Below are 72,089 nucleotides of genomic sequence, written 5' to 3' on the forward strand. Positions count from 1 at the left end.
CCGTTTTCGTCATTTGTTATCGACTCGACTAAAAGCCAGATCTTCACATTGGCCGCTCTTCTCTCTGAAACGGTTGTACTTATCGTCTGCAAAGCTATGACGTGTGCTGCGGTATGCGGAGACACTAGAACCACGATAGTAAAACACAGATGAAGCTTCTAAGTTGATGTAATAGCCAGTAAGATATAGTACAATTCTAGTTTTAGGTATCGAATATTGACTTTTTAGCTGGCTTTGGTGCCTTGGACATGAGCTAGGACCTTAAGATTCTGCATGAAAGGAGGACTAGCAGCCGAGTTGCACGGGAGAATGTGGAATGTGTTCATATGTAGTAAAAACCTAGAAATTCGTCCGTTTTCGTCATTTGTTATCGAATCGACTTAAAGCCAGATCGTCACATTGGCCGCTCTTCTCTCTGAAACGGTTGTACTTATCGTCTGCAAAGCTATATCGCGTGCTGCGGTATGCGGAGACACTAAAAGGACCATAGTAGAACACAGATGAAGCCTCTAAGATGATGTAATTGCCAGTAAGAAGTAGTACAATTCAAGTTTTAGGTTTCGATTATTGACTTTTTAGCTGGCTTTGGTGCCTTGGACTTGAGCTAGGACTTTAAGATTCTGCATGAAAGGAGGACTAGCAGCCGAGTTGCACGGGAGAGTGTGAAAAGTGTTCACATGTAGTAAAAACCTGAGAAATCCGTCCGTTTTCGTCATTTGTTATCGAATCGACTTAAAGCCAGATCGTCACATTTGCCGCTCTTCACTCTGAAACGGTTATACTTATCGTCTGCAAAGCTATGTCGCGTGCTGCGGTATGCGGAGACACTAAAAGCACCATAGTAGAACACAGATGAAGGTTCTAAGTTGATGTAATAGCCAGTAAGAAGTAGTCCAATTCAAGTTTTAGGTATCCATTATTGACTTTTTAGCTGGCTTTGGTGCCTTGGACATGAGCTAGGACCTTAAGATTCTGCATGAAAGGAGGACTAGCAGCCGAGTTGCACGGCAGAATGTGAATAGTGTTCATATGTAGTAAAAACCTGAGAAATCCGTCCGTTTTCGTCATTTGTTATCGAATCGACTTAAAGCCAGATCGTCACATTGGCCGCTCTTCTCTCTGGAACGGTTGTACTTATCGTCTGCAAAGCTATGTCGCGTGCTGCGGTATGCGGAGGCACTAAATGCACCATAGTAGAACACAGATGAAGCTTCTAAGTTGATGTAATAGCCAGTAAGAAGTAGTACAATTCAAGTTTTAATTAGTGATTATTGACTTTTTAGCTGGATTTGGTGCCTTGGACATGAGCTAGGATCTTAAGATTCTGCATGAAAGGAGGACTAGCAGCCGAGTTGCACGGGAGAATGTGAAAAGTGTTCATATGCAGTAAAAACCCGAAAAATCCGTCCGTTTTCGTCATTTGTTAACGAATCGACTTAAAGCCAGATCGTCACATTGGCCGCTCTTCTCTCTGAAACGGTTGTACTTATCATCTGCAAAGCTATTTCGCGTGCTGCGGTATGCGGAGACACTAAAAGCACCATAGTAGAACACAGATGAAGCTTCTAAGTTGATGTAATAGCCAGTAAGAAGTAGTACAATTCAAGTTTTATGTATCGATTATTGGCTTTTTATCTCGCTTTGGCGCCTTGGACATGAGCTAGGATCTTAAGATTCTGCATGAAAGGAGGACTAGCAGCCGCGTTGCACGGGAGAATGTGAAAAGTGTTCATATGTAGTAAAAACCTTAGAAATCCGTCCGTTTTCCTCATTTGTTATCGACTCGACCTAAAGCCAGATCATCACATTGGCCGCTCTTCTCTCTGAAATCGTCGTAATTATCGTCTGCAAAGCTATGTCTCGTGCTCCGGAATGCGGAGACACTAAAAGCACCATAGTAGAAAACAGATGAAGCTTCTAAGTTGATGTAAAAGCCAGTAATATATAGTACAATTCAAGTTTCAGGTATCGATTATTGACATTATAGCTGGCTCTGGGGCCTTGGACATGAGCTAGGACCTTAAGATTCTGCATGACAGGAGGACTAGCAGCCGAGTTGCACGGGAGAATGTGGAATGTGTTCATATGTAGTAAATACCTAGAAATCCGTCCGTTTTCGTCATTTGTTACCGAATCGACTTAAAGCCAGATCGTCACGTTGGCCGCTCTTCTCTCTGAAACGGTTGTACTTACCGTCTTAAAAGCTATGACGTGTGCTGCGGTATGCGGAGACACTAAAACCACCATAGTAAAACACAGATGAAGCATCTAATTTAATGTAATAGCCAGTAAGAAGTAGTACAATTCAAGTTTAAGGTATCGATTATGGACTTTTTAGCTGGCTTTGGTGCCTTGGACATGAGCTAGGACCTTAAGATTCTGCATGAAAGGAGGACTAGCAGCCGAGTTGCACGGGAGAATGTGAAAAGTGTTCATATGTAGTAAAAACCCGAGAAATCGGTCCGTTTTCGTCATTTGTTATCGCCTCGACTTAAAGCCAGATCATCACATTGGCCGCTCTTCTTTCTGAAACGGTCCTAATTATCGTCTGCAAAGCTATGTCTCGTGCTCCGGTATGCGGAGACACTAAAAGCACCATAGTAGAAAACAGATGAAGCTTCTAAGTTGATGTAATAGCCAGTAAGATATAGTACAATTCTAGTTTTAGGTATCGATTATTGACTTTATAGCTATCTTTGGTGCCTTGGACATGAGCTAGGACCTTAAGATTCTGCATGAAAGGAGGACTAGCAGCTGATTAGCACGGGAGAATGTGAAAAGTGTTCATATGTAGTAAAAACCTGAGAAATACGTCCGTTTTCGTCATTTGTTATCGACTCGACTAAAAGCCAAATCTTCACATTGGCCGCTCTTCTCTCTGAAACGGTTGTACTTATCGTCTGCAAAACTATGACGTGTGCTGCGGTATGCGGAGACACTAGAACCACGATAGTAAAACACAGATGAAGCTTCTAAGTTGATGTAATAGCCAGTAAGATATAGTACAATTCTAGTTTTAGGTATCGAATATTGACTTTTTAGCTGGCTTTGGTTCCTTGGACATGAGCTAGGACCTTACGATTCTGCATGAAAGGAGGACTAGTAGCCGAGTTGCACGGGAGAATGTGAAAAGTGTTCATATGTAGTAAAAACCTGAGAAATCCGTCCGTTTTCGTCATCTGTTATCGAATCGACTTAAAGCCAGATCGTCACATTGGCCGCTCTACTCTCTGAAACGATTGTACTTATCGTCTACTAAGCTATGTCGCGTGCTGCGGTATGCGGGGACACAAAAAAACACCACAGTAGAACACAGATGAAGGTTCTAAGTTGATGTAATAGCCAATAAGAAGTAGTCCAATTCAAGTTTTAGGTATCGATTATTGACTTTTTAGCGGGCTTTGGTGCCTTGGACATGAGCTAGGACCTTAAGATTCTGCACGAAAGGAGGACTAGCAGCCGAGTTGCACGGGAGAATATGAAAAGTGTTCATATGTAGTAAAAACCTGAGAAATCCGTCCGTTTTCGTCATTTGTTATCGACTCGACTTAAAGCCAGATCATCACATTGGCCGCTCTTCTCTCTGAAATCGTCGTAATTATCGTCTGCAAAGCTATGTCTCGTGCTCCGGAATGCGGAGACACTAAAAGCACCATAGTAGAACACAGATGAAGGTTCTAAGTTGATGTAATAGCCAGTAAGATATAGTACAATTCTAGTTTTAGGTATCGATTATTGACTTATTAGCTGGCTTTGGTGCCTTGGACATGAGCTAGGACCGTAAGATTCTGCATGAAAGGAGGACTAGCAACCGCGTTGCACGGGAGAATGTGAGAAGTGTTCATATGTAGTAAAAACCTGAGAAATCCGTCCGTTTTCGTCATTTGTTATCGAATCGACTTAAAGCCAGAATGTCACACTGGCCGCTCTTCTATCTGAAACGGTTGTACTTATCGTCTGCAAAGCTATGTCGCGTGCTGCGGTATGCGGAGACACTAAAAGCAATACAGTTGAACACAGATGAAGGTTCTAAGTTGATGTAATAGCCAGTAAGAAGTAGTCCAATTCAAGTTTTAGGTATCGATTATTGACTCTTTAGCTGGCTTTGGTTCCTTGGACATGAGCTAGGACCTTAAGATTCTGCATGAAAGGAGGCCTAGCTGCAGAGTTGCACGGAAGAATGTGAAAAGTGTTCATATGTAGTAAAAACCTGAGAAATCGGTCCGTTTTCGTCATTTGTTATCGCCTCGACTTAAAGCCAGATCATCACATTGGCCGCTCTTCTCTCTCAAACGGTCCTAATTATCGTCTGCAAAGCTATGTCTCGTGCTCCGGTATGCGGAGACACTAAAAGCACCATAGTAGAAAGCAGATGAAGCTTCTAAGTTGATGTAATAGCCAGTAAGATATAGTACAATTCAAGTTTTAGGTTTCGATTATTGACTTTTTAGCTGGCTTTGGTGCCTTGGACATGAGCTAGGACCTTAAGATTCTGCATGAAAGGAGGACTAGCAGCCGAGTTGCACGGGAGAATGTGGAATGTGTTCATATGTAGTTAAAACCTAGGAATCCGTCCGTTTTCGTCTTTTGTTACCGAATCGACTTAAAGCCAGATCGTCACATTGGCCGCTCTTCTCTCTGAATCGCTTGTACTTATCGTCTGCAAAGCTATGTCGCGTGCTGCGGTATGCGGAGACACTAAAAGCACCATAGTAGAACAAAGATGAAGCTTCTAAGTTGATGTAATAGCCAGTAAGAAGTAGTACAATTCAAGTTTTAGGTATCGACTATTGACTTTTTAGGTGGCTTTAGTGCCTTGGACTTGAGCTAGGACTTTAAGATTCTGCATGAAAGGAGGACTAGCTGCTGAGTTGCACGGTAGAATGTGAAAAGTGTTCATATGCAGTAAAAACCCGAAAAATCCGTTCGTTATCGTCATTTTTTTTTCGAATCGACATAAGGCCAGATCGTCACATTGGCCGCTCTTTTCTCTGAAATGGTTGTACTTATCGTCAGCAAAGATATGACGTGTGCTGCGGTATGCGGAGACACTGAAAGCACCATAGTAGAACACAGATGAAGCTCCTAAGTTGATGTAATAGCCAGTAAGATATAGTACAATTCTAGTTTTAGGTATCGATTATTGACTTATTAGCTGGCTTCGGTGCCTTATACATGAGCTAGGACCTTAAGATTCTGCATGAAAGGAGGACTAGCAGCCGCGTTGCACGGGAGAAAGTGAGAAGTGTTCATATGTAGTAAAAACCTGAGAAATCCGTCTGTTTTCGTCATTTGTTATCGAATCGACTTAAAGCCAGAATGTCACACTGGCCGCTCTTCTCTCTGAAACGGTTGTACTTATCGTCTGCAATGCTATGTCGCGTGCTGCGGTATGCGGAGACACTAAATGCACCATAGTAGAACACTGATGAAGGTTCTAAGTTGATTTAATAGCCAGTAAGAAGTAGTACAATTCAAGTTTTATGTATGGATTATTGACTTTTTGGCTGGCTTTGGTTCCTTGGACATGAGCTAGGACCTTAAGATTCTGCATGAAAGGAGGCCTAGCTGCAGAGTTGCACGGGAGAATGTGAAAAGTGTTCATATGTAGTAAAAACCTGAGAAATCCGTCCGTTTTCGTCATTTGTTATCGACTCGACTTAAAGCCAGATCATCACATTGGCCGCTCTTCTCTCTAAAACGGTCCTAATTATCGTCTGCAAAGCTATGTCTCGTTCTCCGGTATGCGGAGACACTCTAAGCACCATAGTAGAAAACAGATGAAGCTTCTAAGTTGATGTAATAGCCAGTAAGATATAGTACAATTCAAGTTTTAGGTTTCGATTATTGACTTTTTAGCTGGCTTTGGTGCCTTGGACATGAGCTAGGACCTTAAGATTCTGCATGAAAGGAGGACTAGCAGCCGAGTTGCACGGGAGAATGTGGAATGTGTTCATATGTAGTAAAAACCTAGAAATCCGTCCGTTTTCGTCATTTGTTACCGAATCTACTTAAAGCCAGATCGTCACATTGGCCGCTCTTCTCTCTGAAACGGTTGTACTTATCGTCTGCAAAGCTATGTCGCGTGCTGCGGCATGCGGAGACACTAAAAGCACCATAGTAGAACACAGATGAAGCTTCTAAGTTGATGTAATAGCCAGTAAGAAGTAGACCAATTCAAGTTTTAGGTATTGATTATTGACTTTTTAGCTGGCTTTGGTTCCTTGGACATGAGCTAGGACCTTAAGATTCGGCATGAAAGGAGGACTAGCTGCCGTGTTGCACGGGAGAATGTGAAAAGTGTTCATATGTAGTAAGAACCTGAGAAATCCGTCCGTTTTCGTCATTTGTTATCGACTCGACTTAAAGCCAGATCTCCACATTGGCCGCTCTTCTCTCTGAAACGGTCCTAATTATCGTCTGCAAAGCTATGTCTCGTGCTCCGGTATGCGGAGACACTAAAAGCACCATAGTAGAAAACAGATGAAGCTTCTAAGTTGTTGTAATAGCCAGTAAGATATAGTACAATTCAAGTTTTAGGTATCGATTATTGACTTTTTAGCTGGCTTTGGTGCCTTGGACATGAGCTAGGACCTTAAGATTCTGCATGAAAGGAGGACTAGCAGCCGAGTTGCACGGAAGAATGTGGAATGTGTTCATATGTAGTAAAAACCTAGAAATCCGTCCGTTTTCGTCATTTGTTATAGAATCGACTTAAAGCCAGATCGTCACATTGGCCGCTCTTCTCTCTGAAACGGTTGTACTTATCGTCTGCAAAGCTACGTCGCGTGGTGCGATATGCGGAGACACTAAAAGATCCATAGTATAACACAGATGAAGCTTGATAGTTGATGTAATAGCCAGTAAGAAGTAGCACAATTCAAGTTTTAAGTATCGATTATTGACTTTTTAGCTGGCTTTGGTGCCTTGGACATGAGCTAGGACCTTAAGATTCTGCATGAAAGGAGGACTATCAGCCGAGTTGTACGGGAGAATGTGAAAAGTGTTCATATGTAGTAAAATCCTAGAAATCCGTCCGTTTTCGTCATTTGTTATCGAATCCACTTAAAGCCAGATCGTCATATTGGCCGCATTTATGTCTAAAACGGTTGTACTTATCGTCTGCAAAGCTATGTCGCGTGCTGCGGTATGTGGAGACACTAAAAGCATCATAGTAGAACACAGATGAAACTTCTAAGTTGATGTAATAGACAGTAAGAAGTAGTACAATTCAAGTTTTAGGTATCGATTATTGACTTTATAGCTATCTTTGGTGCCTTGGACATGGGCTAGGACCTTAAGATTCTGCATGAAAGGAGGACTAGCAGCTGATTTGCACGAGAGAATGTGAAAGTTGTTCATATGTAGTAAAAACCTGAGAAATCCGTCCGTTTTCGTCATTTGTTATCGACTCGACTTAAAGCCAGATCTTCACATTGGCCGCTCTTCTCTCTGAAACTGTTGTACTTATCGTCTGCAAAGCTATGACGTGTGCTGCGGTATGCGGAGACACTAAAACCACCATAGTAAAACACAGATGAAGCTTCTAAGTTGATGTAATAGCCAGTAAGATATAGTACAATTCTAGTTTTAGGTATCGATTATTGACTTTTTAGCTGGCTTTGGTTCCTTGGACATGAGCTAGGACCTTAAGATCCTGCGTGAAAGGAGGACTAGCAGCCGCGTTGCACGGGAGAATGTGAGAAGTGTTCATATGTAGTAAAAACCTAGAAATCCGTCCGTTTTCGTCATTTGTTACCGAATCGACTTAAAGCCCGATCGTCACATTGGCCGCTCTTCTCTCTGAAACGGTTGTACTTATCGTCTGCAAAGCTATGTCGCGTGCTGCGGTATGCGGAGACACTAAAAGCACCATAGTAGAACACAGATGAAGGTTCTAAGTTGATGTAATAGCCAGTAAGAAGTAGACCAATTCAAGTCTTAGGTATCGATTATGGACTTTTTAGCTGGCTTTGGTTCCTTGGACATGAGCTAGGAACTTAAGATTCTGCATGAAAGGAGGACTAGCTGCCGAGTTGCACGGGAGAATGTGAAAAGTGTTCATATGTAGTAAAAACCTGAGAAATCCGTCCGTTTTCGTCATTTGTTATCGACTCGACTTAAAGCCAGATCCCCACATTGGCCGCTCTTCTCTCTGAAACGGTCCTAATTATCGTCTGCAAAGCTATGTCTCGTGCTCCGGTATGCGGAGACACTAAAAGCACCATAGTAGAAAACAGATGAAGCTTCTAAGTTGATGTAATAGCCAGTAAGATATAGTACAATTCAAGTTTTAGGTATCGATTATTGACTTTTTAGCTGGCTTTGGTGCCTTGGACATGAGCTAGGACCTTAAGATTCGGCATGAAAGGAGGACTAGCAGCCGAGTTGCACGGAAGAATGTGGAATGTGTTCATATGTAGTAAAAACCTAGAAATCCGTCCGTTTTCGTCATTTGTTATAGAATCGACTTAAAGCCAGATCGTCACATTGGCCGCTCTTCTCTCTGAAACGGTTGTACTTATCGTCTGCAAAGCTACGTCGCGTGGTGCGATATGCGGAGACACTAAAAGATCCATAGTATAACACAGATGAAGCTTGATAGTTGATGTAATAGCCAGTAAGAAGTAGCACAATTCAAGTTTTAAGTATCGATTATTGACTTTTTAGCTGGCTTTGGTGCCTTGGACATGAGCTAGGACCTTAAGATTCTGCATGAAAGGAGGACTATCAGCCGAGTTGTACGGGAGAATGTGAAAAGTGTTCATATGTAGTAAAATCCTAGAAATCCGTCCGTTTTCGTCATTTGTTATCGAATCCACTTAAAGCCAGATCGTCATATTGGCCGCATTTATGTCTAAAACGGTTGTACTTATCGTCTGCAAAGCTATGTCGCGTGCTGCGGTATGCGGAGACACTAAAAGCATCATAGTAGAACACAGATGAAACTTCTAAGTTGATGTAATAGACAGTAAGAAGTAGTACAATTCAAGTTTTAGGTATCGATTATTGACTTTATAGCTATCTTTGGTGCCTTGGACATGGGCTAGGACCTTAAGATTCTGCATGAAAGGAGGACTAGCAGCTGATTTGCACGGGAGAATGTGAAAGTTGTTCATATGTAGTAAAAACCTGAGAAATCCGTCCGTTTTCGTCATTTGTTATCGACTCGACTTAAAGCCAGATCTTCACATTGGCCGCTCTTCTCTCTGAAACTGTTGTACTTATCGTCTGCAAAGCTATGACGTGTGCTGCGGTATGCGGAGACACTAAAACCACCATAGTAAAACACAGATGAAGCTTCTAAGTTGATGTAATAGCCAGTAAGATATAGTACAATTCTAGTTTTAGGTATCGATTATTGACTTTTTAGCTGGCTTTGGTTCCTTGGACATGAGCTAGGACCTTAAGATCCTGCATGAAAGGAGGACTAGCAGCCGCGTTGCACGGGAGAATGTGAGAAGTGTTCATATGTAGTAAAAACCTAGAAATCCGTCCGTTTTCGTCATTTGTTACCGAATCGACTTAAAGCCCGATCGTCACATTGGCCGCTCTTCTCTCTGAAACGGTTGTACTTATCGTCTGAAAAGCTATGTCGCGTGCTGCGGTATGCGGAGACACTAAAAGCACCATAGTAGAACACAGATGAAGCTTCTAAGTTGATGTAATAGCCAGTAAGATATAGTACAATTCAAGTTTTAGGTTTCGATTATTGACTTTTTAGCTGGCTTTTATGCCTTGGACATGAGCTAGGACCTTAAGATTCTGCATGAAAGGAGGACTAGCAGCCGAGTTGCACGGAAGAATGTGGAATGTGTTCATATGTAGTAAAAACCTAGAAACCCGTCCGTTTTCGTCATTTGTTATCGAATCGACTTAAAGCCAGATCATCACATTGGCCGCTCTTCTCTCTGAAACGGTTGTACTTATCGTCTGCAAAGCTACGTCGCGTGCTGCGGTATGCGGAGACACTAAAAGATCCATAGTAGAACACAGATGAAGCTTCTAAGTTGATGTAATAGCCAGTAAGAAGTAGCACAATTCAAGTTTTAGGTATCGATTATTGACTTTTTAGCTGGCTTTGGTGCCTTGGACATGAGCTAGGACCTTAAGATTCTGCTTGAAAGGAGGACTATCAGCCGAGTTGTACCGGAAAATGTGAAATGTGTTCATATGTAGTAAAAACCTAGAAATCCGTCCGTTTTCGTCATTTGTTATCGAATCCAGTTAAAGCCAGGTTCGTCATATTGGCCGCATTTATGTCTAAAACGGTTGTACTTATCGACTGCAAAGCCATGTCGCGTGCTGCGGTATGCGGAGACACTAAAAGCATCATAGTAGAACACAGATGAAGCTTCTAAGTTGATGTAATAGACAGTAAGAAGTAGTACAATTCAAGTTTTAGGTATCGATTATTGACTTTTTAGCTGGCTTTGGTGCCTTGGACATGAGCTTGGACCTTAAGATTCTGCATGAAAGGAGGACTAGCAGCTGATTTGCACGGGAGAATGTGAAAAGTGTTCATATGTAGTAAAGACCTGAGAAATTCGTCCGTTTTCGTCATTTGTTATCGACTCGACTTAAAGCCAGATCTTCACATTGACCGCATTTCTGTCTAAAACGGTTGTACTTATCGTCTGCAAAGCTATGTTGCTTGCTGCGGTATGTGGAGACACTAAAAGCACCATAGTAGAACACATATGAAGCTTCTAAGTTGATGTAATAGCCAGTAAGATATAGTACAATTCAAGTTTCAGGTATCGATTATTGACTTTATAGCTGGCTCTGGAGACTTGGACATAGCTAGGACCTTAAGATTCTGCATGAAAGGAGGACTAGCAGCCGAGTTGCACGGGAGAATGTGAAAAGTGTCCATATGTAGTAAAAACCTGAGAAATCCGTCTGTATTCGTCATTTGTTATCGAATCGAGTTAAAGCCAGATCGTCAAATTGGTCGCTCTTCTCTCTGAAACGATTGTACTTATTGTCTGCCAAGCTATGTCGCGTGCTGCGGTATGCGGAGACACTAAAAGCACCATAGTAGAACACAGATGAAGCTTCTAAGTTGATGTAATAGAAAGTAAGATGTAGTACAATTCAAGTTTTAGGTATCGATTTTTGACTTTTTAGGTGGCTTTGGTGCCTTGGACATGAGCTAGGACCTTAAGATTCTGCATGAAAGGAGAAGTAGCAGCCGAGTTGCACGGGACAATGTGAAAAGTGTTCATATGCAGTAAAAACCTTAGAAATCCGTCCGATTTCGTCATTTGTTATCGAATCGACTTAAAGCCAGATCGTCACAATGGCCGCTCTTCTCTCTGAAACGGTTGTACTTATCGTATGCAAAGCTATGTCGCGTGCTGCGGTATGCGGGGACACTAAAAGCACCACAGTTGAACACAGAAGAAGGTTCTAAGTTGATGTAATAGCCAGTAAGAAGTAGTACAATTCAAGTTTTAGGTATCGATAATTGACTTTTTAGCTGGCTTTGGTGCCTTGGACATGAGCTAGGACCTTAAGATTCTGCATGAAAGGAGGACTAGCACCCGAGTTGCACGGGAGAATGTGAAAAGTGTTCATATGTAGTAAAAACTTGAGAAATCCGTCCGTTTTTGTCATTTGTTATCGAATCGACTTAAAGCCAGATCATCACATTGGCCGCTCTTCTCTCTGAAATCGTCGTAATTATCGTCTGCAAAGCTATGTCTCGTGCTCCGGAATGCGGAGACACTAAAAGCACCATAGTAGAAAACAGATGAAGCTTCTAAGTTGATGTAAAAGCCAGTAATATATAGTACAATTCAAGTTTCAGGTATCGATTATTGACATTATAGCTGGCTCTGGAGCCTTGGACATGAGCTAGGACCTTAAGATTCTGCATGACAGGAGGACTAGCAGCCGAGTTGCACGGGAGAATGTGGAATGTGTTCATATGTAGTAAATACCTAGAAATCCGTCCGTTTTCGTCATTTGTTACCGAATCGACTTAAAGCCAGATCGTCACGTTGGCCGCTCTTCTCTCTGAAACGGTTGTACTTACCGTCTTAAAAGCTATGACGTGTGCTGCGGTATGCGGAGACACTAAAACCACCATAGTAAAACACAGATGAAGCATCTAATTTAATGTAATAGCCAGTAAGAAGTAGTACAATTCAAGTTTAAGGTATCGATTATGGACTTTTTAGCTGGCTTTGGTGCCTTGGACATGAGCTAGGACCTTAAGATTCTGCATGAAAGGAGGACTAGCAGCCGAGTTGCACGGGAGAATGTGAAAAGTGTTCATATGTAGTAAAAACCCGAGAAATCGGTCCGTTTTCGTCATTTGTTATCGCCTCGACTTAAAGCCAGATCATCACATTGGCCGCTCTTCTCTCTGAAACGGTCCTAATTATCGTCTGCAAAGCTATGTCTCGTGCTCCGGTATGCGGAGACACTAAAAGCACCATAGTAGAAAACAGATGAAGCTTCTAAGTTGATGTAATAGCCAGTAAGATATAGTACAATTCAAGTTTTAGGTATCGATTATTGACTTTATAGCTATCTTTGGTGCCTTGGACATGAGCTAGGACCTTAAGATTCTGCATGAAAGGAGGACTAGCAGCTGATTAGCACGGGAGAATGTGAAAAGTGTTCATATGTAGTAAAAACCTGAGAAATACGTCCGTTTTCGTCATTTGTTATCGACTCGACTAAAAGCCAAATCTTCACATTGGCCGCTCTTCTCTCTGAAACGGTTGTACTTATCGTCTGCAAAACTATGACGTGTGCTGCGGTATGCGGAGACACTAGAACCACGATAGTAAAACACAGATGAAGCTTCTAAGTTGATGTAATAGCCAGTAAGATATAGTACAATTCTAGTTTTAGGTATCGAATATTGACTTTTTAGCTGGCTTTGGTTCCTTGGACATGAGCTAGGACCTTACGATTCTGCATGAAAGGAGGACTAGTAGCCGAGTTGCACGGGAGAATGTGAAAAGTGTTCATATGTAGTAAAAACCTGAGAAATCCGTCCGTTTTCGTCATCTGTTATCGAATCGACTTAAAGGCAGATCGTCACATTGGCCGCTCTACTCTCTGAAACGATTGTACTTATCGTCTACTAAGCTATGTCGCGTGCTGCGGTATGCGGGGACACAAAAAAACACCACAGTAGAACACAGATGAAGGTTCTAAGTTGATGTAATAGCCAATAAGAAGTAGTCCAATTCAAGTTTTAGGTATCGATTATTGACTTTTTAGCGGGCTTTGGTGCCTTGGACATGAGCTAGGACCTTAAGATTCTGCACGAAAGGAGGACTAGCAGCCGAGTTGCACGGGAGAATATGAAAAGTGTTCATATGTAGTAAAAACCTGAGAAATCCGTCCGTTTTCGTCATTTGTTATCGACTCGACTTAAAGCCAGATCATCACATTGGCCGCTCTTCTCTCTGAAATCGTCGTAATTATCGTCTGCAAAGCTATGTCTCGTGCTCCGGAATGCGGAGACACTAAAAGCACCATAGTAGAACACAGATGAAGATTCTAAGTTGATGTAATAGCCAGTAAGATATAGTACAATTCTAGTTTTAGGTATCGATTATTGACTTATTAGCTGGCTTTGGTGCCTTGGACATGAGCTAGGACCGTAAGATTCTGCATGAAAGGAGGACTAGCAACCGCGTTGCACGGGAGAATGTGAGAAGTGTTCATATGTAGTAAAAACCTGAGAAATCCGTCCGTTTTCGTCATTTGTTATCGAATCGACTTAAAGCCAGAATGTCACACTGGCCGCTCTTCTATCTCAAACGGTTGTACTTATCGTCTGCAAAGCTATGTCGCGTGTTGCGGTATGCGGAGACACTAAAAGCAATACAGTAGAACACAGATGAAGGTTCTAAGTTGATGTAATAGCCAGTAAGAAGTAGTCCAATTCAAGTTTTAGGTATCGATTATTGACTCTTTAGCTGGCTTTGGTTCCTTGGACATGAGCTAGGACCTTAAGATTCTGCATGAAAGGAGGACTAGCTGCTGAGTTGCACGGTAGAATGTGAAAAGTGTTCATATGCAGTAAAAACCCGAAAAATCCGTTCGTTATCGTCATTTTTTTTTCGAATCGACATAAGGCCAGATCGTCACATTGGCCGCTCTTTTCTCTGAAATGGTTGTACTTATCGTCAGCAAAGATATGACGTGTGCTGCGGTATGCGGAGACACTAAAAGCACCATAGTAGAACACAGATGAAGCTCCTAAGTTGATGTAATAGCCAGTAAGATATAGTACAATTCTAGTTTTAGGTATCGATTATTGACTTATTAGCTGGCTTCGGTGCCTTATACATGAGCTAGGACCTTAAGATTCTGCATGAAAGGAGGACTAGCAGCCGCGTTGCACGGGAGAAAGTGAGAAGTGTTCATATGTAGTAAAAACCTGAGAAATCCGTCTGTTTTCGTCATTTGTTATCGAATCGACTTAAAGCCAGAATGTCACACTGGCCGCTCTTCTCTCTGAAACGGTTGTACTTATCGTCTGCAATGCTATGTCGCGTGCTGCGGTATGCGGAGACACTAAATGCACCATAGTAGAACACAGATGAAGGTTCTAAGTTGATTTAATAGCCAGTAAGAAGTAGTACAATTCAAGTTTTATGTATGGATTATTGACTTTTTGGCTGGCTTTGGTTCCTTGGACATGAGCTAGGACCTTAAGATTCTGCATGAAAGGAGGCCTAGCTGCAGAGTTGCACGGGAGAATGTGAAAAGTGTTCATATGTAGTAAAAACCTGAGAAATCCGTCCGTTTTCGTCATTTGTTATCGACTCGACTTAAAGCCAGATCTCCACATTGGCCGCTCTTCTCTCTGAAACGGTCCTAATTATCGTCTGCAAAGCTATGTCTCGTGCTCCGGTATGCGGAGACACTAAAAGCACCATAGTAGAAAACAGATGAAGCTTCTAAGTTGTTGTAATAGCCAGTAAGATATAGTACAATTCAAGTTTTAGGTATCGATTATTGACTTTTTAGCTGGCTTTGGTGCCTTGGACATGAGCTAGGACCTTAAGATTCTGCATGAAAGGAGGACTAGCAGCCGAGTTGCACGGAAGAATGTGGAATGTGTTCATATGTAGTAAAAACCTAGAAATCCGTCCGTTTTCGTCATTTGTTATAGAATCGACTTAAAGCCAGATCGTCACATTGGCCGCTCTTCTCTCTGAAACGGTTGTACTTATCGTCTGCAAAGCTACGTCGCGTGGTGCGATATGCGGAGACACTAAAAGATCCATAGTATAACACAGATGAAGCTTGATAGTTGATGTAATAGCCAGTAAGAAGTAGCATAATTCAAGTTTTAAGTATCGATTATTGACTTTTTAGCTGGCTTTGGTGCCTTGGACATGAGCTAGGACCTTAAGATTCTGCATGAAAAGAGGACTATCAGCCGAGTTGTACGGGAGAATGTGAAAAGTGTTCATATGTAGTAAAATCCTAGAAATCCGTCCGTTTTCGTCATTTGTTATCGAATCCACTTAAAGCCAGATCGTCATATTGGCCGCATTTATGTCTAAAACGGTTATACGTATCGTCTGCAAAGCTATGTCGCGTGCTGCGGTATGTGGAGACACTAAAAGCATCATAGTAGAACACAGATGAAACTTCTAAGTTGATGTAATAGACAGTAAGAAGTAGTACAATTCAAGTTTTAGGTATCGATTATTGACTTTATAGTTATCTTTGGTGCCTTGGACATGGGCTAGGAACTTAAGATTCTGCATGAAAGGAGGACTAGCAGCTGATTTGCACGAGAGAATGTGAAAGTTGTTCATATGTAGTAAAAACCTGAGAAATCCGTCCGTTTTCGTCATTTGTTATCGACTCGACTTAAAGCCAGATCTTCACATTGGCCGCTCTTCTCTCTGAAACTGTTGTACTTATCGTCTGCAAAGCTATGACGTGTGCTGCGGTATGCGGAGACACTAAAACCACCATAGTAAAACACAGATGAAGCTTCTAAGTTGATGTAATAGCCAGTAAGATATAGTACAATTCTAGTTTTAGGTATCGATTATTGACTTTTTAGCTGGCTTTGGTTCCTTGGACATGAGCTAGGAACTTAAGATTCTGCATGAAAGGAGGACTAGCTGCCGAGTTGCACGGGAGAATGTGAAAAGTGTTCATATGTAGTAAAAACCTGAGAAATCCGTCCGTTTTCGTCATTTGTTATCGACTCGACTTAAAGCCAGATCCCCACATTGGCCGCTCTTCTCTCTGAAACGGTCCTAATTATCGTCTGCAAAGCTATGTCTCGTGCTCCGGTATGCGGAGACACTAAAAGCACCATAGTAGAAAACAGATGAAGCTTCTAAGTTGATGTAATAGCCAGTAAGATATAGTACAATTCAAGTTTTAGGTATCGATTATTGACTTTTTAGCTGGCTTTGGTGCCTTGGACATGAGCTAGGACCTTAAGATTCTGCATGAAAGGAGGACTAGCAGCCGAGTTGCACGGAAGAATGTGGAATGTGTTCATATGTAGTAAAAACCTAGAAATCCGTCCGTTTTCGTCATTTGTTATAGAATCGACTTAAAGCCAGATCGTCACATTGGCCGCTCTACTCTCTGAAACGATTGTACTTATCGTCTACTAAGCTATGTCGCGTGCTGCGGTATGCGGGGACACAAAAAAACACCACAGTAGAACACAGATGAAGGTTCTAAGTTGATGTAATAGCCAATAAGAAGTAGTCCAATTCAAGTTTTAGGTATCGATTATTGACTTTTTAGCGGGCTTTGGTGCCTTGGACATGAGCTAGGACCTTAAGATTCTGCACGAAAGGAGGACTAGCAGCCGAGTTGCACGGGAGAATATGAAAAGTGTTCATATGTAGTAAAAACCTGAGAAATCCGTCCGTTTTCGTCATTTGTTATCGACTCGACTTAAAGCCAGATCATCACATTGGCCGCTCTTCTCTCTGAAATCGTCGTAATTATCGTCTGCAAAGCTATGTCTCGTGCTCCGGAATGCGGAGACACTAAAAGCACCATAGTAGAACACAGATGAAGATTCTAAGTTGATGTAATAGCCAGTAAGATATAGTACAATTCTAGTTTTAGGTATCGATTATTGACTTATTAGCTGGCTTTGGTGCCTTGGACATGAGCTAGGACCGTAAGATTCTGCATGAAAGGAGGACTAGCAACCGCGTTGCACGGGAGAATGTGAGAAGTGTTCATATGTAGTAAAAACCTGAGAAATCCGTCCGTTTTCGTCATTTGTTATCGAATCGACTTAAAGCCAGAATGTCACACTGGCCGCTCTTCTATCTCAAACGGTTGTACTTATCGTCTGCAAAGCTATGTCGCGTGCTGCGGTATGCGGAGACACTAAAAGCAATACAGTAGAACACAGATGAAGGTTCTAAGTTGATGTAATAGCCAGTAAGAAGTAGTCCAATTCAAGTTTTAGGTATCGATTATTGACTCTTTAGCTGGCTTTGGTTCCTTGGACATGAGCTAGGACCTTAAGATTCTGCATGAAAGGAGGACTAGCTGCTGAGTTGCACGGTAGAATGTGAAAAGTGTTCATATGCAGTAAAAACCCGAAAAATCCGTTCGTTATCGTCATTTTTTTTTCGAATCGACATAAGGCCAGATCGTCACATTGGCCGCTCTTTTCTCTGAAATGGTTGTACTTATCGTCAGCAAAGATATGACGTGTGCTGCGGTATGCGGAGACACTAAAAGCACCATAGTAGAACACAGATGAAGCTCCTAAGTTGATGTAATAGCCAGTAAGATATAGTACAATTCTAGTTTTAGGTATCGATTATTGACTTATTAGCTGGCTTCGGTGCCTTATACATGAGCTAGGACCTTAAGATTCTGCATGAAAGGAGGACTAGCAGCCGCGTTGCACGGGAGAAAGTGAGAAGTGTTCATATGTAGTAAAAACCTGAGAAATCCGTCTGTTTTCGTCATTTGTTATCGAATCGACTTAAAGCCAGAATGTCACACTGGCCGCTCTTCTCTCTGAAACGGTTGTACTTATCGTCTGCAATGCTATGTCGCGTGCTCCGGTATGCGGAGACACTAAATGCACCATAGTAGAACACAGATGAAGGTTCTAAGTTGATTTAATAGCCAGTAAGAAGTAGTACAATTCAAGTTTTATGTATGGATTATTGACTTTTTGGCTGGCTTTGGTTCCTTGGACATGAGCTAGGACCTTAAGATTCTGCATGAAAGGAGGCCTAGCTGCAGAGTTGCACGGGAGAATGTGAAAAGTGTTCATATGTAGTAAAAACCTGAGAAATCCGTCCGTTTTCGTCATTTGTTATCGACTCGACTTAAAGCCAGATCTCCACATTGGCCGCTCTTCTCTCTGAAACGGTCCTAATTATCGTCTGCAAAGCTATGTCTCGTGCTCCGGTATGCGGAGACACTAAAAGCACCATAGTAGAAAACAGATGAAGCTTCTAAGTTGTTGTAATAGCCAGTAAGATATAGTACAATTCAAGTTTTAGGTATCGATTATTGACTTTTTAGCTTGCTTTGGTGCCTTGGACATGAGCTAGGACCTTAAGATTCTGCATGAAAGGAGGACTAGCAGCCGAGTTGCACGGAAGAATGTGGAATGTGTTCATATGTAGTAAAAACCTAGAAATCCGTCAGTTTTCGTCATTTGTTATAGAATCGACTTAAAGCCAGATCGTCACATTGGCCGCTCTTCTCTCTGAAACGGTTGTACTTATCGTCTGCAAAGCTACGTCGCGTGGTGCGATATGCGGAGACACTAAAAGATCCATAGTATAACACAGATGAAGCTTGATAGTTGATGTAATAGCCAGTAAGAAGTAGCACAATTCAAGTTTTAAGTATCGATTATTGACTTTTTAGCTGGCTTTGGTGCCTTGGACATGAGCTAGGACCTTAAGATTCTGCATGAAAAGAGGACTATCAGCCGAGTTGTACGGGAGAATGTGAAAAGTGTTCATATGTAGTAAAATCCTAGAAATCCGTCCGTTTTCGTCATTTGTTATCGAATCCACTTAAAGCCAGATCGTCATATTGGCCGCATTTATGTCTAAAACGGTTGTACTTATCGTCTGCAAAGCTATGTCGCGTGCTGCGGTATGTGGAGACACTAAAAGCATCATAGTAGAACACAGATGAAACTTCTAAGTTGATGTAATAGACAGTAAGAAGTAGTACAATTCAAGTTTTAGGTATCGATTATTGACTTTATAGTTATCTTTGGTGCCTTGGACATGGGCTAGGACCTTAAGATTCTGCATGAAAGGAGGACTAGCAGCTGATTTGCACGAGAGAATGTGAAAGTTGTTCATATGTAGTAAAAACCTGAGAAATCCGTCCGTTTTCGTCATTTGTTATCGACTCGACTTAAAGCCAGATCTTCACATTGGCCGCTCTTCTCTCTGAAACTGTTGTACTTATCGTCTGCAAAGCTATGACGTGTGCTGCGGTATGCGGAGACACTAAAACCACCATAGTAAAACACAGATGAAGCTTCTAAGTTGATGTAATAGCCAGTAAGATATAGTACAATTCTAGTTTTAGGTATCGATTATTGACTTTTTAGCTGGCTTTGGTTCCTTGGACATGAGCTAGGACCTTAAGATCCTGCGTGAAAGGAGGACTAGCAGCCGCGTTGCACGGGAGAATGTGAGAAGTGTTCATATGTAGTAAAAACCTAGAAATCCGTCCGTTTTCGTCATTTGTTACCGAATCGACTTAAAGCCCGATCGTCACATTGGCCGCTCTTCTCTCTGAAACGGTTGTACTTATCGTCTGCAAAGCTATGTCGCGTGCTGCGGTATGCGGAGACACTAAAAGCACCATAGTAGAACACAGATGAAGGTTCTAAGTTGATGTAATAGCCAGTAAGAAGTAGACCAATTCAAGTCTTAGGTATCGATTATGGACTTTTTAGCTGGCTTTGGTTCCTTGGACATGAGCTAGGAACTTAAGATTCTGCATGAAAGGAGGACTAGCTGCCGAGTTGCACGGGAGAATGTGAAAAGTGTTCATATGTAGTAAAAACCTGAGAAATCCGTCCGTTTTCGTCATTTGTTATCGACTCGACTTAAAGCCAGATCCCCACATTGGCCGCTCTTCTCTCTGAAACGGTCCTAATTATCGTCTGCAAAGCTATGTCTCGTGCTCCGGTATGCGGAGACACTAAAAGCACCATAGTAGAAAACAGATGAAGCTTCTAAGTTGATGTAATAGCCAGTAAGATATAGTACAATTCAAGTTTTAGGTATCGATTATTGACTTTTTAGCTGGCTTTGGTGCCTTGGACATGAGCTAGGACCTTAAGATTCTGCATGAAAGGAGGACTAGCAGCCGAGTTGCACGGAAGAATGTGGAATGTGTTCATATGTAGTAAAAACCTAGAAATCCGTCCGTTTTCGTCATTTGTTATAGAATCGACTTAAAGCCAGATCGTCACATTGGCCGCTCTTCTCTCTGAAACGGTTGTACTTATCGTCTGCAAAGCTACGTCGCGTGGTGCGATATGCGGAGACACTAAAAGATCCATAGTATAACACAGATGAAGCTTGATAGTTGATGTAATAGCCAGTAAGAAGTAGCACAATTCAAGTTTTAAGTATCGATTATTGACTTTTTAGCTGGCTTTGGTGCCTTGGACATGAGCTAGGACCTTAAGATTCTGCATGAAAGGAGGACTATCAGCCGAGTTGTACGGGAGAATGTGAAAAGTGTTCATATGTAGTAAAATCCTAGAAATCCGTCCGTTTTCGTCATTTGTTATCGAATCCACTTAAAGCCAGATCGTCATATTGGCCGCATTTATGTCTAAAACGGTTGTACTTATCGTCTGCAAAGCTATGTCGCGTGCTGCGGTATGCGGAGACACTAAAAGCATCATAGTAGAACACAGATGAAACTTCTAAGTTGATGTAATAGACAGTAAGAAGTAGTACAATTCAAGTTTTAGGTATCGATTATTGACTTTATAGCTATCTTTGGTGCCTTGGACATGGGCTAGGACCTTAAGATTCTGCATGAAAGGAGGACTAGCAGCTGATTTGCACGGGAGAATGTGAAAGTTGTTCATATGTAGTAAAAACCTGAGAAATCCGTCCGTTTTCGTCATTTGTTATCGACTCGACTTAAAGCCAGATCTTCACATTGGCCGCTCTTCTCTCTGAAACTGTTGTACTTATCGTCTGCAAAGCTATGACGTGTGCTGCGGTATGCGGAGACACTAAAACCACCATAGTAAAACACAGATGAAGCTTCTAAGTTGATGTAATAGCCAGTAAGATATAGTACAATTCTAGTTTTAGGTATCGATTATTGACTTTTTAGCTGGCTTTGGTTCCTTGGACATGAGCTAGGACCTTAAGATCCTGCATGAAAGGAGGACTAGCAGCCGCGTTGCACGGGAGAATGTGAGAAGTGTTCATATGTAGTAAAAACCTAGAAATCCGTCCGTTTTCGTCATTTGTTACCGAATCGACTTAAAGCCCGATCGTCACATTGGCCGCTCTTCTCTCTGAAACGGTTGTACTTATCGTCTGAAAAGCTATGTCGCGTGCTGCGGTATGCGGAGACACTAAAAGCACCATAGTAGAACACAGATGAAGGTTCTAAGTTGATGTAATAGCCAGTAAGAAGTAGAACAATTCAAGTCTTAGGTATCGATTATGGACTTTTTAGCTGGCTTTGGTTCCTTGGACATGAGCTAGGAACTTAAGATTCTGCATGAAAGGAGGACTAGCTGCCGAGTTGCACGGGAGAATGTGAAAAGTGTTCATATGTAGTAAAAACCTGAGAAATCCGTCCGTTTTCGTCATTTGTTATCGACTCGACTTAAAGCCAGATCTTCACATTGGCCGCTCTTCTCTCTGAAACGGTCCTAATTATCGTCTGCAAAGCTATGTCTCGTGCTCCGGTATGCGGAGACACTAAAAGCACCATAGTAGAAAACAGATGAAGCTTCTAAGTTGATGTAATAGCCAGTAAGATATAGTACAATTCAAGTTTTAGGTTTCGATTATTGACTTTTTAGCTGGCTTTTATGCCTTGGACATGAGCTAGGACCTTAAGATTCTGAATGAAAGGAGGACTAGCAGCCGAGTTGCACGGAAGAATGTGGAATGTGTTCATATGTAGTAAAAACCTAGAAACCCGTCCGTTTTCGTCATTTGTTATCGAATCGACTTAAAGCCAGATCATCACATTGGCCGCTCTTCTCTCTGAAACGGTTGTACTTATCGTCTGCAAAGCTACGTCGCGTGCTGCGGTATGCGGAGACACTAAAAGATCCATAGTAGAACACAGATGAAGCTTCTAAGTTGATGTAATAGCCAGTAAGAAGTAGCACAATTCAAGTTTTAGGTATCGATTAATGACTTTTTAGCTGGCTTTGGTGCCTTGGACATGAGCTAGGACCTTAAGATTCTGCTTGAAAGGAGGACTATCAGCCGAGTTGTACCGGAGAATGTGAAATGTGTTCATATGTAGTAAAAACCTAGAAATCCGTCCGTTTTCGTCATTTGTTATCGAATCCAGTTAAAGCCAGGTTCGTCATATTGGCCGCATTTATGTCTAAAACGGTTGTACTTATCGACTGCAAAGCCATGTCGCGTGCTGCGGTATGCGGAGACACTAAAAGCATCATAGTAGAACACAGATGAAGCTTCTAAGTTGATGTAATAGACAGTATGAAGTAGTACAATTCAAGTTTTAGGTATCGATTATTGACTTTTTAGCTGGCTTTGGTGCCTTGGACATGAGCTTGGACCTTAAGATTCTGCATGAAAGGAGGACTAGCAGCTGATTTGCACGGGAGAATGTGAAAAGTGTTCATATGTAGTAAAGACCTGAGAAATTCGTCCGTTTTCGTCATTTGTTATCGACTCGACTTAAAGCCAGATCTTCACATTGACCGCATTTCTGTCTAAAACGGTTGTACTTATCGTCTGCAAAGCTATGTTGCTTGCTGCGGTATGTGGAGACACTAAAAGCACCATAGTAGAACACATATGAAGCTTCTAAGTTGATGTAATAGCCAGTAAGATATAGTACAATTCAAGTTTCAGGTATCGATTATTGACTTTATAGCTGGCTCTGGAGACTTGGACATAGCTAGGACCTTAAGATTCTGCATGAAAGGAGGACTAGCAGCCGAGTTGCACGGGAGAATGTGAAAAGTGTCCATATGTAGTAAAAACCTGAGAAATCCGTCTGTATTCGTCATTTGTTATCGAATCGAGTTAAAGCCAGATCGTCAAATTGGTCGCTCTTCTCTCTGAAACGATTGTACTTATTGTCTGCCAAGCTATGTCGCGTGCTGCGGTATGCGGAGACACTAAAAGCACCATAGTAGAACACAGATGAAGCTTCTAAGTTGATGTAATAGAAAGTAAGATGTAGTACAATTCAAGTTTTAGGTATCGATTTTTGACTTTTTAGGTGGCTTTGGTGCCTTGGACATGAGCTAGGACCTTAAGATTCTGCATGAAAGGAGAAGTAGCAGCCGAGTTGCACGGGACAATGTGAAAAGTGTTCATATGCAGTAAAAACCTTAGAAATCCGTCCGATTTCGTCATTTGTTATCGAATCGACTTAAAGCCAGATCGTCACAATGGCCGCTCTTCTCTCTGAAACGGTTGTACTTATCGTATGCAAAGCTATGTCGCGTGCTGCGGCATGCGGAGACACAAAAAGCACCATAGTAGAAAACAGATGAAGCTTCTAAGTTGATGTAATAGCCAGTAAGATGTAGTACAATTTAAGTTTTAGGTATCGATTATTGACTTTTTAGCTGGCTTTGGTGCCTTGGACATGAGCTAGGACCTTAAGATTCTGCATGAAAGGAGAACTAGCACCGAAGTTGCACGGGAGAATGTGAAAAGTGTTCATATGTAGTAAAAACCTGAGAAATCCGTCCGTTTTCGTCATTTGTTATCGACTCAACTTAAAGCCAGATGATCACATTGGCCGCTCTTCTCTCTGAAACGGTCGTAATTATCGTCTGCAAAGCTATGTCTCGTGCTCCAGTATGCGGAGACACTAAAAGCACCATAGTAGAAAACAGATGAAGCTTCTAAGTTGATGTAGTAGCCAGTAAGTTATAGTACAATTCAAGTTTTAGGTATCGATTATTGACTTTTTAGCTGGCTTTGGTGCCTTGGACATGAGCTAGGACCTTAACATTCTGCATGAAAGTAGGACTAGCAGCCGCGTTGCACGGGAGAAACTGAGAAGTGTTCATATGTAGTAAAAACCTGAGAAATCCGTCTGTTTTCGTCATTTGTTATCGAATCGACTTAAAGCCAGAATGTCACACTGGCCGCTCTTCTCTCTGAAACGGTTGTACTTATCGTCTGCAATGCTATGTCGCGTGCTGCGGTATGCGGAGACACTAAAAGCACCATAGTAGAACACAGATGAAGGTTCTAAGTTGATTTAATAGCCAGTAAGAAGTAGTACAATTCAAGTATTATGTATCGATTATTGACTTTTTGGCTGGCTTTGGTTCCTTGGACATGAGCTAGGACCTTAAGATTCTGCATGAAAGGAGGCCTAGCTGCAGAGTTGCACGGGAGAATGTGAAAAGTGTTCATATGTAGTAAAAACCTGAGAAATCCGTCCGTTTTCGTCATTTGTTATCGACTCGACTTAAAGCCAGATCTTCACATTGGCCGCTCTTCTCTCTGAAACGGTCCTAATTATCGTCTGCAAAGCTATGTCTCGTGCTCCGGTATGCGGAGACACTAAAAGCACCATAGTAGAACACAGATGAAGCTTCTAAGTTGATGTAATAGCCAGTAAGATATAGTACAATTCAAGTTTTAGGTTTCGATTATTGACTTTTTAGCTGGCTTTGGTGCCTTGGACATGAGCTAGGACCTTAAGATTCTGCATGAAAGGAGGACTAGCAGCCGAGTTGCACGGGAGAATGTGGAATGTGTTCATATGTAGTAAAAACCTAGAAATCCGTCCGTTTTCGTCATTTGTTACCGAATCTACTTAAAGCCAGATCGTCACATTGGCCGCTCTTCTCTCTGAAACGGTTGTACTTATCGTCTGCAAAGCTATGTCGCGTGCTGCGGCATGCGGAGACACTAAAAGCACCATAGTAGAACACAGATGAAGCTTCTAAGTTGATGTAATAGCCAGTAAGAAGTAGACCAATTCAAGTTTTAGGTATTGATTATTGACTTTTTAGCTGGCTTTGGTTCCTTGGACATGAGCTAGGACCTTAAGATTCGGCATGAAAGGAGGACTAGCTGCCGAGTTGCACGGGAGAATGTGAAAAGTGTTCATATGTAGTAAAAACCTGAGAAATCCGTCCGTTTTCGTCATTTTTTATCGACTCGACTTAAAGCCAGATCTCCACATTGGCCGCTCTTCTCTCTGAAACGGTCCTAATTATCGTCTGCAAAGCTATGTCTCGTGCTCCGGTATGCGGAGACACTAAAAGCACCATAGTAGAAAACAGATGAAGCTTCTAAGTTGATGTAATAGCCAGTAAGATATAGTACAATTCAAGTTTTAGGTATCGATTATTGACTTTTTAGCTGGCTTTGATGCCTTGGACATGAGCTAGGACCTTAAGATTCTGCATGAAAGGAGGACTAGCAGCCGAGTTGCACGGAAGAATGTGGAATGTGTTCATATGTAGTAAAAACCTAGAAACCCGTCTGTTTTCGTCATTTGTTATCGAATCGACTTAAAGCCAGATCTTCACATTGGCCGCTCTTCTCTCTGAAACTGTTGTACTTATCGTCTGCAAAGCTATGACGTGTGCTGCGGTATGCGGAGACACTAAAACCACCATAGTAAAACACAGATGAAGCTTCTAAGTTGATGTAATAGCCAGTAAGATATAGTACAATTCTAGTTTTAGGTATCGATTATTGACTTTTTAGCTGGCTTTGGTTCCTTTTACATGAGCTAGGACCTTAAGATCCTGCATGAAAGGAGGACTAGCAGCCGCGTTGCACGGGAGAATGTGAGAAGTGTTCATATGTAGTAAAAACCTAGAAATCCGTCCGTTTTCGTCATTTGTTACCGAATCGACTTAAAGCCCGATCGTCACATTGGCCGCTCTTCTCTCTGAAACGGTTGTACTTATCGTCTGCAAAGCTATGTTGCGTGCTGCGGTATGCGGAGACACTAAAAGCACCATAGTAGAACACAGATGAAGGTTCTAAGTTGATGTAATAGCCAGTAAGAAGTAGACCAATTCAAGTTTTAGGTATCGATTATGGACTTTTTAGCTGGCTTTGGTTCCTTGGACATGAGCTAGGAACTTAAGATTCTGCATGAAAGGAGGACTAGCTGCCGAGTTGCCCGGGAGAATGTGAAAAGTGTTCATATGTAGTAAAAATCTGAGAAATCCGTCCGTTTTCGTCATTTGATATCGACTCGACTTAAAGCCAGATCTTCACATTGGCCGCTCTTCTCTCTGAAACGGTCCTAATTATCGTCTGCAAAGCTATGTCTCGTGCTCCGGTATGCGGAGACTCTAAAAGCACCATAGTAGAAAACAGATGAAGCTTCTAAGTTGATGTAATAGCCAGTAAGATATAGTACAATTCAAGTTTTAGGTTTCGATTATTGACTTTTTAGCTGGCTTTTATGCCTTGGACATGAGCTAGGACCTTAAGATTCTGCATGAAAGGAGGACTAGCAGCCGAGTTGCACGGAAGAATGTGGAATGTGTTCATATGTAGTAAAAACCTAGAAACCCGTCCGTTTTCGTCATTTGTTATCGAATCGACTTAAAGCCAGATCATCACATTGGCCGCTCTTCTCTCTGAAACGGTTGTACTTATCGTCTGCAAAGCTACGTCGCGGGCTGCGGTATGCGGAGACACTAAAAGATCCATAGTAGAACACAGATGAAGCTTCTAAGTTGATGTAATAGCCAGTAAGAAGTAGCACAATTCAAGTTTTAGGTATCGATTATTGACTTTTTAGCTGGCTTTGGTGCCTTGGACATGAGCTAGGACCTTAAGATTCTGCTTGAAAGGAGGACTATCAGCCGAGTTGTACCGGAGAATGTGAAATGTGTTCATATGTAGTAAAAACCTAGAAATCCGTCCGTTTTCGTCATTTGTTATCGAATCCAGTTAAAGCCAGATCGTCATATTGGCCGCATTTATGTCTAAAACGGTTGTACTTATCGTCTGCAAAGCTATGTTGCTTGCTGCGGTATGTGGAGACACTAAAAGCACCATAGTAGAACACATATGAAGCTTCTAAGTTGATGTAATAGCCAGTAAGATATAGTACAATTCAAGTTTCAGGTATCGATTATTGACTTTATAGCTGGCTCTGGAGACTTGGACATAGCTAGGACCTTAAGATTCTGCATGAAAGGAGGACTAGCAGCAGAGTTGCACGGGACAATGTGAAAAGTGTTCATATGTAGTAAAAACCTGAGAAATCCGTCCGTTTTCGTCATTTGTTATCGAATCGACTTAAAGCCAGATCGTCACATTGGCCGCTCTTCTCTCTGAAACGGTTGTACTTATCGTCTGCAACGCTATGTCGCGTGCTGCGGTATGCGGAGACACTAAAAGGACCATAGTAGAACACAGATGAAGCCTCTAAGATGATGTAATTGCCAGTAAGAAGTAGTACAATTCAAGTTTTAGGTATCGATTATTGACTTTTTAGCTGGCTTTGGTGCCTTGGACATGAGCTAGGACCTTAAGATTCTGCATGAAAGGAGGACTAGCAGCCGAGTTGCACGGGAGAGTGTGAAAAGTGTTCATTTGCAGTAAAAACCCGAAAAATCCGTCCGTTTTCGTAATTTGTTATCGAATCGACTTAAAGCCAGATCGTCACATTGGCCGCTCTTCTCTCTGAAACGGTTGTACTTATCGTCTGCAAAGCGATGTCGCGTGCTGCGGTATGCGCAGACACATAAAGCACCATAGTAGAAAACAGATGAAGCTTCTAAGTTGATGTAATAGCCAGTAAGAAGTAGTGCAATTTAAGTTTTAGGTATCGATTATTGACTTTTTAGCTGGCTTTGGTGCCTTGGACATGAGCTAGGACCTTAAGATTCTGCATGAAAGGAGAACTAGCACCGGAGTTGCACGGGAGAATGTGAAAAGTGTTAGTATGTAGTAAAAACCTGAAAAATCCGTCCGTTTTCGTCATTTGTTATCGAATCGACTTATAGCCAGATCGTTACATTGGCCGCTCTTCTCTCTGAAACGGTTGTACTTATCGTCTGCAAAGCTATGACGCGTGCTGCGGTATACGGAGACACTAAAACCACCATAGTAAAACACAGATGAAGCATCTAATTTAATGTAATAGAAAGTAAGAAGTAGTACAATTCAGGTTTTAGGTATCGATTATGGACTTTTTAGCTGGCTTTGGTGCCTTGGGCAAGAGCTAGGACCTAGAGAATCTGCATGAAAGGAGGACTAGCAGCCGAGTTGCACCTGAGAATGTGAAAAGTGTTCATATGTAGTAAAAACCTGAGAAATCCGTCCGTTTTCGTCATTTGTTATCGAATCGACTTAAAGCCAGATCGTCACATTGGCCGCTCTTCTCTCTGAAACGGTTGTACTTATCGTCTGCAAAGCGATGTCGCGTGCTGCGGTATGCGCAGACACTAAAAGCACCACAGTAGAAAACAGATGAAGCTTCTATGTTGATGTAATAGCCAGTAAGATGTAGTACTATTTAAGTTTTAGGTATCGATTATTGACTTTTTAGCTGGCTTTGGTGCCTTGGACATGAGCTAGGACCTTAAGATTCTGCATGAAAGGAGAACTAGCACCGAAGTAGCACGGGAGAATGTGAAAAGTGTTCATATGTAGTAAAAACCTGAAAAATCCGTCCGTTTTCGTCATTTGTTATCGACTCAACTTAAAGTCAGATCTCCACATTGGCCGCTCTTCTCTCTGAAACGGTCCTAATTATCGTCTGCAAAGCTATGTCTCGTGCTCCGGTATGCGGAGACACTAAAAGCACCATAGTAGAAAACAGATGAAGCTTCTAAGTTGATGTAATAGCCAGTAAGATATAGTACAATTCAAGTTTTAGGTTTCGATTATTGACTTTTTAGCTGGCTTTGGTGCCTTGGACATGAGCTAGGACCTTAAGATTCTGCATGAAAGGAGGACTATCATCCGAGTTGTACGGGAGAATGTGGAATGTGTTCATATGTAGTAAAAACCTAGAAATCCGTCCGTTTTCGTCATTTGTTACCGAATCTACTTAAAGCCAGATCGTCACATTGGCCGCTCTTCTCTCTGAAACGGTTGTACTTATCGTCTGCAAAGCTATGTCGCGTGCTGCGGCATGCGGAGACACTAAAAGCACCATAGTAGAACACAGATGAAGCTTCTAAGTTGATGTAATAGCCAGTAAGAAGTAGACCAATTCAAGTTTTAGGTATTGATTATTGACTTTTTAGCTGGCTTTGGTTCCTTGGACATGAGCTAGGACCTTAAGATTCGGCATGAAAGGAGGACTAGGTGCCGAGTTGCACGGGAGAATGTGAAAAGAGTTCATATGTAGTAAAAACCTGAGAAATCCGTCCGTTTTCGTCATTTGTTATCGACTCGACTTAAAGCCAGATCTCCACATTGGCCGCTCTTCTCTCTGAAACGGTCCTAATTATCGTCTGCAAAGCTATGTCTCGTGCTCCGGTATGCGGAGACACTAAAAGCACCATAGTAGAAAACAGATGAAGCTTCTAAGTTGATGTAATAGCCAGTAAGATATAGTACAATTCAAGTTTTAGGTATCGATTATTGACTTTTTAGCTGGCTTTGGTGCCTTGGACATGAGCTAGGACCTTAAGATTCTGCATGAAAGGAGGACTAGCAGCCGAGTTGCACGGAAGAATGTGGAATGTGTTCATATGTAGTAAAAACCTAGAAATCCGTCCGTTTTCGTCATTTGTTATAGAATCGACTTAAAGCCTGATCGTCACATTGGCCGCTCTTCTCTCTGAAACGGTTGTACTTATCGTCTGCAAAGCTACGTCGCGTGGTGCGATATGCGGAGACACTAAAAGATCCATAGTATAACACAGATGAAGCTTGATAGTTGATGTAATAGCCAGTAAGAAGTAGCACAATTCAAGTTTTATTTATCGATTATTGACTTTTTAGCTGGCTTTGGTGCCTTGGACATAAGCTAGGACCTTAAGATTCTGCATGAAAGGAGGACTAGCAGCCGAGTTGCACGGGAGAATGTGAAAAGTGTTCATTTGTAGTAAAAACCTAGAAATCCGTCCGTTTTTGTCATTTGTTATCGAATCGACTTAAAGCCAGATCGTCACATTGGTCGCTCTTCTCTCTGAAACGATTGTACTTATCGTCTGCAAAGCTATGTCGCGTGCTGCGGTATGCGGAGACACTAAAAGCACCATTGTAGAACACAGATGAAGGTTCTAAGTTGATGTAATAGCCAGTAAGAAGTAGACCAATTCAAGTTTTAGGTATCGATTATGGACTTTTTAGCTGGCTTTGGTTCCTTGGACATGAGCTAGGAACTTAAGATTCTGCATGAAAGGAGGACTAGCTGCCGAGTTGCACGGGAGAATGTGAAAAGTGTTCATATGTAGTAAAAACCTGAGAAATCCGTCCGTTTTCGTCATTTGTTATCGACTCGACTTAAAGCCAGATCTTCACATTGGCCGCTCTTCTCTCTGAAACGGTCCTAATTATCGTCTGCAAAGCTATGTCTCGTGCTCCGGTATGCGGAGACACTAAAAGCACCATAGTAGAAAACAGATGAAGCTTCTAAGTTGATGTAATAGCCAGTAAGATATAGTACAATTCAAGTTTTAGGTTTCGATTATTGACTTTTTAGCTGGCTTTGATGCCTTGGACATGAGCTAGGACCTTAAGATTCTGCATGAAAGGAGGACTAGCAGCCGAGTTGCACCTGAGAATGTGAAAAGTGTTCATATGTAGTAAAAACCTGAGAAATCCGTCCGTTTTCGTCATTTGTTATCGAATCGACTTAAAGCCAGATCGTCACATTGGCCGCTCTTCTCTCTGAAACGGTTGTACTTATCGTCTGCAAAGCGATGTCGGGTGCTGCGGTATGCGCAGACACTAAAAGCACCACAGTAGAAAACAGATGAAGCTTCTATGTTGATGTAATAGCCAGTAAGATGTAGTACAATTTAAGTTTTAGGTATCGATTATTGACTTTTTAGCTGGCTTTGGTGCCTTGGACATGAGCTAGGACCTTAAGATTCTGCATGAAAGGAGAACTAGCACCGAAGTAGCACGGGAGAATGTGAAAAGTGTTCATATGTAGTAAAAACCTGAAAAATCCGTCCGTTTTCGTCATTTGTTATCGACTCAACTTAAAGTCAGATCTCCACATTGGCCGCTCTTCTCTCTGAAACGGTCCTAATTATCGTCTGCAAAGCTATGTCTCGTGCTCCTGTATGCGGAGACACTAAAAGCACCATAGTAGAAAACAGATGAAGCTTCTAAGTTGATGTAATAGCCAGTAAGATATAGTACAATTCAAGTTTTAGGATTTGATTATTGACTTTTTAGCTGGCTTTGGTGCCTTGGACATGAGCTAGGACCTTAAGATTCTGCATGAAAGGAGGACTATCATCCGAGTTGTACGGGAGAATGTGGAATGTGTTCATATGTAGTAAAAACCTAGAAATCCGTCCGTTTTCGTCATTTGTTACCGAATCTACTTAAAGCCAGATCGTCACATTGGCCGCTCTTCTCTCTGAAACGGTTGTACTTATCGTCTGCAAAGCTATGTCGCGTGCTGCGGCATGCGGAGACACTAAAAGCACCATAGTAGAACACAGATGAAGCTTCTAAGTTGATGTAATAGACAGTAAGAAGTAGACCAATTCAAGTTTTAGGTATTGATTATTGACTTTTTAGCTGGCTTTGGTTCCTTGGACATGAGCTAGGACCTTAAGATTCGGCATGAAAGGAGGACTAGCTGCCGAGTTGCACGGGAGAATGTGAAAAGAGTTCATATGTAGTAAAAACCTGAGAAATCCGTCCGTTTTCGTCATTTGTTATCGACTCGACTTAAAGCCAGATCTCCACATTGGCCGCTCTTCTCTCTGAAACGGTCCTAATTATCGTCTGCAAAGCTATGTCTCGTGCTCCGGTATGCGGAGACACTAAAGGCACCATAGTAGAAAACAGATGAAGCTTCTAAGTTGATGTAATAGCCAGTAAGATATAGTACAATTCAAGTTTTAGGTATCGATTATTGACTTTTTAGCTGGCTTTGGTGCCTTGGACATGAGCTAGGACCTTAAGATTCTGCATGAAAGGAGGACTAGCAGCCGAGTTGCACGGAAGAATGTGGAATGTGTTCATATGTAGTAAAAACCTAGAAATCCGTCCGTTTTCGTCATTTGTTATAGAATCGACTTAAAGCCTGATCGTCACATTGGCCGCTCTTCTCTCTGAAACGGTTGTACTTATCGTCTGCAAAGCTACGTCGCGTGGTGCGATATGCGGAGACACTAAAAGATCCATAGTATAACACAGATGAAGCTTGATAGTTGATGTAATAGCCAGTAAGAAGTAGCACAATTCAAGTTTTATTTATCGATTATTGACTTTTTAGCTGGCTTTGGTGCCTTGGACATAAGCTAGGACCTTAAGATTCTGCATGAAAGGAGGACTAGCAGCCGAGTTGCACGGGAGAATGTGAAAAGTGTTCATTTGTAGTAAAAACCTAGAAATCCGTCCGTTTTTGTCATTTGTTATCGAATCGACTTAAAGCCAGATCGTCACATTGGTCGCTCTTCTCTCTGAAACGATTGTACTTATCGTCTGCAAAGCTATGTCGCGTGCTGCGGTATGCGGAGACACTAAAAGCACCATTGTAGAACACAGATGAAGGTTCTAAGTTGATGTAATAGCCAGTAAGAAGTAGACCAATTCAAGTTTTAGGTATCGATTATGGACTTTTTAGCTTGCTTTGGTTCCTTGCACATGAGCTAGGAACTTAAGATTCTGCATGAAAGGAGGACTAGCTGCCGAGTTGCACGGGAGAATGTGAAAAGTGTTCATATGTAGTAAAAACCTGAGAAATCCGTCCGTTTTCGTCATTTGTTATCGACTCGACTTAAAGCCAGATCTTCACATTGGCCGCTCTTCTCTCTGAAACGGTCCTAATTATCGTCTGCAAAGCTATGTCTCGTGCTCCGGTATGCGGAGACACTAAAAGCACCATAGTAGAACACAGATGAAGCTTCTAAGTTGATGTAATAGCCAGTAAGATATAGTACAATTCAAGTTTTAGGTTTCGATTATTGACTTTTTAGCTGGCTTTGATGCCTTGGACATGAGCTAGGACCTTAAGATTCTGCATGAAAGGAGGACTAGCAGCCGAGTTGCACGGAAGAATGTGGAATGTGTTCAGATGTAGTAAAAACCTAGAAACCCGTCCGTTTTCGTCATTTGTTATCGAATCGACTTAAAGCCAGATCATCACATTGGCCGCTCTTCTCTCTGAAACGGTTGTACTTATCGTCTGCAAAGCTACGTCGCGTGCTGCGGTATGCGGAGACACTAAAAGATCCATAGTTGAACACAGATGAAGCTTCTAAGTTGATGTAATAGCCAGTAAGAAGTAGCACAATTCAAGTTTTAGGTATCGATTATTGACTTTTTAGCTGGCTTTGGTGCCTTGGACATGAGCTAGGACCTTAAGATTCTGCTTGAAAGGAGGACTATCAGCCGAGTTGTACCGGAGAATGTGAAATGTGTTCATATGTAGTAAAAACCTAGAAATCCGTCCGTTTTCGTCATTTGTTATCGAATCCAGTTAAAGCCAGATCGTCATATTGGCCGCATTTATGTCTAAAACGGTTGTACTTATCGACTGCAAAGCTATGTCGCGTGCTGCGGTATGCGGAGACACTAAAAGCATCATAGTAGAACACAGATGAAGCTTCTAAGTTGATGTAATAGACAGTAAGAAGTAGTACAATTCAAGTTTTAGGTATCGATTATTGACTTTTTAGCTGGCTTTGGTGCCTTGGACATGAGCTAGGACCTTAAGATTCTGCATGAAAGGAGGACTAGCAGCTGATTTGCACGGGAGAATGTGAAAAGTGTTCATATGTAGTAAAGACCTGAGAAATTCGTCCGTTTTCGTCATTTGTTATCGACTCGACTTAAAGCCAGATCTCCACATTGGCCGCTCTTCTCTCTGAAACGGTCCTAATTATCGTCTGCAAAGCTATGTCTCGTGCTCCGGTATGCGGAGACACTAAAAGCACCATAGTAGAAAACAGATGAAGCTTCTAAGTTGATGTAATAGCCAGTAAGATATAGTACAATTCAAGTTTTAGGTATCGATTATTGACTTTTTAGCTGGCTTTGATGCCTTGGACATGAGCTAGGACCTTAAGATTCTGCATGAAAGGAGGACTAGCAGCCGAGTTGCACGGGAGAATGTGAAAAGTGTTCATATGTAGTAAAAACCTGAGAAATCCGTCCGTTTTCGTCATTTGTTATCGACTCGACTTAAAGCCAGATCTTCACATTGGCCGCTCTTCTCTCTGAAACGGTCCTAATTATCGTCTGCAAAGCTATGTCTCGTGCTCCGGTATGCGGAGACACTAAAAGCACCATAGTAGAAAACAGATGAAGCTTCTAAGTTGATGTAATAGCCAGTAAGATATAGTACAATTCAAGTTTTAGGTTTCGATTATTGACTTTTTAGCTGGCTTTGATGCCTTGGACATGAGCTAGGACCTTAAGATTCTGCATGAAAGGAGGACTAGCAGCCGAGTTGCACGGAAGAATGTGGAATGTGTTCAGATGTAGTAAAAACCTAGAAACCCGTCCGTTTTCGTCATTTGTTATCGAATCGACTTAAAGCCAGATCATCACATTGGCCGCTCTTCTCTCTGAAACGGTTGTACTTATCGTCTGCAAAGCTACGTCGCGTGCTGCGGTATGCGGAGACACTAAAAGATCCATAGTAGAACACAGATGAAGCTTCTAAGTTGATGTAATAGCCAGTAAGAAGTAGCACAATTCAAGTTTTAGGTATCGATTATTGACTTTTTAGCTGGCTTTGGTGCCTTGGACATGTGCTAGGACCTTAAGATTCTGCTTGAAAGGAGGACTATCAGCCGAGTTGTACCGGAGAATGTGAAATGTGTTCATATGTAGTAAAAACCTAGAAATCCGTCCGTTTTCGTCATTTGTTATCGAATCCAGTTAAAGCCAGATCGTCATATTGGCCGCATTTATGTCTAAAACGGTTGTACTTATCGACTGCAAAGCTATGTCGCGTGCTGCGGTATGCGGAGACACTAAAAGCATCATAGTAGAACACAGATGAAGCTTCTAAGTTGATGTAATAGACAGTAAGAAGTAGTACAATTCAAGTTTTAGGTATCGATTATTGACTTTTTAGCTGGCTTTGGTGCCTTGGACATGAGCTAGGACCTTAAGATTCTGCATGAAAGGAGGACTAGCAGCTGATTTGCACGGGAGAATGTGAAAAGTGTTCATATGTAGTAAAGACCTGAGAAATTCGTCCGTTTTCGTCATTTGTTATCGACTCGACTTAAAGCCAGATCTCCACATTGGCCGCTCTTCTCTCTGAAACGGTCCTAATTATCGTCTGCAAAGCTATGTCTCGTGCTCCGGTATGCGGAGACACTAAAAGCACCATAGTAGAAAACAGATGAAGCTTCTAAGTTGATGTAATAGCCAGTAAGATATAGTACAATTCAAGTTTTAGGTATCGATTATTGACTTTTTAGCTGGCTTTGATGCCTTGGACATGAGCTAGGACCTTAAGATTCTGCATGAAAGGAGGACTAGCAGCCGAGTTGCACGGGAGAATGTGAAAAGTGTCCATATGTAGTAAAAACCTGAGAAATCCGTCTGTATTCGTCATTTGTTATCGAATCGACTTAAAGCCAGATCGTCAAATTGGTCGCTCTTCTCTCTGAAACGATTGTACTTATTGTCTGCCAAGCTATGTCGCGTGCTGCGGTATGCGGAGACACTAAAAGCACCATAGTAGAACACAGATGGAGCTTCTAAGTTGATGTAATAGAAAGTAAGATGTAGTACAATTCAAGTTTTAGGTATCGATTATTGACTTTTTAGGTGGCTTTGGTGCCTTGGACATGAGCTAGGACCTTAAGATTCTGCATGAAAGGAGAAGTAGCAGCCGAGTTGCACGGGAGAATGTGAAAAGTGTTCATATGCAGTAAAAACCTTAGAAATCCGTCCGATTTCGTCATTTGTTATCGAATCGACTTAAAGCCAGATCGTCACAATGGCCGCTCTTCTCTCTGAAACGGTTGTACTTATCGTATGCAAAGCTATGTCGCGTGCTGCGGCATGCGGAGACACAAAAAGCACCATCATAGAATACAGATGAAGCTTCTAAGTTGATGTAATAGCAAGTAAGAAGTAGTACAATTCTATGTTTTGGTACTGATTATTGACTTTTTAGCTGGCTTTGGTGCCTTGGACATAAGCTAGGACCTTAAGATTCTGCATGAAAGGAGGACTAGCAGCAGAGTTGCACGGGACAATGTGAAAAGTGTTCATATGTAGTAAAAACCTGAGAAATCCGTCCGTTTTCGTCATTTGTTATCGAATCGACTTAAAGCCAGATCGTCACATTGGCCGCTCTTCTCTCTGAAACGGTTGTACTTATCGTCTGCAACGCTATGTCGCGTGCTGCGGTATGCGGAGACACTAAAAGGACCATAGTAGAACACAGATGAAGCCTCTAAGATGATGTAATTGCCAGTAAGAAGTAGTACAATTCAAGTTTTAGGTATCGATTATTGACTTTTTAGCTGGCTTTGGTGCCTTGGACATGAGCTAGGACCTTAAGATTCTGCATGAAAGGAGGACTAGCAGCCGAGTTGCACGGGAGAGTGTGAAAAGTGTTCATTTGCAGTAAAAACCCGAAAAATCCGTCCGTTTTCGTAATTTGTTATCGAATCGACTTAAAGCCAGATCGTCACATTGGCCGCTCTTCTCTCTGAAACGGTTGTACTTATCGTCTGCAAAGCGATGTCGCGTGCTGCGGTATGCGCAGACACAAAAAGCACCATAGTAGAAAACAGATGAAGCTTCTAAGTTGATGTAATAGCCAGTAAGAAGTAGTGCAATTTAAGTTTTAGGTATCGATTATTGACTTTTTAGCTGGCTTTGGTGCCTTGGACATGAGCTAGGACCTTAAGATTCTGCATGAAAGGAGAACTAGCACCGGAGTTGCACGGGAGAATGTGAAAAGTGTTAGTATGTAGTAAAAACCTGAAAAATCCGTCCGTTTTCGTCATTTGTTATCGAATCGACTTATAGCCAGATCGTTACATTGGCCGCTCTTCTCTCTGAAACGGTTGTACTTATCGTCTGCAAAGCTATGACGCGTGCTGCGGTATACGGAGACACTAAAACCACCATAGTAAAACACAGATGAAGCATCTAATTTAATGTAATAGAAAGTAAGAAGTAGTACAATTCAGGTTTTAGGTATCGATTATGGACTTTTTAGCTGGCTTTGGTGCCTTGGGCAAGAGCTAGGACCTAAAGAATCTGCATGAAAGGAGGACTAGCAGCCGAGTTGCACCTGAGAATGTGAAAAGTGTTCATTTGTAGTAAAAACCTAGAAATCCGTCCGTTTTTGTCATTTGTTATCGAATCGACTTAAAGCCAGATCGTCACATTGGTCGCTCTTCTCTCTGAAACGATTGTACTTATCGTCTGCAAAGCTATGTCGCGTGCTGCGGTATGCGGAGACACTAAAAGCACCATTGTAGAACACAGATGAAGGTTCTAAGTTGATGTAATAGCCAGTAAGAAGTAGACCAATTCAAGTTTTAGGTATCGATTATTGACTTTTTAGCTGGCTTTGGTTCCTTGGACATGAGCTAGGAACTTAAGATTCTGCATGAAAGGAGGACTAGCTGCCGAGTTGCACGGGAGAATGTGAAAAGTGTTCATATGTAGTAAAAACCTGAGAAATCCGTCCGTTTTCGTCATTTGTTATCGACTCGACTTAAAGCCAGATCTTCACATTGGCCGCTCTTCTCTCTGAAACGGTCCTAATTATCGTCTGCAAAGCTATGTCTCGTGCTCCGGTATGCGGAGACACTAAAAGCACCATAGTAGAAAACAGATGAAGCTTCTAAGTTGATGTAATAGCCAGTAAGATATAGTACAATTCAAGTTTTAGGTTTCGATTATTGACTTTTTAGCTGGCTTTGATGCCTTGGACATGAGCTAGGACCTTAAGATTCTGCATGAAAGGAGGACTAGCAGCCGAGTTGCACCTGAGAATGTGAAAAGTGTTCATATGTAGTAAAAACCTGAGAAATCCGTCCGTTTTCGTCATTTGTTATCGAATCGACTTAAAGCCAGATCGTCACATTGGCCGCTCTTCTCTCTGAAACGGTTGTACTTATCGTCTGCAAAGCGATGTCGCGTGCTGCGGTATGCGCAGACACTAAAAGCACCACAGTAGAAAACAGATGAAGCTTCTATGTTGATGTAATAGCCAGTAAGATGTAGTACAATTTAAGTTCTAGGTATCGATTATTGACTTTTTAGCTGGCTTTGGTGCCTTGGACATGAGCTAGGACCTTAAGATTCTGCATGAAAGGAGAACTAGCACCGAAGTAGCACGGGAGAATGTGAAAAGTGTTCATATGTAGTAAAAACCTGAAAAATCCGTCCGTTTTCGTCATTTGTTATCGACTCAACTTAAAGTCAGATCTCCACATTGGCCGCTCTTCTCTCTGAAACGGTCCTAATTATCGTCTGCAAAGCTATGTCTCGTGCTCCGGTATGCGGAGACACTAAAAGCACCATAGTAGAAAACAGATGAAGCTTCTAAGTTGATGTAATAGCCAGTAAGATATAGTACAATTCAAGTTTTAGGTTTCGATTATTGACTTTTTAGCTGGCTTTGGTGCCTTGGACATGAGCTAGGACCTTAAGATTCTGCATGAAAGGAGGACTATCATCCGAGTTGTACGGGAGAATGTGGTATGTGTTCATATGTAGTAAAAACCTAGAAATCCGTCCGTTTTCGTCATTTGTTACCGAATCTACTTAAAGCCAGATCGTCACATTGGCCGCTCTTCTCTCTGAAACGGTTGTACTTATCGTCTGCAAAGCTATGTCGCGTGCTGCGGCATGCGGAGACACTAAAAGCACCATAGTAGAACACAGATGAAGCTTCTAAGTTGATGTAATAGCCAGTAAGAAGTAGACCAATTCAAGTTTTAGGTATTGATTATTGACTTTTTAGCTGGCTTTGGTTCCTTGGACATGAGCTAGGACCTTAAGATTCGGCATGAAAGGAGGACTAGCTGCCGAGTTGCACGGGAGAATGTGAAAAGAGTTCATATGTAGTAAAAACCTGAGAAATCCGTCCGTTTTCGTCATTTGTTATCGACTCGACTTAAAGCCAGATCTCCACATTGGCCGCTCTTCTCTCTGAAACGGTCCTAATTATCGTCTGCAAAGCTATGTCTCGTGCTCCGGTATGCGGAGACACTAAAGGCACCATAGTAGAAAACAGATGAAGCTTCTAAGTTGATGTAATAGCCAGTAAGATATAGTACAATTCAAGTTTTAGGTATCGATTATTGACTTTTTAGCTGGCTTTGGTGCCTTGGACATGAGCTAGGACCTTAAGATTCTGCATGAAAGGAGGACTAGCAGCCGAGTTGCACGGAAGAATGTGGAATGTGTTCATATGTAGTAAAAACCTAGAAATCCGTCCGTTTTCGTCATTTGTTATAGAATCGACTTAAAGCCTGATCGTCACATTGGCCGCTCTTCTCTCTGAAACGGTTGTACTTATCGTCTGCAAAGCTACGTCGCGTGGTGCGATATGCGGAGACACTAAAAGATCCATAGTATAACACAGATGAAGCTTGATAGTTGATGTAATAGCCAGTAAGAAGTAGCACAATTCAAGTTTTATTTATCGATTATTGACTTTTTAGCTGGCTTTGGTGCCTTGGACATGAGCTAGGACCTTAAGATTCTGCATGAAAGGAGGACTAGCAGCCGAGTAGCACGGGAGAATGTGAAAAGTGTTCATTTGTAGTAAAAACCTAGAAATCCGTCCGTTTTTGTCATTTGTTATCGAATCGACTTAAAGCCAGATCGTCACATTGGTCGCTCTTCTCTCTGAAACGATTGTACTTATCGTCTGCAAAGCTATGTCGCGTGCTGCGGTATGCGGAGACACTAAAAGCACCATTGTAGAACACAGATGAAGGTTCTAAGTTGATGTAATAGCCAGTAAGAAGTAGACCAACTCAAGTTTTAGGTATCGATTATGGACTTTTTAGCTTGCTTTGGTTCCTTGGACATGAGCTAGGAACTTAAGATTCTGCATGAAAGGAGGACTAGCTGCCGAGTTGCACGGGAGAATGTGAAAAGTGTTCATATGTAGTAAAAACCTGAGAAATCCGTCCGTTTTCGTCATTTGTTATCGACTCGACTTAAAGCCAGATCTTCACATTGGCCGCTCTTCTCTCTGAAACGGTCCTAATTATCGTCTGCAAAGCTATGTCTCGTGCTCCGGTATGCGGAGACACTAAAAGCACCATAGTAGAAAACAGATGAAGCTTCTAAGTTGATGTAATAGCCAGTAAGATATAGTACAATTCAAGTTTTAGGTTTCGATTATTGACTTTTTAGCTGGCTTTGATGCCTTGGACATGAGCTAGGACCTTAAGATTCTGCATGAAAGGAGGACTAGCAGCCGAGTTGCACGGAAGAATGTGGAATGTGTTCAGATGTAGTAAAAACCTAGAAACCCGTCCGTTTTCGTCATTTGTTATCGAATCGACTTAAAGCCAGATCATCACATTGGCCGCTCTTCTCTCTGAAACGGTTGTACTTATCGTCTGCAAAGCTACGTCGCGTGCTGCGGTATGCGGAGACACTAAAAGATCCATAGTAGAACACAGATGAAGCTTCTAAGTTGATGTAATAGCCAGTAAGAAGTAGCACAATTCAAGTTTTAGGTATCGATTATTGACTTTTTAGCTGGCTTTGGTGCCTTGGACATGAGCTAGGACCTTAAGATTCTGCTTGAAAGGAGGACTATCAGCCGAGTTGTACCGGAGAATGTGAAATGTGTTCATATGTAGTAAAAACCTAGAAATCCGTCCGTTTTCGTCATTTGTTATCGAATCCAGTTAAAGCCAGATCTTCACATTGACCGCATTTCTGTCTAAAACGGTTGTACTTATCGTCTGCAAAGCTATGTTGCTTGCTGCGGTATGTGGAGACACTAAAAGCACCATAGTAGAACACATATGAAGCTTCTAAGTTGATGTAATAGCCAGTAAGATATAGTACAATTCAAGTTTCAGGTATCGATTATTGACTTTATAGCTGGCTCTGGAGACTTGGACATAGCTAGGACCTTAAGATTCTGCATGAAAGGAGGACTAGCAGCCGAATTGCACGGGAGAATGTGAAAAGTGTCCATATGTAGTAAAAACCTGAGAAATCCGTCTGTATTCGTCATTTGTTATCGAATCGACTTAAAGCCAGATCGTCAAATTGGTCGCTCTTCTCTCTGAAACGATTGTACTTATTGTCTGCCAAGCTATGTCGCGTGCTGCGGTATGCGGAGACACTATAAGCACCATAGTAGAACACAGATGAAGCTTCTAAGTTGATGTAATAGAAAGTATGATGTAGTACAATTCAAGTTTTAGGTATCGATTATTGACTTTTTAGGTGGCTTTGGTGCCTTGGACATGAGCTAGGACCTTAAGATTCTGCATGAAAGGAGAAGTAGCAGCCGAGATGCACGGGAGAATGTGAAAAGTGTTCATATGCAGAAAAAACCTTAGAAATCCGTCCGATTTCGTCATTTGTTATCGAATCGACTTAAAGCCAGATCGTCACAATGGCCGCTCTTCTCTCTGAAACGGTTGTACTTATCGTATGCAAAGCTATGTCGCGTGCTGCGGCATGCGGAGACACAAAAAGCACCATAGTAGAATACAGAAGAAGCTTCTAAGTTGATGTAATAGCAAGTAAGATGTAGTACAATTCTATGTTTTGGTACTGATTATTGACTTTTTAGCTGGCTTTGGTGCCTTGGACATAAGCTAGGACCTTAAGATTCTGCATGAAAGGAGGACTAGCAGCAGAGTTGCACGGGACAATGTGAAAAGTGTTCATATGTAGTAAAAACCTGAGAAATCCGTCCGTTTTCGTCATTTGTTATCGAATCGACTTAAAGCCAGATCGTCACATTGGCCGCTCTTCTCTCTGAAACGGTTGTACTTATCGTCTGCAGAGCTATGTCTCGTGCTGCGGTATGCGGAGACACTAAAAGCACCACAGTAGAACACAGATGAAGATTCTAAGTTGACGTAATAGCCACTAAGAAGTAGTACAATTCGAGTTTAGGTATCGATTATTGACTTTTTAGCTGGCTTTTGTGCCTTGGACATGAGCTAGGACCTTAACATTCTGCATGAAAGGAGGACTAGCAGCCGAGTTGCACGGGAGAGTGTGAAAAGTGTTCATTTGCAGTAAAAACCCGAAAAATCCGTCCGTTTTCGTCATTTGTTATCGAATCGACTTAAAGCCAGATCGTCACATTGGCCGCTCTTCTCTCTGAAACGGTTGTACTTATCGTCTGCAAAGCGATGTCGAGTGCTGCGGTATGCGCACACACTAAAAGCACCATAGTAGAAAACAGATGAAGCTTCTAAGTTGATGTAATAGCCAGTAAGAAGTAGTGCAATTTAAGTTTTAGGTATCGATTATTGACTTTTTAGCTGGCTTTGGTGCCTTGGACATGAGCTAGGACCTTAAGATTCTGCATGAAAGGAGAACTAGCACCGGAGTTGCACGGGAGAATGTGAAAAGTGTTCGTATGTAGTAAAAACCTGAGAAATCCGTCCGTTTTCGTCATTTGTTATCGAATCGACTTATAGCCAGATCGTTACATTGGCCGCTCTTCTCTCTGAAACGGTTGTACTTATCGTCTGCAAAGCTATGACGCGTGCTGCGGTATACGGAGACACTAAAACCACCATAGTAAAACACAGATGAAGCATCTAATTTAATGTAATAGAAAGTAAGAAGTAGTACAATTCAAGTTTTAGGTATCGATTATGGACTTTTTAGCTGGCTTTGGTGCCTTGGGCAAGAGCTAGGACCTAAAGAATCTGCATGAAAGGAGGACTAGCAGCCGAGTTGCACCTGAGAATGTGAAAAGTGTTCATATGTAGTAAAAACCTGAGAAATCCGTCCGTTTTCGTCATTTGTTATCGAATCGACTTAAAGCCAGATCGTCACATTGGCCGCTCTTCTCTCTGAAACGGTTGTACTTATCGTCTGCAAAGCGATGTCGCGTGCTGCGGTATGCGCAGACACTAAAAGCACCACAGTAGAAAACAGATGAAGCTTCTAAGTTGATGTAATAGCCAGTAAGATGTAGTACAATTTAAGTTTTAGGTATCGATTATTGACTTTTTAGCTGGCTTTGGTGCCTTGGACATGAGCTAGGACCTTAAGATTCTGCATGAAAGGAGAACTAGCAGCCGAGTTGCACGGGACAATGTGAAAGGTGTTCATATGTAGTAAAAACCTGAGAAATCCGTCCGTTTTCGTCATCTGTTACCGAATCGACTTAAAGCCAGATCGTCACATTGGTCGGTCTTCTCTCTGAAACGATTGTACTTATCGACTGCAAAGCTATGTCGCGTGCTGTGGTATCCGGAGACACTAAAAGCACCATAGTACAACACAGATGAAGGTTCTAAGTTGATGTAATAGCCAGTAAGAAGTAGTCCAATTCAAGTTTTAGGTATCGATTATTGACTTTTTAGCTGGCTTTGGTGCCTTGGACATGAGCTAGGACGTTAAGTTCTGCATGAAAGGAGGACTAGCAGCCGAGTTGCACGGGACAATGTGAAAAGTGTTCATATGTAGTAAAAACCTGAGTAATCCGTCCGTTTTCGTCATTTGTTATCGAATCGACTTAAAAGCCAGATCGTCACATTGGCCGCTCTTCTCTCTCAAACGGTTGTACTTATCGTCTGCAAAGCTTTGTAGCGTGCTGCGGTATGTAAAGACACTAAAAGCACAATAATAGAACACAGATGAAGCTTCTAAGTTGATGTAATAGCCAGTAAGAAGTAGTCCAATTCAAGTTTTAGGTATCGATTATTGACATTTTAGCTGGCTTTGGTTCCTTGGACATGAGCTAGGACCTTAAGATTCTGCATGAAAGGAGGCCTAGCTGCAGAGTTGCACGGGAGAATGTGAAAAGTGTTCATATGTAGTAAAAACCAAGAAATCCGTCCGTTTTCGTCTTTTGTTACCGAATCGACATAAAGCCAGATCGTCACATTGGCCGCTCTTCTCTCTGAAATGGTTGTACTTATCGTCTGCAAAGCTATGTCGCGTGCTGCGGTATGCGGAGACACTAAAATCACCATAGTAGAAAACAGATGAAGCTTCTAAGTTGATGTAATAGCCAGTAAGATATAGTACAATTCAAGTTTTAGCTTTCGATTATTTACTTTTTAGCTGGCTTTGGTGCCTTGGACATGAGCTAGGACCTTAAGATTCTGCATGAAAGGAGGACTAGCAGCCGAGTTGCACAGGAGAATGTGGAATGTGTTCATATGTAGTAAAAACCTAGAAATCCGTCCGTTTTCGTCATTTGTTATCGAATCGACTTAAAGCCAGATCGTCACATTGGTCGCTCTTCTCTCTGAAACGATTGTACTTATCGACTGCAAAGCTCTGTCGAGTGCTGCGGTATCCGGAGACACTAAAAGCACCATAGTAGAACACAGATGAAGGTTCTAAGTTGATGTAATAGCCAGTAAGAAGTAGTCCAATTCAAGTTTTAGGTATCGATTATTGACTTTTTAGCTGGCTTTGGTGCCTTGGACATGAGCTAGGACCTTAAGATTCTGCATGAAAGGAGAACTAGCACCGGAGTTGCACGGGAGAATGTGAAAAGTGTTCATATGTAGTAAAAACCTGAGAAATCCGTCCGTTTTCGTCATTTGTTATCGAATCGACTTAAAAGCCAGATCGTCACATTGGCAGCTCTTCTCTCTGAAACGGTTGTACTTATCGTCTGCAAAGCTATGTCGCGTGCTGCGGTATGCGGAGACTCTCAAAGCACTATAGTAGGACACAGATGAAGCTTCTAAGTTGATGTAATAGCCAGTAAGAAGTAGTACAATTTAAGTTTTAGGTATCGATTATTGACTTTTTAGCTGGCTTTGGTGCCTTGGACATGAGCTAGGACCTTAAGATTCTGCATGAAAGGAGAACTAGCACCGGAGTTGCACGGGAGAATATGCAAAATGTTCATATGTAGTAAAAACCTGAGAAATCCGTCCGTATTCGTCATTTGTTATCGACTCAACTTAAAGCCAGATCATCACATTGGCCGCTCTTCTCTCTGAAACGGTCGTAATTATCGTCTGCAAAGCTATGTCTCGTGCTCCAGTATGCGGAGACACTAAAAGCACCATAGTAGAAAACAGATGAAGCTTCTAAGTTGATGTAATAGCCAGTAAGATATAGTACAATTCAAGTTTTAGGTATCGATTATTGACTTTTTAGCTGGCTTTGGTGCCTTGGACATGAGCTAGGACCTTAAGATTCTGCATGAAAGGAGGACTAGCAGCCGAGTTGCACGGGAGAATGTGGAATGTGTTCATATGTAGTAAAAACCTAGAAATCCGTCCGTTTTCGTCATTTGTTATCGAATCGACTTAAAGCCAGATCGTCACATTGGCCGCTCTTCTCTCTGAAACGGTTGTACTTATCGTCTGCAAAGCTATGTCGCGTGCTGCGGTATGCGCAGACACTAAAAGCACCATAGTAGAAAACAGATGAAGCTTCTAAGTTGATGTAATAGCCAGTAAGAAGTAGTACAACTCAAGTTTTAGGTATCGATAATTGACTTTTTAGCTTGCTTTTGTGTCTTGGACATGAGCTAGGACCTTGATATTCTGCATGAAAGGAGGACTATCAGCCGAGTTGCACGGGTGAATGTGAAAAGTGTTCACATGTAGCAAAAACATTAGAAATCCGTCCGTTTACGTCATTTGTTATCGAATCGACTTAAAGCCAGATCGTTACATTGGCCGCTCTTCTCTCTGAAACGGTTGTACTTATCGTCTGCAAAGCTATGTAGCGTGCTGCCGTATGTGGAGACACTAAAAGCACCATAATAGAACACAGATGAAACTTCTAAGTTGATGTAATAGCCAGTAAGAAGTAGTCCAATTCAAGTTTTAGGTATCGATTATTGACTTTTTAGCTGGCTTTGGTTCCTTGGACATGAGCTAGGACCTTAAGATTCTGCATGAAAGGAGGCCTAGCTGCAGAGTTGCACGGGAGAATGTGAAAAGTGTTCATATGTAGTTAAAACCTGAGAAATCGGTCCGTTTTCGTCATATGTTATCGACTCGACTTAAAGCCAGATCATCACATTGGCCGCTCTTCTCTCTGAAATGGTCCTAATTATCGTCTGCAAAGCTATGTCTCTTGCTCCGGTATGCGGAGACACTAAAAGCACCATAGTAGAAAACAGATGAAGCTTCTAAGTTGATGGAATAGCCAGTAAGATATAGTACAATTCAAGTTTTAGGTATCGATTATTGACTTTTTAGCTGGCTTTGGTGCCTTGGACATGAGCTAGGACCTTAAGATTCTTCATGAAAGGAGAGCTAGCAGCCGAGTTGCACGGGACAATGTGAAAGGTGTTCATATGTAGTAAAAACCTGAGAAATCCGTCCGTTTTCGTCATCTGTTACCGAATCGACTTAAAGCCAGATCGTCACATTGGTCGGTCTTCTCTCTGAAACGATTGTACTTATCGACTGCAAAGCTATGTCGCGTGCTGTGGTATCCGGAGACACTAAAAGCACCATAGTACAACACAGATGAAGGTTCTAAGTTGATGTAATAGCCAGTAAGAAGTAGTCCAATTCAAGTTTTAGGTATCGATTATTGACTTTTTAGCTGGCTTTGGTGCCTTGGACATGAGCTAGGACGTTAAGTTCTGCATGAAAGGTGGACTAGCAGCCGAGTTGCACGGGACAATGTGAAAAGTGTTCATATGTAGTAAAAACCTGAGTAATCCGTCCGTTTTCGTCATTTGTTATCGAATCGACTTATAAGCCAGATCGTCACATTGGCCGCTCTTCTCTCTCAAACGGTTGTACTTATCGTCTGCAAAGCTATGTAGCGTGCTGCGGTATGTAAAGACACTAAAAGCACAATAATAGAACACAGATGAAGCTTCTAAGTTGATGTAATAGCCAGTAAGAAGTAGTCCAATTCAAGTTTAAGGTATCGATTATTGACTTTTTAGCTGGCTTTGGTTCCTTGGACATGAGCTAGGACCTTAAGATTCTGCATGAAAGGAGGCCTAGCTGCAGAGTTGCACGGGAGAATGTGAAAAGTGTTCATATGTAGTAAAAACCAAGAAATCCGTCCGTTTTCGTCTTTTGTTACCGAATCGACATAAAGCCAGATCGTCACATTGGCCGCTCTTCTCTCTGAAATGGTTGTACTTATCGTCTGCAAAGCTATGTCGCGTGCTGCGGTATGCGGAGACACTAAAATCACCATAGTAGAAAACAGATGAAGCTTCTAAGTTGATGTAATAGCCAGTAAGATATAGTACAATTCAAGTTTTAGGTTTCGATTATTGACTTTTTAGCTGGCTTTGGTGCCTTGGACATGAGCTAGGACCTTAAGATTCTGCATGAAAGGAGGACTAGCAGCAGAGATGCACGGGACAATGTGAAAAGTGTTCATATGTAGTAAAAACCTAGAAATCCGTCCGTTTTCGTCATTTGTTATCGAATCGACTTAAAGCCAGATCGTCACATTGTCGCTCTTCTCTCTGAAACGATTGTACTCATCGTCTGCAAAGCTATGTCGCGTGCTGCGGTATGCGGAGACACTAAAAGCACCATAGTAGAACACAGATGAAGGTTCTAAGTTGATGTAATAGCCAGTAAGAAGTAGTACAATTTAAGTTTTAGGTATCGATTATTGACTTTTTAGCTGGCTTTGGTGCCTTGGACATGAGCTAGGACCTTAAGATTCTGCATGAAAGGAGAACTAGCACCGGAGTTGCACGGGAGAATGTGAAAAGTGTTCATATGTAGTAAAAACCTGAGAAATCCGTCCGTTTTCGTCATTTGTTATCGAATCGACTTAAAAGCCAGATCGTCACATTGGCAGCTCTTTTCTCTGAAACGGTTGTACTTATCGTCTGCAAAGCTATGTCGCGTGCTGCGGTATGCGGAGACTCTCAAAGCACTATAGTAGAAAACAGATGAAGCTTCTAAGTTGATGTAATAGCCAGTAAGATATAGTACAATTCAAGTTTTAGGTATCGATTATTGACTTTTTAGCTGGCTTTGGTGCCTTGGACATGAGCTAGGACCTTAAGATTCTGCATGAAAGGAGGACTAGCAGCCGAGTTGCACGGGAGAATGTGGAATGTGTTCATATGTAGTAAAAACCTAGAAATCCGTCCGTTTTCGTCATTTGTTATCGAATCGACTTAAAGCCAGATCGTCACATTGGTCGCTCTTCTCTCTGAAACGGTTGTACTTATCGTCTGCAAAGCTATGTCGCGTGCTGCGGTATGGGCAGACACTAAAAGCACCATAGTAGAAAACAGATGAAGCTTCTAAGTTGATGTAATAGCCAGTAAGAAGTAGTACAACTCAAGTTTTAGGTATCGATAATTGACTTTTTAGCTTGCTTTTGTGTCTTGGACATGAGCTAGGACCTTGATATTCTGCATGAAAGGAGGACTATCAGCCGAGTTGCACGGGTGAATGTGAAAAGTGTTCACATAAAGCAAAAACATTAGAAATCCGTCCGTTTACGTCATTTGTTATCGAATCGACTTAAAGCCAGATCGTTACATTGGCCGCTCTTCTCTCTGAAACGGTTGTACTTATCGTCTGCAAAGCTATGTAGCGTGCTGCCGTATGTGGAGACACTAAAAGCACCATAATAGAACACAGATGAAACTTCTAAGTTGATGTAATAGCCAGTAAGAAGTAGTCCAATTCAAGTTTTAGGTATCGATTATTGACTTTTTAGCTGGCTTTGGTGCCTTGGACATGAGCTAGGACCTTAAGATTCTGCATGAAAGGAGGCCTAGCTGCAGAGTTGCAGGGGAGAATGTGAAAAGTGTTCATATGTAGTTAAAACCTGAGAAATCGGTCCGTTTTCGTCATTTGTTATCGACTCGACTTAAAGACAGATCATCACATTGGCCGCTCTTCTCTCTGAAATGGTCCTAATTATCGTCTGTAAAGCTATGTCTCTTGCTCCGGTATGCGGAGACACTAAAAGCACCATAGTAGAAAACAGATGAAGCTTCTAAGTTGATGTAATAGCCAGTAAGATATAGTACAATTCAAGTTTTAGGTTTCGATTATTGACTTTTTAGCTGGCTTTGGTGCCTTGGACATGAGCTAGGACCTTAAGATTCTGCATGAAAGGAGGACTAGCAGCCGAGTTGCACAGGAGAATGTGGAATGTGTTCATATGCAGTAAAAACCCGAAAAATCCGTTCGTTATCGTCATTTTTTTATCGAATCGACATAAGGCCAGATCGTCACATTGGCCACTCTTCTCTCTGAAACGGTTGTACTTATCGTCTGCAAAGCTATGTCGCGTGCTGCGGTATGCGGAGACACTAAAAGCAACATAGTAGAACACAGATGAAGCTTCTAAGTTGATGTAATAGCCAGTAAGAAGTAGTACAATTCAAGTTTTAGGTATCGATTATTGACTTTTTAGGTGGCTTTGGTGCCTTGGACTTGAGCTAGGACCTTAAGATTCTGCATGAAAGGAGGACTAGAAGCCGAGTTGCACGGGAGAATGTGAAAAGTGTTCATATGCAGTAAAAACCCGAAAAATCCGTTCGTTATCGTAATTTTTTTATCGAATCGACATAAGGCCAGATCTTCACATTGGACACTCTTCGCTCTGAAATGGTTGTACTTATCGTCTGCAAAGATATGACGTGTGCTGCGGTATGCGGAGACACTAAAAGCACCATAGTAAAACACAGATGAAGCATCTAATTTAATGTAATAGCCAGTAAGAAGTAGTACAATTCAAGTTTTAGGTATCGATTATGGACTTTTTAAATGGCTTTGGTGCCTTGGACATGAGCTAGGACCTTAAGAATCTGCATGAAAGGAGGACTAGCAGCCGAGTTGCACGGCAGAATGTGAAAAGTGTTCATATGTAGTAAAGACCTGAGAAATCCGTCCGTATTCGTCATTTGTTACCGAATCGAATTAAAGCCAGATCGTCACATTGGTCGGTCTTCTCTCTGAAACGATTGTACTTATCGACTGCAAAGCTCTGTCGCGTGCTGCGGTATACGGAGACACTAAAAGGACCATAGTAGAACACAGATGAAGGTTCTAAGTTGATATAATAGCCAGTAAGAGGTATTCCAATTCAAGTTTTAGGTATCGATTAATGACTTTTTAGCTGGCTTTGGTGCCTTGGACATGAGCTAGGACCTTAAGATTCTGCATGAAAGGAGGACTAGCAGCAGAGTTGCACGGGACATTGTGAAAAGTGTTCATATGTAGTAAAAACCTAGAAATCCGTCCGTTTTCGTCATTTGTTATCGAATCGACGTAAAGCCAGATCGTCACATTGGTCGCTCTTCTCTCTGAAACGATTGTACTTATCGTCTGCAAAGCTATGTCGCTTGCTGCGGTATGTGGAGACACTAAAAGCACCATAGTAGAACACAGATGAAGGTTCTAAGTTGATGTAATAGCCAGTAAGAAGTAGACCAATTCAAGTTTTAGGTATCGATTATTGACTTTTTAGCTGGCTTTTTTTCCTTGGACATGAGCTAGGACCTTAAGATTCTGCATGAAAGGAGGACTAGCTGCCGAGTTGCACGGGAGAATGTGAAAAGTGTTCATATGTAGTAAAAACCTGAGAAATCCGTCCGTTTTCGTCATTTGTTATCGACTCGACTTACAGCCAGATCTTCACATTGGCCGCTCTTCTCTCTGAAACGGTCCTAATTATCGTCTGCAAAGCTATGTCTCGTGCTCCGGTATGCGGAGACACTAAAAGCACCATAGTAGAAAACAGATGAAGCTTCTAAATTGATGTAATAGCCAGTAAGATATAGTACAATTCAAGTTTTAGGTTTCGATTATTGACTTTTTAGCTGGCTTTGGTGCCTTGGACATGAGCTAGGACCTTAAGATTCTGCATGAAAGGAGGACTAGCAGCCGAGTTGCATGGGAGAATGTGGAATGTGTTCATATGTAGTAAAAACCTAGAAATCCGTCCGTTTCCGTCATTTGTTACCGAATCGACTTAAAGCCAGATCGTCACATTGGCCGCTCTTCTCTCTGAAACGGTTGTACTTATCGTCTGCAAAGCTATGTCGCGTGCTGAGGTATGCGGAGACACTAAAAGCACCATAGTAGAACACAGATGAAGCTTCTAAGTTGATGTAATAGCCAGTAAGAAGTAGTACAATTCAAGTTTTAGGTATCGATTATTGACTTTTTAGGGGGCTTTGGTGACTTGGACTTGAGCAAGGACCTTAAGATTCTGCATGAAAGGAGGACTAGCAGCTGAGTTGCACGGGAGAATCTGAAAAGTGTTGATATGCAGTAAAAACCTGAAAAATCCGTTCGTTATCGTCATTTTTTTATCGAATCGTCATATGGCCAGATCGTCACATTGGCCGCTCTTCTCTCTGAAATGGTTGTACTTATCGTCTGCAAAGATATGACGTGTGCTGCGGTATGCGGAGACACTAAAATCACCATAGTAAAACACAGATGAAGCATCTAATTTAATGTAATAGCCAGTAAGAAGTAGTACAATTCAAGTTTTAGGTATCGATTATGGACTTTATAGCTGGCTTTGGTGCCTTGAACATGAGCTAGGACATTAAGAATCTGCATGAAAGGAGGACTAGCAGCCGAGTTGCACGGGAGAATGTGAAAAGTGTTCATATGTAGTAAAAACCTGAGAAATCCGTCCGTATTCGTCATTTGTTACCGAATCGACTTAAAGCCAGATCGTCACATTGGTCGCTCTTCTCTCTGAAACGATTGTACTTATCGACTGCAAAGCTATGTCGCGTGCTGCGGTATCCGGAGACACTAAGAGCACTATAGTAGAACAAAGATGAAGGTTCTAAGTTGAAGTAATAGCCAGTAAGAAGTAGTCCAATTCAAGTTTTAGGTATCGATTATTGACTTTTTAGCTGGCTTTGGTGCCTTGGACATGACCTAGGACCTTAAGATTCTGCATGAAAGGAGGACTAGCAGCCGATTTGCATGGGAGAATGTGGAATATGTTCATATGTAGTAAAAACCTAGAAATCCGTCCGTTTTAGTCAGTTGTTACCGAATCGACTTAAAGCCAGATCGTCACATTGGCCGCTCTTCTCTCTGAAACGGTTGTACTTATCGTCTGCAAAACTATGTCGCGTGCTGCGGTATGCGGAGACACTAAAAGCACCATAGTAGAACACAGATGAAGCTTCTAAGTTGATGTAATAGCCAGTAAGAAGTAGTACAATTCAAGTTTTAGGTATCGATTATTGACTTTTTAGGGGGCTTTGGGGCCTTGGACTTGAGCTAGGACCTTAAGATTCTGCATGAAAGGAGGAGTAGCAGCTGAGTTGCACGGGATAATCTGAAAAGTGTTGATATGCAGTAAAAACCTGAAAAATCCGTTCGTTATCGTCATTTTTTTATCGAATCGTCATAAGGCCAGATCGTCACATTGGCCGCTCTTCTCTCTGAAATGGTTGTACTTATCGTCTGCAAAGGTATGACGTGTGCTGCGGTATGCGGAGACACTAAAATCACCATAGTAAAACACAGATGAAGCATCTAATTTAATGTAATAGCCAGTAAGAAGTAGTACAATTCAAGTTTTAGGTATCGATTATGGACTTTATAGCTGACTTTGGTGCCTTGGACATGAGCTAGGACCTTAAGAATCTGCATGAAAGGAGGACTAGCAGCCGAGTTGCACGGGAGAATGTGAAAAGTGTTCATATGTAGTAAAAACCTGAGAAATCCGTCCGTATTCGTCATTTGTTACCGAATCGACTTAAAGCCAGATCGTCACATTGGTCGCTCTTCTCTCTGAAACGATTGTACTTATCGACTGCAAAGCTATGTCGCGTGCTGCGGTATCCGGAGACACTAAAAGCACCATAGTAGAACACAGATGAAGGTTCTAAGTTGATGTAATAGCCAGTAAGAAGTAGTCCAATTCAAGTTTTAGGTATCGATTATTGACTTTTTAGCTGGCTTTGGTGCCTTGGACATGAGCTAGGACCTTAAGATTCTGCATGACAGGAGGACTAGCAGCAGAGTTGCACGGGACAATGTGAAAAGTGTTCATATGTAGTAAAAACCTAGAAATCCGTCCGTTTTCGTCATTTGTTATCGAATCGACTTAAAGCCAGATCGTCACATTGGTCGCTCTTCTCTCTGAAACGATTGTACTTATCGTCTGCAAAGCTATGTCGCGTGCTGCGGTATGCGGAGACATTAAAAGCACCATAGTAGAACACAGATGAAGGTTCTAAGTTGATGTAATAGCCAGTAAGAAGTAGACCAATTCAAGTTTTAGGTATCGATTATTGACTTTTTAGCTGGCTTTGGTTCCTTGGACATGAGCTAGGACCTTAAGATTCTGCATGAAAGGAGGACTAGCTGCCGAGTTGCACGGGAGAATGTGAAAAGTGTTCACATGTAGTAAAAACCTGAGAAATCCGTCCGTTTTCGTCATTTGTTATCGACTCGACCTAAAGCCAGATCTTCACATTGGCCGCTCTTCTCTCTGAAACGGTCCTAATTATCGTCTGCAAAGCTATGTCTCGTGCTCCGGTATGCGGAGGCACTAAAAGCACCATAGTAGAAAACAAGATGAAGCTTGTAAGTTGATGTAATAGCCAGTAAGATATAGTACAATTCAAGTTTTAGGTATGGATTATTGACTTTTTAGCTGGCTTTGGTGCCTTGGACATGAGCTAGGACCTTAACATTCTGCATGAAAGGAGGACTAGCAGCCGAGTTGCACGGAAGAATGTGGAATGTGTTCATATGTAGTAAAAACCTAGAAATCCGTCCGTTTTCGTCATTTGTTATCGAATCGACTTAAAGCCAGATCGTCACATTGGCCGCATTTATGTCTAAAACGATTGTACTTATCGTATGCAAAGCTATGTCGCGTGCTGCGGTATGCGGAGACACTAAAAGCATCATAGCAGAACACAGATGAAGCTTCTAAGTTGATGTAATAGACAGTAAGAATTAGTACAATTCAAGTTTTAGGTATCGATTATTGACTTTATAGCTATCTTTGGTGCCTTGGTTATGAGCTAGGACCTTAAGATTCTTCATGAAAGGAAGACTAGCAGCTGATTTGCACGGGAGAATGTGAAAAGTGTTCATATGTAGTAAAAACCTGAGAAATACGTCCGTTTTCGTCATTTGTTATCGACTCGACTTAAAGCCAGATCTTCACATTGGCCGCTCTTCTCTCTGAAACGGTTGTACTTATCGTCTGCAAAGCTATGACATGTGCTGCGGTATGCGGAGACACTAAAACCACCATAGTAAAACACAGATGAAGCTTCTAAGTTGATGTAATAGCCAGTAAGAAGAAGTCCAATTCAAGTTTTAGGAATCGATTATTAATTTCTTAGCTGGCTTTGGTGCCTTGGACATGAGCTAGGACCTTAAGATTCTGCATGAAAGGAGGACTAGCAGCTGAGTTGCACGGGAGAATGTGAAAAGTGTTCATATGCAGGAAAAACCCGAAAAATCCGTTCGTTATCGTCATTTGTTATCGAATCGACTTAAAGCCAGATCGACATATTGGTCGCTCTTCTCTCTGAAACGGTTGTACTTATCGTCTGCAAAGCTATGACTTGTGCTGCGGTATGTGGAGACACTAAAACAACAATAGTAAAACACAGATGAAGCATCTAATTTAATGTAATAGCCAGTAAGAAGAAGTCCAATTCAAGTTTTAGGAATCGATTATTAATTTCTTAGCTGGCTTTGGTGCCTTGGACATGAGCTAGGACCTTAAGATTCTGCATGAAAGGAGGACTAGCAGCTGAGTTGCACGGGAGAATGTGAAAAGTGTTCATATGCAGGAAAAACCCGAAAAATCCGTTCGTTATCGTCATTTGTTATCGAATCGACTTAAAGCCAGATCGACATATTGGTCGCTCTTCACTCTGAAACGATTGTACTTATCGACTGCATCGCTATATCGCGTGCTGCGGTATGCGGAGACACTAAAAGCACCATAGTAGAACACAGATGAAGCTTCTAAGTTGATGTAATAGCCAGTAAGAAGTAGTACAATTCAAGTTTTAGGTATCGATTATTGAATTTTTTAGGTGGCTTTGGTGCCTTGGACTTGAGCTAGGACCTTAAGATTCTGCATGAAAGGAGAACTAGCAGCCGAGTTGCACGGGAGAATGTGAAAAGTGTTCATATGCAGTAAAAACCCGAAACATCCGTTCGTTATCGTCATTTTTTTATCGAATCGACATAAGGCCAGATCGTCACATTGGCCACTCTTCTCTCTGAAATGGTTGTACTTATCGTCTGCAAAGATATGACGTGTGCTGCGGTATGCGGAGACACTAAAACCACCATAGTAAAACACAGATGAAGCATCTAATTTAATGTAATAGCCAGTAAGAAGTAGTACAATTCAAGTTTTAGGTATCGATTATAGACTTTTTAGCTGGCTTTGGTGCCTTGGACATGAGCTAGGACCTTAAGAATCTGCATGAAAGGAGGACTAGCAGCCGAGTTGCACGGGAGAATGTGAAAAGTGTTCATATGTAGTAAAAACCTGAGAAATCCGTCCGTATTCGTCATTTGTTACCGAATCGAATTAAAGCCAGATCGTCACATTGGTCGCTCTTCTCTCTGAAACGATTGTACTTATCGTCTGCAAAGCTATGTCGCGTGCTGCGGTATGCGGAGACACTAAAAGCACCATAGTAGAACACAGATGAAGGTTCTAAGTTGATGTAATAGCCAGTAAGAAGTAGACCAATACAAGTTTTAGGTATCGATTATTGACTTTTTAGCTGGCTTTGGTTCCTTGGACATGAGCTAGGACCTTAAGATTCTGCATGAAAGGAGGACTAGCTGCCGAGTTGCATGGGAGAATGTGAAAAGTGTTCATATGTAGTAAAAACCTGAGAAATCCGTCCGTTTTCGTCATTTGTTATCGACTCGACTTAAAGCCAGATCTTCACATTAGCCGCTCTTCTCTCTGAAACGGTCCTAATTATCGTCTGCAAAGCTATGTCTCGTGCTCCGTTATGCGGAGACACTAAAAGCACCATAGTAGAAAACAGATGAAGCTTCTAAGTTGATGTAATAGCCAGTAAGATATAGTACAATTCAAGTTTTAGGTTTCGATTATTGACTTTTTAGTTGGCTTTGGTGCCTTGGACATGAGCTAGGACCTTAAGATTCTGCATGAAAGGAGGACTAGCAGCCGAGTTGCATGGGAGAATGTGGAATGTGTTCATATGTAGTAAAAACCTAGAAATCCGTCCGTTTTCGATCATTTGTTACCGAATCGACTTAAAGCCAGATCATCACATTGGCCGCTCTTCTCTCTGAAACGGTTGTACTTATCGTCTGCAAAGCTATGTCGCGTGCTGCGGTATGCGGAGACACTAAAAGCACCATAGTAGAACACAGATGAAGCTTCTAAGTTGATGTAATAGCCAGTAAGAAGTAGTACAATTCAAGTTTTAGGTATCGATTATTGACTTTTTAGCTGGCTTTGGTGCCTTTGACCTGAGCTTGGACCTTAAGATTCTGCATGAAAGGAGGACTAGCAGCAGAGTTGCACGGGAGAATCTGAAAAGTGTTGATATGCAGTAAAAACCTGGAAAATCCGTTCGATATCGTCATTTTTTTATCGAATCGTCATAAGGCCAGATCGTCACATTGGCCGCTCTTCTCTCTGAAATGGTTGTACTTATCGTCTGCAAAGATATGACGTGTGCTGCGGTATGCGGAGACACTAAAATCACCATAGTAAAACACAGATGAAGCATCTAATTTAATGCAATAGCCAGTAAGAAGTAGTACAATTCAAGTTTTAGGTATCGATTATGGACTTTATAGCTGGCTTTGGTGCCTTGTACATGAGCTAGGACCTTAAGAATCTGCATGAAAGGAGGACTAGCAGCCGAGTTGCACGGGAGAATGTGAAAAGTGTTCATATGTAGTAAAAACCTGAGAAATCCGTCCGTATTCTTCATTTGTTACCGAATCGACTTAAAGCCAGATCGTCACATTGGTCGCTCTTCTCTCTGAAACGATTGTACTTATCGTCTGCAAAGCTATGTCGCGTGCTGCGGTATGCGGAGACACTAAAAGCACCATAGTAGAACACAGATGAAGGTTCTAAGTTGATGTAATAGCCAGTAAGAAGTAGACCAATTCAAGTTTTAGGTATCTATTATTGACATTTTAGCTGGCATTGGTTCCTTGGACATGAGCTAGGACCTTAAGATTCTGCATGAAGGAAGGACTAGCTGCCGAGTTGCACGGGAGAATGTGAAAAGTGTTCACATGTAGTAAAAACCTGAGAAATCCGTCCGTTTTCGTCATTTGTTATCGACTCGACTTAAAGCCAGATCTTCACATTGGCCGCTCTTCTCTCTGAAACGATTGTACTTATCGTCTGCAAAGCTATGTCTCGTGCTGCGGTATGCGGAGACACTAAAAGCACCATAGTAGAAAACAAGATGAAGCTTGTAAGTTGATGTAATAGCCAGTAAGATATAGTACAATTCAAGTATTAGGTATCCATTATTGACTTTTTAGCTGGCTTTGGTGCCTTGGACATGAGCTAGGACCTTAAGATTCTGCATGAAAGGAGGACTAGCAACCGAGTTGCACGGAAGAATGTGGAATGTGTTCATATGTAGTAAAAACCTAGAAATCCGTTCGTTTTCGTCATTTGTTATCGAATCGACTTAAAGCCATATCGTCACATTGGCCGCATTTATGTCTAAAACGATTGTACTTATCGTATGCAAAGCTATGTCGCGTGCTGCGGTATGTTGAGACACTAAAAGCATCATAGTAGAACACAGATGAAGCTTCTAAGTTGATGTAATAGATAGTAAGAAGTAGTACAATTCAAGTTTTAGGTATCGATTATTGACTTTATAGCTATCTTTGGTGCGTTGGACATGAGCTAGGACCTTAAGATTCTTCATGAGAGGAGGACTAGCAGCTGATTTGCACGGGAGAATGTGAAAAGTGTTCATATGTAGTAAAAACCTGAGAAATCCGTCCGTTTTCGTCATTTGTTATCGACTCGACTTAAAGCCAGATCTTCACATTGGCTGCTCTTCTCTCTTAAACGGTTGTACTTATCGTCTGCAAAGCTATGACGTGTGCTGCGGTATGCGGAGACACTAAAACCACCATAGTAAAACACAGATGAAGCTTCTAAGTTGATGTAATATCCAGTAAGATATAGTACAATTCTAGTTTTAGGTATCGATTATTGACTTCTTAGCTGGCTTTGGTGCCTTGGACATGAGCTCGGACGTTAAGATTCTGCATGAATGGAGGACTAGCAGCCGCGTTGCACGGGAGAATGTGAGAAGTGTTCATATGTAGTAAAAACCTGAGAAATCCGTCTTTTTTCGTCATTTGTTATCGAATCGACTTAAAGCCAGATCTACACATTAGCCGCTCTTCTCTCTGAAACGGTCCTAATTATCGTCTGCAAAGCTATGTCTCGTGCTCCGTTATGCGGAGACACTAAAAGCACCATAGTAGAACACAGATGAAGCTTCTAAGTTGATGTAATAGCCAGTAAGATATAGTACAATTCAAGTTTTAGGTTTCGATTATTGACTTTTTAGTTGGCTTTGGTGCCTTGGACATGAGCTAGGACCTTAAGAATCTGCATGAAAGGAGGACTAACAGCCGAGTTGCACGGGAGAATGTGATAAGTGTTCATATGTAGTAAAAACCTGAGAAATCCGTCCGTTTTCGATCATTTGTTACCGAATCGACTTAAAGCCAGATCGTCACATTGGCCGCTCTTCTCTCTGAAACGGTTGTACTTATCGTCTGCAAAGCTATGTCGCGTGCTGCGGTATGCGGAGACACTAAAAGCACCATAGTAGAACACAGATGAAGCTTCTAAGTTGATGTAATAGCCAGTAAGTAGTAGTACAATTCAAGTTTTAGGTATCGATTATTGACTTTTTAGGGGGCTTTGGTGCCTTGGACATGAGCTTGGACCTTAAGATTCTGCATGAAAGGAGGACTAGCAGCTGAGTTGCACGGGAGAATCTGAAAAGTGTTGATATGCAGTAAAAACCTGAAAAATCCGTCCGTATTCGTCATTTGTTACCGAATCGACTTAAAGCCAGATCCTCACATTGGTCGCTCTTCTCTCTGAAACGATTGTACTTATCGACTGCAAAGCTATGTCGCGTGCTGCGGTATGCGGAGACACTAAAAGCACCATAGTAGAACACAGATGAAGCATCTAATTTAATGTAATAGCCAGTAAGAAGTAGTACAATTCAAGTTTTAGGTATCGATTATGGACTTTTTAGCTGGCTTTGGTGCCTTGGACATGAGGTAGGACCTTAAGATTCTGCATGAAAGGAGGACTAGCAGCAGAGTTGCACGGGAGAATGTGAAAAGTGTTCATATGTAGTAAAAACCTAGAAATCCGTCCGTTTTCGTCATTTGTTATCGAATCGACTTAAAGCCAGATCGTCACATTGGTCGCTCTTCTCTCTGAAACGATTGTACTTATCGTCTGCAAAGCTATGTCGCGTGCTGCGGTATGCGGAGACACCAAAAGCTCCATAGTAGAACACAGATGAAGGTTCTAAGTTGATGTAATAGCCAGTAAGAAGTAGACCAATTCAAGTTTTAGGTATCGATTATTGACTTTTTAGTTGGCTTTGGTTCCTTGGACATGAGCTAGGACCTTAAGATTCTGCATGAAAGGAGGACTAGCTGCCGAGTTGCACGGGAGAATGTGAAAAGTGTTCACATGTAGTAAAAACCTGAGAAATCCGTCCGTTTTCGTCATTTGTTATCGACTCGACTTAAAGCCAGATCTTCACATTGGCCGCTCTTCTCTCTGAAACGATTGTACTTATCGTCTGCAAAGCTATGTCTCGTGCTCCGGTATGCGGAGACACTAAAAGCACCAAAGTAGAAAACAAGATGAAGCTTGTAAGTTGATGTAATAGCCAGTAAGATATAGTACAATTCAAGTTTTAGGTATCCATTATTGACTTTTTAGCTGGCTTTGGTGCCTTGGACATGAGCTAGGACCTTAAGATTCTGCATGAAAGGAGGACTAGCAGCCGAGTTGCACGGAAGAATGTGGAATGTGTTCATATGTAGTAAAAACCTAGAAATCCGTTCGTTTTCGTCATTTGTTATCGAATCGACTTAAAGCCATATCGTCACATTGACCGCATTTATGTCTAAAACGATTGTACTTATCGTATGCAAAGCTATGTCGCGTGCTGCGGTATGTGGAGACACTAAAAGCATCATAGTAGAACACAGATGAAGCTTCTAAGTTGTTGTAATAGATAGTAAGAAGTAGTACAATTCAAGTTTTAGGTATCGATTATTGACTTTATAGCTATCTTTGGTGCCTTGGACATGAGCTAGGACCTTAAGATTCTTCATGAAAGGAGGACTAGCAGCTGATTTGCACGGGAGAATGTGAAAAGTGTTCATATGTAGTAAAAACCTGAGAAATACGTCCGTTTTCGTCATTTGTTATCGACTCGACTTAAAGCCAGATCTTCACATTGGCTGCTCTTCTCTCTTAAACGGTTGTACTTATCGTCTGCAAAGCTATGACGTGTGCTGCGGTATGCGGAGACACTAAAACCACCATAGTAAAACACAGATGAAGCTTCTAAGTTGATGTAATAGCCAGTAAGATATAGTACAATTCTAGTTTTAGGTATCGATTATTGACTTCTTAGCTGGCTTTGGTGCCTTGGACATGAGCTCGGACGTTAAGATTCTGCATGAATGGAGGACTAGCAGCCGCGTTGCACGGGAGAATGTGAGAAGTGTTCATATGTAGTAAAAACCTGAGAAATCCGTCCTTTTTCGTCATTTGTTATCGAATCGACTTAAAGCCAGAATGTCACATTGGCCGCTCTTCTCTCTGAAACGGTTGTACTTATCGTCTGCAAAGCTATGACGTGTGCTGCGGTATGTGGAGACACTAAAACCACAATAGTAAAACACAGATGAAGCATCTAATTTAATGTAATAGCCAGTAAGAAGTAGTACAATTCAAGTTTTAGGTATCGATTATTGACTTTTTAGCTGGCTTTTTTGCCTTGGACATGAGCTAGGACCTTAAGATTCTGCATGAAAGGAGAACTAGCAGCCGAGTTGCACGGGAGAATGTGAAAAGTGTTCACATGTAGTAAAAACCTGAGAAATCCGTCCGTTTTGGTCATTTGTTATCGAATCGACTTAAAGCCAAATCGTCACATTGGCCTCTCTTCTCTCTGAAACGGTTGTACTTATTGTCTGCAAAGCTATGTCGCGTGCTGCGGTATGTGGAAATACTAAAAGCACCATAGCAGAACACAGATGAAGCTTCTATGTTGATGTAATAGCCAGTAAGAAGTAGTACAATTCAAGTATTAGGTATCGATTATTGACTTTTTAGCAGGCTTTGGTGCGGTTGGACATGAGCTAGGACCTTAAGATTCTGCATGAAAAGAGAACTAGCAGCCGAGTTGCACGGCAGAATGTGAAAAGTGTTCGTATGTAGTAAAAACCTTAGAAATCAGTCTGTTTTCGTCATTTGTTATCGAATCGACTTAAAGCCAGATCTTCACATTGGCCGCTCTTCTCTCTGAAACGGTTGTACTTATCGTCTGCAAAGCTAAGACGTGTGCTGCGGTATGCGGAGACACTAAAACCACCATAGTAAAACACAGATGAAGCATCTAATTTAATGTAATAGCCAGTAAGAAGTAGTACAATTCAAGTTTTAGTTATCGATTATTGACTTTTTAGCTGGCTTTGGTTCCTTGGACATGAGCTAGGACCTTAAGATTCTGCATGAAAGGAGGACTAGCTGCCGAGTTGCACGGGAGAATGTGAAAAGTGTTCATATGTAGTAAAAACCTAGAAATCCGTCCGTTTTCGTCATTTGTTATCGAATCGACTTAAAGCCAGATCGTCACATTGGCCGCATTTCTGTCAAAAACGGTTGTACTTATCGTCTGCAAAGCTATGTCGCGTGCTGCGGTATGCGGAGACACTTAAAGCACCATAGTAGAACACAGATGAAGCTTCTAAGTTGATGTAATAGCCTGTAAGAAGTAGTACAATTCAAGTTTTAGGTATCGATTATTGACTTTTTAGCTGGCTTTGGTGCGTTTGGACATGAGCTAGGACCTTAAGATTCTGCATGAAAGGAGAACTAGCAGCCGAGTTGCACGGGAGAATGTGAAAAGTGTTCATATGTAGTAAAAACCTGAGAAATCCATCCGTTTTCGTCATTTGTTATCGAATCGACTTAAAGCCAAATCGTCACATTGGCCTCTCTTCTCTCTGAAACGGTTGTACTTATCGTCTGCAAAGCTATGTCGCGTGCTGCGGTATGTGGAGAACTAAAAGCACCATAGTAGAACACAGATGAAGCTTCTATGTTGATGTAATAGCCAGTAAGAAGTAGTACTATTCAAGTTTTAGGTATCGATTATTGACTTTTTAGGTGGCTTTGGTGCCTTGGACATGAGCTAGGACCTTAAGATTCTGCATGAAAGGAGGACTAGCAGCTGAGTTGCACGGGAGAATGTGAAAAGTGTTCATATGCAGTAAAAACCCGAAAAATCCGTTCGTTATCGTAATTTGTTATCGAATCGACTTAAAGCCAGATCGTCACATTGGCCGCTCTTCTCTCTGAAATGGTTGTACTTATCGTCTGCAATGCTATGACGTGTGCTGTGGTTTGAAGAGACTCTAAAACCAACATAGTAAAACACAGATGAAGCATCTAATTAAATGTAATATCCTGTAAGAAGTAGTACAATTCAAGTTTTAGGTATCGATTATTGACTTTTTAGCTGGCTTTTTTGCCTTGGACATGAGCTAGGACCTTAAGATTCTGCATGAAAGGAGAACTAGCAGCCGAGTTGCACGGGAGAATGTGAAAAGTGTTCATATGTAGTAAAAACCTGAGAAATCCGTCCGTTTTCGTCATTTGTTATCGACTCGACTTAAAGCCAGATCTTCACATTAGCCGCTCTTCTCTCTGAAACGGTCCTAATTATCGTCTGCAAAGCTATGTCTCGTGCTCCGTTATGCGGAGACACTAAAAGCACCATAGTAGAAAACAGATGAAGCTTCTAAGTTGATGTAATAGCCAGTAAGAAGTAGTACAATTCAAGTTGTAGGTATCGATTATGGACTTTATAGCTGGCTTTGGTGCCTTGGACATGAGCTAGGACCTTAAGATTCTGCATGAAAGGAGGACTAGCAGCTGAGTTGCACGGGAGAATCTGAAAAGTGTTGATATGCAGTAAAAACCTGAAAAATCCGTTCGTTATCGTCATTTTTTTATCGAATCGTCATAAGGCCAGATCGTCACATTGGCCGCTCTTCTCTCTGAAATAGTTGTACTTATCGTCTGCAAAGATATGACGTGTGCTGCGGTATGCGGAGACACTAAAATCACCATAGTAAAACACAGATGAAGCATCTAATTTAATGTAATAGCCAGTAAGATGTAGTACAATTCAAGTTTTAGGTATCGATTATGGACTTTATAGCTGGCTTTGGTGCCTTTGACATGAGCTAGGACCTTAAGATTCTGCATGAAAGGAGGACTAGCAGCCGAGTTGCACGGGAGAATGTGAAAAGTGTTCATATGTAGTGAAAACCTGAGAAATCCGTCCGTATTCGTCATTTGTTACCGAATCGACTTAAAGCCAGATCCTCACATTGGTCGCTCTTCTCTCTGAAACGATTGTACTTATCGACTGCAAAGCTATGTCGCGTGCTGCGGTATGCGGAGACACTAAAAGCACCATAGTAGAACACAGATGAAGCATCTAATTTAATGTAATAGCCAGTAAGAAGTAGTACAATTCAAGTTTTAGGTATCGATTATGGACTTTATAGCTGGCTTTGGTGCCTTGGACATGAGCTAGGACCTTAAGATTCTGCATGAAAGGAGGACTAGCAGCAGAGTTGCACGGGAGAATGTGAAAAGTGTTCATATGTAGTAAAAACCTAGAAATCCGTCCGTTTTCGTCATTTGTTATCGAATCGACTTAAAGCCAGATCGTCACATTGGTCGCTCTTCTCTCTGAAACGATTGTACTTATCGTCTGCAAAGCTATGTCGCGTGCTGCGGTATGCGGAGACACCAAAAGCTCCATAGTAGAACACAGATGAAGGTTCTAAGTTGATGTAATAGCCAGTAAGAAGTAGACCAATTCAAGTTTTAGGTATCGATTATTGACTTTTTAGCTGGCTTTGGTTCCTTGGACATGAGCTAGGACCTTAAGATTCTGCATGAAAGGAGGACTAGCTGCCGAGTTGCACGGGAGAATGTGAAAAGTGTTCACATGTAGTAAAAACCTGAGAAATCCGTCCGTTTTCGTCATTTGTTATCGACTCGACTTAAAGCCAGATCTTCACATTGGCCGCTCTTCTCTCTGAAACGATTGTACTTATCGTCTGCAAAGCTATGTCTCGTGCTCCGGTATGCGGAGACACTAAAAGCACCATAGTAGAAAACAAGATGAAGCTTGTAAGTTGATGTAATAGCCAGTAAGATATAGTACAATTCAAGTTTTAGGTATCCATTATTGACTTTTTAGCTGGCTTTGGTGCCTTGGACATGAGCTAGGACCTTAAGATTCTGCATGAAAGGAGGACTAGCAGCCGAGTTGCACGGAAGAATGTGGAATGTGTTCATATGTAGTAAAAACCTAGAAATCCGTTCGTTTTCGTCATTTGTTATCGAATCGACTTAAAGCCATATCGTCACATTGGCCGCATTTATGTCTAAAACGATTGTACTTATCGTATGCAAAGCTATGTCGCGTGCTGCGGTATGTGGAGACACTAAAAGCATCATAGTAGAACACAGATGAAGCTTCTATGTTGTTGTAATAGATAGTAAGAAGTAGTACAATTCAAGTTTTAGGTATCGATTATTGACTTTATAGCTATCTTTGGTGCCTTGGACATGAGCTAGGACCTTAAGATTCTTCATGAAAGGAGGACTAGCAGCTGATTTGCACGGGAGAATGTGAAAAGTGTTCATATGTAGTAAAAACCTGAGAAATACGTCCGTTTTCGTCATTTGTTATCGACTCGACTTAAAGCCAGATCTTCACATTGGCTGCTCTTCTCTCTTAAACGGTTGTACTTATCGTCTGCAAAGCTATGACGTGTGCTGCGGTATGCGGAGACACTAAAACCACCATAGTAAAACACAGATGAAGCTTCTAAGTTGATGTAATAGCCAGTAAGATATAGTACAATTCTAGTTTTAGGTATCGATTATTGACTTTTTAGCTGGCTTTGGTTCCTTGGACATGAGCTAGGACCTTAAGATTCTGCATGAAAGGAGGACTAGCTGCCGAGTTGCACGGGAGAATGTGAAAAGTGTTCACATGTAGTAAAAACCTGAGAAATCCGTCCGTTTTCGTCATTTGTTATCGACTCGACTTAAAGCCAGATCTTCACATTGGCCGCTCTTCTCTCTGAAACGATTGTACTTATCGTCTGCAAAGCTATGTCTCGTGCTCCGGTATGCGGAGACACTAAAAGCACCATAGTAGAAAACAAGATGAAGCTTGTAAGTTGATGTAATAGCCAGTAAGATATAGTACAATTCAAGTTTTAGGTATCCATTATTGACTTTTTAGCTGGCTTTGGTGCCTTGGACATGAGCTAGGACCTTAAGATTCTGCATGAAAGGAGAACTAGCAGCCGAGTTGCACGGGAGAATGTGAAAAGTGTTCATATGTAGTAAAAACCTGAGAAATCCGTCCTTTTTCGTCATTTGTTATCGAATCGACTTAAAGCCAGAATGTCACATTGGCCGCTCTTCTCTCTGAAACGGTTGTACTTATCGTCTGCAAAGCTATGACGTGTGCTGCGGTATGTGGAGACACTAAAACCACAATAGTAAAACACAGATGAAGCATCTAATTTAATGTAATAGCCAGTAAGAAGTAGTACAATTCAAGTTTTAGGTATCGATTATTGACTTTTTAGCTGGCTTTTTTGCCTTGGACATGAGCTAGGACCTTAAGATTCTGCATGAAAGGAGAACTAGCAGCCGAGTTGCACGGGAAAATGTGAAAAGTGTTCACATGTAGTAAAAACCTGAGAAATCCGTCCGTTTTGGTCATTTGTTATCGAATCGACTTAAAGCCAAATCGTCACATTGGCCTCTCTTCTCTCTGAAACGGTTGTACTTATTGTCTGCAAAGCTATGTCGCGTGCTGCGGTATGTGGAAATACTAAAAGCACCATAGCAGAACACAGATGAAGCTTCTATGTTGATGTAATAGCCAGTAAGAAGTAGTACAATTCAAGTATTAGGTATCGATTATTGACTTTTTAGCTGGCTTTGGTGCGGTTGGACATGAGCTAGGACCTTAAGATTCTGCATGAAAAGAGAACTAGCAGCCGAGTTGCACGGCAGAATGTGAAAAGTGTTCGTATGTAGTAAAAACCTGAGAAATCCGTCCGTTTTCGTCATTTGTTATCGAATCGACTTAAAACCAGAATGTCACACTTGCCGCTCTTCTCTCTGAAACGGTTGTACTTATCGTCTGCAAAGCTAAGACGTGTGCTGCGGTATGCGGAGACACTAAAACCACCATAGTAAAACACAGATGAAGCATCTAATTTAATGTAATAGCCAGTAAGAAGTAGTACAATTCAAGTTTTAGTTATCGATTATTGACTTTTTAGCTGGCTTTGGTTCCTTGGACATGAGCTAGGACCTTAAGATTCTGCATGAAAGGAGGACTAGCTGCCGAGTTGCACGGGAGAATGTGAAAAGTGTTCATATGTAGTAAAAACCTAGAAATCCGTCCGTTTTCGTCATTTGTTATCGAATCGACTTAAAGCCAGATCGTCACATTGGCCGCATTTCTGTCAAAAACGGTTGTACTTATCGTCTGCAAAGCTATGTCGCGTGCTGCGGTATGCGGAGACACTTAAAGCACCATAGTAGAACACAGATGAAGCTTCTAAGTTGATGTAATAGCCAGTAAGAAGTAGTACAATTCAAGTTTTAGGTATCGATTATTGACTTTTTAGCTGGCTTTGGTGCGTTTGGACATGAGCTAGGACCTTAAGATTCTGCATGAAAGGAGAACTAGCAGCCGAGTTGCACGGGAGAATGTGAAAAGTGTTCATATGTAGTAAAAACCTGAGAAATCCATCCGTTTTCGTCATTTGTTATCGAATCGACTTAAAGCCAAATCGTCACATTGGCCTCTCTTCTCTCTGAAACGGTTGTACTTATCGTCTGCAAAGCTATGTCGCGTGCTGCGGTATGTGGAGAACTAAAAGCACCATAGTAGAACACAGATGAAGCTTCTATGTTGATGTAATAGCCAGTAAGAAGTAGTACTATTCAAGTTTTAGGTATCGATTATGGACTTTTTAGCTGGCTTTGGCGCCTTGGACATGAGCTAGGACCTTAAGAATCTGCATGAAAGGAGGACTGGCAGCCGAGTTGCACGGGAGAATGTGAAAAGTGTTCATATGTAGTAAAAACCTGAGAAATCCGTCCGTATTCGTCATTTGTTATCGAATCGACTGTAAACCAGATCGTCACATTGGTCGCTCTTCTCTCTGAAACGATTGTACTTATCATCTGCAAAGCTATGTCGCGTGCTGCGGTTGCGGAGACACTAAAAGCACCATAGTAGGACACAGATGAAGGTTCTAAGTTGATGTAATAGCCAGTAAGAAGTAGTCCAATTCAAGTTTTATTTATCCATTATTGACTTTTTAGCTGACTTTGGTGCCTTGGACATGAGGTAGGACCTTAAGATTCTGCATGAAAGGAGGACTAGCAGCCGAGTTGCACTGGAGAATGTGAAAAGTGTTCATATGTAGTAAAAACCTGAGAAATCCGTCCGTTTTCGTCATTTGTTATCGAATCGAATTAAAGCCAGTTCGACACTTTGGTCTCTCTTCTCTCTGAAACGGTTGTACTTAACGTCTGCAAAGCTATGACGTGTGTTGCGGTATGCGGAGACAATAAAAGCACCATAGTAGAACACATATGAAGCTTCTAAGAAGGTGTAATAGCCAGTAAGAAGTAGTACAATTCAAGTTTTTGCTATCGATTATTGACTTTTTAACCTTCTTTGGTGCCCTGGACATGAGGTAGGACCTTAAGATATTGCATGAAAGGAGGACTAGCAGCCGCGTTGCACGGGAGAATGTGAAAAGTGTTCATATGTAGTAAAAACCTGAGAAATCCGTCCGTTTTCGTCATTTGTTATCGAATCGACTTGAAGCCAGATCGTCACATTGGCCGCACTTCAGTCTGAAACGGTTACATTTATCGTCTGCAAAGCTATATCTCGTGCTGCGGTATGCGGAGACACTAAAACCACCATAGTAGAACACAGATGAAGCTTCTAGGTTGATGTAATAGCCAGTAAGAAGTAGTACAATTCAAGTTTTAGATATCGATTATTGACTTTTTACACTACTTTGGTGCCTTGGACATGTTCTAGGACCTCAACGTTTTGCATGAAAGGAGGACTAGCTGCCGCGTTGCACGGGAGAATGTGAAAAGTGTTCATATGTAGTAAAAACCTGAGAAATCCGCACGTTTTCGTCATTTGTTATCGAATCGACTTAAAGCCAGATAATCACATTGGCCGCTCTTCTCTCTGAAACGGTTACATTTATCGTCTGCAAAGCTATGTCGCGTGCTGCGGTATGCGGGGACAGTAAAAGCACCATAGTAGAACACAGATGAAGCTTCTATGTTGATGTAATAGCAAGTGAGAAGTAGTACAATTCACGTTTGATGTATCGATTATTGACTTTTTACACTTCTTTGGTGCCTTGGATATGAGCTAGGACCTTACCATTTTGCATGAAAGGAGGACCAGCAGCCGAGTTGCACGGGCGAATGTGAGAAGTGTTCATATGTAGTAAAAACCTGAGAAATCCGTCCGTTTTCGTCATTTGTTATCGAATCGACTTAAAGCCAGATCGTCACATTGGTCGCTCTTCTCTCTGAAACGATTGTACTTATCGTCTGCAAAGCTATGTCGCGTGCTGCGGTATGCGGAGTCACTATTAGCACCATAGTAGAACACAGATGAAGGTTCTAAGTTGATGTAATAGCCAGTAAGAAGTAGTACAATTCAAGTTTTAGGTATCGATTATTGTCTTTTTAGCGGGCTTTGGTTCCTTGGACATGAGCTAGGACCTTAAGCCTCTGCATGAAAGGAGGACTAGCTGCCGAGTTGCACGGGAGAATGTGAAAACTGTTCATATGTAGTAAAAACCTAGTTATCCGTCCGTTTTCGTCATTTGTTATCGAATCGACTTAAAGCCAGATCGTCACAATGGCCGCATTTCTGTCTAAAACGGTTGTACTTATCGTCTGCAAAGCTATGTCGCGTGCTGCGGTATGCGGAGACACTATTAGCACCATAGTAGAACACAGATGAAGGTTCTAAGTTGATGTAATAGCCAGTAAGAAGTAGTACAATTCAAGTTTTAGGTATCGATTATTGACTTTTTAGCTGGCTTTGGTTCCTTGGACATGAGCTAGGACCTTAAGGTTCTGCATGTAAGGAGAACTAGCAGCCGAGTTGCACGGGAGAATGTGAAAAGTGTTCATATGTAGTAAAAACCTGAGAAATCCGTCCGTTTTCGTCATTTGTTATCGAATCGACTTAAAGCCAAATCGGCACATTGGCCTCTCTTCTCTCTGAAACGGTTGTACTTATCGTCTGCAAAGCTATGTCGCGTGCTGCGGTATGTGGAGACACTAAAACCACCATAGTAAAACACAAATGAAGCATCTAATTAAATGTAATAGCCTGTAAGAAGTAGTACAATTCAAGTTTTAGGTATCGATTATGGACTTTTTAGCGGGCTTTGGCGCCTTGGACATGAGCCAGGACCTTAAGAATCTGCATGAAAGGAGGACTGGCAGCCGAGTTGCACGGGAGAATGTGAAAAGTGTTCATATGTAGTAAAAACCTGAGAAATCCGTCCGTATTCGTCATTTGTTATCGAATCGACTTAAAGCCAGATCGTCACATTGGCCGCACTTCAGTCTGAAACGGTTACATTTATCGTCTGCGAAGCTATGTCGCGTGCTGCGGTATGCGGGGACACTAAAAGCACCATAGTAGAACACAGATGAAGCCTCTATGTTGATGTAATAGCAAGTGAGAAGTAGTACAATTCAAGTTTTATTTATAGATTATTGAATTTTTAGCTGGCTTTGGTGCCTTGGACATGAGCTAGGACCTTAACATTTTGCATGGAAGGAGGACCTGCAGCCGAGTTGCACGGGAGAATGTGAAAAGTATTCATATGTAGTAAAAACCTGAGAAATCCGTCCGTTTTCGTCATTTGTTATCGAATCGATTTTAAGCCAGATTGCCACATTGGCCGCTCTTCTATCTGAAACGGTTACATTTATCGTCTGCAAAGCTATTTCGCGTGCTGCGGTATGCGGAGACACTAGAAGCACCATAGTAGAACACAGATGAAGCTTCTAAGTTGATGTAATAGCCAGTAAGATGTAGTACAATTCAAGTTTTAAATATAGATTATTGACTTTTTAGCTGGCTTTTGTGACTTGGTCATGAGCTAGGACCTTAACATTTTGCATGAAAGGAGGACTAGCAGCCGAGTTGCACTGGAGAATGTGAATAGTATTCATATGTAGTAAAAACCTGAGAAATCCGTCCGTTTTCGTCATTTGTTATCGAATCGACTTAAAGCCAGATCGTCACATTGGCCGCTCTTCTCTCTGAAACGGTTGTACTTATCGTCTGCAAAGCTATGTCGCGTGCTGTGGTATGCGAGACATTAAATGCACCATAGTAGAACACAGATGAAGCTTCTCAACTGATGTAATAGCCAGTAAGAAGTAGTACAATTCAAGTTTTTGTTATCGATTATTGACTTTTTAACCTTCTTTGGTGCCCTGGACATGAGGTAGGACCTTAAGAAATTGCATGAAATTAGGACTAGCAGCCGCGTTTCACGGGAGAATGTGAAAAGTGTTCATACGTAGTAAAAACCTGAGAAATCCGTCCGTTTTCGTCATTTGTTATCGAATCGACTTGAAGCCACATCGTCACATTGGCCGCACTTCATTCTTAAACGGTTACATTTATCGTCTGCAAAGCTATGTCTCGTGCTGCGGTATGCGGAGACACTAAAAGCACCATAGTAGAACACAGATGGAGCTTCTAGGTTGATGTAATAGCCAGTAAGAAGTAGAACAATTCAAGTTTTAGTTATCGATTATTGACTTTTTACACTACTTTGGTGCCTTGGACATGTTCTAAGATCTTAACGTTTTGCATGAAAGGAGGACTAGCAGCCGCGTTGCACGGGAGACTGTGGAAAGTGTTCATATGTAGTAAAAACCTGAGAAATGCGTCCGTTTTCTTCATTTGTTATCGAATCGACTTAAAGCCAGATCATCACATTGGCCGCTCTTCTCTCTGAAACGGTTACATTTATCGTCTGCAAAGTTATGTCGCGTGCTGCGGTATGCGGGGACACTAAAAGCACCATAGTAGAACACAGATGAAGCTTCTATGTTGATGTAATAGCAAGTGAGACGTAGTACAATTCATGTTTGAGGTATCGATTATTGACTTTTTACACTTCTTTGGTGCCTTGGATATGAGCTAGGACCTTAACATTTTGCATGAAAGGAGGACCAGCAGCCGAGTTGCACGGGAGAATGTGAGAAGTGTTCATA

The sequence above is a fragment of the Schistocerca gregaria genome, chromosome 6 (assembly GCF_023897955.1).
Source record: "Schistocerca gregaria isolate iqSchGreg1 chromosome 6, iqSchGreg1.2, whole genome shotgun sequence".
Lineage (NCBI taxonomy): Eukaryota > Metazoa > Arthropoda > Insecta > Orthoptera > Acrididae > Schistocerca > Schistocerca gregaria.